This window comes from Ictidomys tridecemlineatus, unplaced genomic scaffold (assembly GCF_052094955.1).
Source record: "Ictidomys tridecemlineatus isolate mIctTri1 unplaced genomic scaffold, mIctTri1.hap1 Scaffold_35, whole genome shotgun sequence".
Lineage (NCBI taxonomy): Eukaryota > Metazoa > Chordata > Mammalia > Rodentia > Sciuridae > Ictidomys > Ictidomys tridecemlineatus.
In genome coordinates this window covers 97692-165346 of record NW_027522416.1, presented here as the reverse complement: position 1 = coordinate 165346, position 67655 = coordinate 97692, and the positions used below count along the sequence as shown (strand labels likewise).

At 36.6% G+C, this 67655-nt stretch overlaps 1 protein-coding gene and 1 long non-coding RNA gene across 19 annotated transcripts; one reads left to right on the top strand and one right to left on the bottom strand.

Moving 5' to 3' along the window:
* Nucleotides 1–7946: 7946 nt before the first annotated feature.
* Nucleotides 7947–47224, bottom strand: LOC144373300 (E3 ubiquitin-protein ligase TTC3-like). 9 transcript variants are annotated; one of them, XM_078036394.1, is made up of 14 exons: nucleotides 46885–47224; nucleotides 36150–36304; nucleotides 35658–35700; nucleotides 35201–35345; nucleotides 34445–34529; nucleotides 28756–33339; nucleotides 27274–27328; nucleotides 18878–18923; nucleotides 17985–18108; nucleotides 15999–16062; nucleotides 11041–11163; nucleotides 10214–10312; nucleotides 8631–8723; nucleotides 7947–8003 (listed from the first exon to the last, which is right to left on the bottom strand). In XM_078036394.1, exons 1-4 carry the CDS (start codon nucleotides 47186–47188, stop codon nucleotides 35224–35226), a joined length of 624 nt encoding a protein of 207 aa, XP_077892520.1. In that variant the 5' UTR covers nucleotides 47189–47224; the 3' UTR covers nucleotides 7947–8003; nucleotides 8631–8723; nucleotides 10214–10312; nucleotides 11041–11163; nucleotides 15999–16062; nucleotides 17985–18108; nucleotides 18878–18923; nucleotides 27274–27328; nucleotides 28756–33339; nucleotides 34445–34529; nucleotides 35201–35223. The 9 variants fall into 9 exon arrangements, with proteins under 9 accessions (XP_077892520.1, XP_077892521.1, XP_077892522.1 ...); XM_078036395.1 differs by having other exon boundaries at nucleotides 28860–33339; XM_078036396.1 differs by lacking the exon at nucleotides 10214–10312.
* Nucleotides 47133–67237, top strand: LOC144373301 (uncharacterized). Of its 10 annotated transcripts, XR_013433022.1 has the most exons (7): nucleotides 47133–47239; nucleotides 50130–50261; nucleotides 54990–55193; nucleotides 55661–55770; nucleotides 57291–58232; nucleotides 65899–65950; nucleotides 66213–67237. It is a non-coding gene; the product is annotated as an uncharacterized LOC144373301 (long non-coding RNA). The 10 variants fall into 10 exon arrangements; XR_013433017.1 differs by having other exon boundaries at nucleotides 55130–55193; nucleotides 55661–58232; XR_013433015.1 differs by having other exon boundaries at nucleotides 55661–58232.
* Nucleotides 67238–67655: the final 418 nt, after the last annotated feature.

Genomic DNA, 67655 nt, shown 5'->3' with positions numbered 1-67655 from the left:
AGCAAATCTAAATCCAAGGAAAGAATCAGATGAACACAAATGCCACAGCCATGACATGGTGTGTGCATGTCATGGATGGACTGCAGTGTGCAGACGCCATTCATTAGGTGCTGGTCACAGAACTGTACCTAGAATAATGGTTAAACCCCAGGATAAGGTCTGTGTTAATCAGGGAGAAGGATCAGGTCTAAGAGGGTCTTGTGCTAACTAAAAATGCAATGATGTTTCTCACTTTAGTTACTTCCTATGTTACTGTGAGTAGGACAGTTTCTCCTTTACATCAGCAAAATTTACTGAAAATAAGTACTAGCCTTTAAATTGTAGAAGGGTAACAGTAACACCCACTGGATCCTCCCCTATCAGATCTTGTGTCTTGCCTACACTGTTTCAGTTCAACCTTTCTGGAATAAAATCATTGAATATGACAAGATTTTGCTTTATGATCTTTTATCCATCATCTAGAAAAATATCTTAACATAAACAATACAAGTTCAGCTACATCTACTCTGTACCTTTCCATTTCTTCTTTCCAGTTGTCCAAAACAGACAGAGGACTAAGAATCAGAAATGGTCCTTCATCATTTAACCTTCCCGTCAAGTAAATGAGGAGAGCAATCGTCTGAAACAAAGCAGGCAGTTTTGATCACCTTTCCAGGAGACACAACCATAAAGTTCCCACAACCATAGGCAGAGAACACAAACTGTTATACATGACTTGCTTTATAAAGAAATTCCATACAATCTTCCACATATTAGGAATCTAGTACGTTCTTAGAACGACATCAGGTAAGCTCAGTGTCTTTGCTAAGGAAATTGATGGTGTTCAATTACTTCAAGAGTTAACGAGCAATGAGGCTCAATATTTATGTAACTGAACCAAAGGGAAAAACATCAGGAAAGAATAAAAATCAATGAAACCAATACACCTGTTGGAAAACAGCAGGAGTACTTTGAAACTATTAAGCCAGAAGTGCTAAGACCTGACAGCAAACAGTACCCGCACATCACAGCCTTGGCCCTTGGCTCGGCTGCTCTGATGAGAGTGCTTTCCTTCTTCCCCAACTTTCTCCCTCCTTCTATAACCATTTAGAGGGTGCCTTCTACTGGCTCAAGTTCTAAGCTCAAGTTATATGTGAACAAAACAGATACAACCTTTGGTCTTTCATAATGGGTGCATTATAATCATACTGTATAGCGAGATCCATATGCCATAGTTATACATGCATATATCTACAACACATATTCAAATGCAGAAAACAGACAATAAATCATTATCACAAGAAGTAGGAGTATGAAATGAAACTTTGCAAAGCCAAATGTGCATACTTCAGGACATGTTTGAGTACACTTATGTCTCTAAAGTTGCTCTCAACAAACAAAAACACGTGTAGAGCTTGCATCCCCAAATACTGTGCTATTTCTGAGGAAAAAATATGCCCTAAGGATCAAATTCAAAATCCTGAGAAAACTATAGGCTCAAAGGTGTTCACATCAAAATTAATTTAAGTAACCCCAAAAAGGGAGAACTCATGATTCCTCATCAATAGGACGTTTAAGCAAATTATAAATTCTCGATGCCAGTTGAATGATTGTGAATATAATAAAATGCAAAACTACAGTGCCAATGTTACATTAATGAATAGAAACCATATAGGCTAGGCGTGCACTGTAACTTCAATGATGTAAAACATACCTTGTTGCTTATGGCTGTGGTTAGAGTGCTGTGATGACAGAGTGGCAGTTCATTTTTTTTGACACAATCATATTAATCTTATAAAGGAAATGATTTTCTCATTTAACTATCCCAGCCCAAATTGTGCCCAGAGCATCCCTCTAATAAGCGGCTTAACTGGATTAAAACCATTCTGTTGAGTGCTCCCTGAAGAAGCAATTTAGAGAAAGTTTGTCTTTTATTACCACAAATCAGAAGTGTCTACCAAATAAATTTAGAGTCACTAGTGAATTTTATTAAACATCTAAAATGGAAATGAGAACAATTTTACATAAACTCTTGCTGAAAATTGAAGAGGAATACTTTTCAATATATTCTATGAGGCCAGCTTTACCCAAATACTAAAACCAGACAAAATTAGTATAAAAAAGGAATATCATAAAACAATATCATTCATAATATAGATGCAAAATTTCTAAACATTCTTTTACCAAAACAGACTTGGAGTTGGTATATTTTTAGAGAATTTAAAGTAGAGGTGGAAAGGCAAAGGACAAGTGGAATTTGCTGGCTCTCTGTGAAGTCAGTAGTACAATTTCAATGACTGAGACAAAGGAGATTATAGGGAGGATACCTCCAGGAAACTGATTTTAGTTTCATATTTCTCGTTCAGGAATATACCAGGAACAGATTTGTTTGCCCAAGAGAGAGAAGTGATGAATCTCAGGGGACCTTATATAAGTGGTTGCATTGTTTCTGAATAATGCCAAGATTGATGAGGTACATCTGGCCTAAGTAAAGGAGGCTTCAACATATGATCAGACTAGCCTATGTGCACCGCTGCTCCAGCTTAAAGTTTATATATATAGTGAGCATTGGAGGGGACAGTTGAACTTCTAAAAGCATGATGAGACCCTTGCTCATTCTCTCCAGTGACCACTGGTGAAACTTTCCTGGGATTGAAAAGTTTTTATCTTCCTGATTTCTGATCAAGCTGCCTCTGACATATATCATGATTATACCAGGATATCTTTTGTATCCTTCAGATAAGTAATCCTTATGTGATTAACCCAAGAGGTGTTGTGACTGAATTTTCCATTAATCCAAGGCCATGTGTCAACCCAGGGCAGTATTGCTTATTATTCTCGCAGAAGCATCAATTTCAACACTCCACCATTAATCACTAGATCAGTGCCCGAGGGGGCCACATCTCATTCTCCCCTTTTAAGGTCAGAGAGTCTAAGTTTTATTTTGGAAAACATAGGGTACTTCCTCCATAGTTCTCTATCACTGTAGAAAAATGGATAGCAGCCCGACCCCAACCCACCCCCACTGAGAAAGAGAGAGTAATATTAGAAGCAATACAGTTAACTTCATATAGTGTTACTAAGGAGCACAGTTAATTTGGTCCTTGGGCAGGTATACATGCTTCACACAGAGAAAAGCCCTAAACCTGGGCCCATTAACTGCACTTGTAACTCAAGTAACTTTTCTCACAGACACATGTCAATGCTCATATAAAGGTAATGACATAATTAATAACTACCCCTACAACTAGAAAAATCAATCCAAAGGTTGTGATCTCTTAAAAGTTAAGCATTTCACATTCTAGTATATATATATATATATATACATACACACACACATACACCCTCACACACACACATATATAACAGCACTTAAAGATGGTATTAAGCCAGGTGTGGTGGCACATACCTATAATCCCATTGGCTCCGGAGGCTAAGGCAGGAGGATCATGAGTTCAAAGCCAATCTTAGCAATTTAGCGAGGCACTAAGCAACTAAGTGAGACATTGTCTTCAAATAAAATACAAAAAAGGGCTGGATGTATGATTAAGTTTTTAAGTGCACCTGAGTTCAATCTGGGGTACCAAATATATATATGGTAATGAGTTATGAGGAGGTGTTTCGGTGTAGGTAAACAGTGCTTCTTCAAAGTAACATACCTGGCAGGTCTTACCAAGGCCCATCTCATCTCCCAGGATGCAGCCATTTTGACAGTGGAATCCCTGGGCTAGCTAGTTGACTCCCTTCAGTTGATAAGGGCATAAATGAACTCCTAGAAATAAAAAAGAGAGCAAAACCAGAGAGCAGACATTTCAGCACATATGTGGGCTAAGCTCTAAGGCTTTGAATGAAAAACATGGCTTACATTCCCTTAATGTCAAACTTTATTGGCTCTATCTTTTATTGGGACGTTCTATGTATACAAACATTAGTTGATTTCCAAATTTCTTTTTGGGCAGACTTGGGTTACCATTCAAAGCCCTGAAATAGCCAGTCACTGTTATATAATCTTGATCGATGAGAAACTCAGCCTGGGATTTGTTCTATAATACCCAGTCTCAAGCCACTGTCCTTTTCTGGAAATAAGTATTCCTGGAAGTGATGTGACAAACAACACATGGACTGTTCATATGCTTGCTTAATGGCACTCATCTAAATCTGCCATTCCTGCTATATTGTCCCTTAAAGAAAAGGGGGACAGTAAAACATCATGATCCTGAATGCTCCCTTTCTGTTTACAAAAACCTAGCAAAATTAAGGGACCAATGAGATCAAGCCTAGGCTGGAAAGTCCAGATACATATCATCTTGAAGGACACTGGCTTTCTCTATGCACACTGGGCACTAGGGCAAGTTAGTGTTATCTGTAAAAAACTACTTTCTTGCATGTATGCTGGTCATACACACAAACTAATGCTGATGTCACTGCTTCCTCAGTCTAACATGTAAGCCTCCTCCCTGAATGGGGCTGGGCAGAGAACTGAGGGCTCTGTGGAAAGGATACATATCACTTGTTTGGCCACAGCCACCAGGCAAAACACCAGGAGCAAGAGAGGTACTGCCTGGAGAAGCACCTTCAGGGACCCAGATGCTATCTGTTCAGTCTGTTGCCACAGAACTCTTCCTGGAACCGTCACTGATCTGTTAGAAACTTTCCCAGATAAACCATGTCTCCCATGCTGTCTCCAGCACCTTATTTGGCCTCCCCACAACCTAGTACAACTGGGATGTGGACTGCTCCTGCTAAAGGACAAAATGAAAACAAGACTACACTGTGCGCCAACAGAGATACAGGGTTAAGAATGGAGATGCTGCTATATAAAGGGTGTTTAAAACTGAACAAGGATGGCAAGACACTATAAATATTTGTTATATATATTTATAATTATATCTATAAAATAGTCAAAAGTAAAAGGTTGATGGGATGTGGATGTACCTCAGTGGAAAGGGCACTTGCGTCACACATATGAGGTCCTGGGTTCGATCCTCATAAAATAATAAGTAAAAATAAAGATATATATTTAAAAAAGTAAAAGGTTAAAGTGGTTGGATAAAGAGTGACCCTCAAATAGTTCATGCACAGACCTCAGAATGAGTGAATGTTACCTTATTTGGCAAAAAGGACTCCACAGCCCTGACTAAGGTTGAGGGCCTGGAGGTGGGGAGACAATACTGAGTTACCCTAGATTACCCAATCTAATCACTCACCCTTTACCAGATGTGATTAGGAGGAGGTGACTATAATGAGGCAGTCCAGGTACCCCCACCCAAAAGACCTTGCCATGATTAACCTTCCCCTCTTGTGAGATCAGGATGCCTTGCAGTTTGAAGCTTCCTCTTGTTCTAAATGATCTGTTGGCTCTCCAGAGTCAGGCCTCTGTTCTAAAACTCCAGTCAATGTCTGGACTATGATATTCTACAGAAGTTTTGCAAGATATTATCACTGGGGAAACTGAGGAAGGTTCCATGGGATCTCTTTTTTTAAAACTGCATGTGAATCTATAATTAGTATATAATAACATGTTTAGTTAAAATGATATGAAACTTTACAAAGATTACAATATTTAATACTTAGAAGATGACTGCAAAAGTAAAAAAAAAATTATCCAAAAAGAAGTTAGACAGAAAAGGATTTAATATAGGGAATTAGGTCACCATAACATTTTTTGTAGGAAGGGCTGGAAAAGCAGCCCCCGGTTTAGCTTCCTGGTACAACTGCTGGATAACCATCACAGAACTGGCTCATGACAATGGTATCTACCTCCAGGACCAGGAATCCAGGAACCCACCAAAGGCATAGGCTATTTCCCCAAATGTTTTACAAAGAACACACACGACTGCTGGAATCAGGAAAAGAAAAATCTTAGCTCACAAACAGTTTCCCAAAATATCCATTTACTTTAACAAACAGGATGACCAGTCGCTACCCTTGGGTCCAGTGTTCCCCCTCTTCCCTGCACTGCCTGGTAGTTTACACCCCGACTGCTCTTCCCAAGGCTTCCCCGGCGACCTGCCACCTCTGTAGTCCCCTGCAGTCTCTCGGGGTCACTGTTGCGGACCAGCCTCGCACACAGGCCCCTCTCCACCCGCCCACCACCCTCTGAGGGAAGCCTGCAGCGCCTCCTTTCCCGAGAGCCACTGAACCGCAGGGGCGGGCCAGCGCTCTCCACCAAGACGCGCTGCTCTCCTGGCGGGAACCTCGGGCGCGCAGCCCCCCCCTCCAGGCCTGGGAGGGTCACTGCGGTGGCTCCCCAGGGCAGGACGGGACCCCGACTGACCGCGCAAGAAGGCGCGAACGTGCGTGTTCCGAACGTGCAGGGAGGACAACCACCCAGCTGCCAGCCACCTGCGGGGCGCGCAGGCTCCTTCAGGAGAGTCAAAGAGGCGGTGCGTCTTCTGAGTCTGACAGCAGCGCCACCCGCACAGACGGAGCGCCTGGACCGGGGCTTAGTGCCCCACCAGGCACGTTTCCTCGCCCACGGCCGGCTACCCGGAAGTGCCCCAGGAAGAGCTCCACCCACCCCCTACCGGTGCCCACGGGGAAAACCTCCTTGGAGACCCAGCTCCCCAAAAGCTGGTGTGCACCAGGTGGCGCGTCTGGGCAGCCCTTCTCCTGCAGCCCACTTACCTGTCAGGCCCCACTGCTGTAAGTCCTGCTCCTGCACAAGCGTCCTCATCGCCTCCGGTTGGCCCTTCGCCTTGAAGGCTACTAAGAAGCCCGGCACTTGGCCCCCCATCTGGCTGCAAGAGGCTCCGCCCCGCGCGCTGGGTGTGTGCAGCCTTTCCTGTGAGCCCCGGAGGACCCTGGGAGCGCCGCACTAACTGAATTCTATATTTTAGTGATAGTATGAAAATACTAACTGAAATCTATACTTCAATTAAATAATAATATGAGCCTTATAATTCTGTATTTGTACGTTTAAGCAAATGCATACTATTCTTATCATGTTTGGACTTCTGCATACCTTTCTGTTCTTCGTTTTTGGGTGGATTACTTTCTCTTAAGTCCTCTTCCATTCTTTCTTGTGCTAATTTTTTTGCTTCTTTTTGGATCTTTCTTTTCAATTTTCTGTCTTCTTTCAGTCTTAGCTTCTCTAGGCTGATAAACATTTACAATTAGTGACAATTTACCTTTGTTAATTGCTCAATGAACTACTTTCTGTTGCCTACTATAGAAACCATTCTCCAAGCAATAGGCTGTGACTTTTAATTAAGAAAGCTATGTATAATTTGTATAGATGTTATTTCCATGTACATAATATATATAAATTACTGTGTAGGGTAAATAACAATAGTACATGTACTCTGCAAGCAAGATCCCATAATAAAATATTATTTTCACCCAATAACAACATGGGAATTTGGTTGATTTGGTTACACTGATTCCTTTTCAACAAATAATTCTATACATCTTTTCTTTTGGTTTTTCTTGGTCACAAATTATAAGAAAAAAAATCACTTTTTAGGATGAAAAACAAGAAGCAGGACCGAAAAGAAAAGAAAAAAGGATTGGAATTATTTGATCTGAACAGAAAGATACAGAGGTGAATAATTTTGACAATACACTAAGTATTTCAAGGTAAGAAAGTCATTGGTTCAAAATGTTTAAAGTGGAGAAACATAAAAAAGCAAAAATGCTTTTGAAATTAAAAGCCAAAAGCTAACTATATAATTTTTGTTGAATGCCAAATCTGTTGATAAGTAATTTCATAACATGAAATGTTATAATTTTACTTACAAGTTCAACCACTAAATAGTGACTTTTTCAAATTTTCAGTATTTAATCATTCTAAAGCTAGTTCTGTTTTAAATATCCATAAAAATAATTTTTAAAATACTTATTTATATATGTGTACACAGCCAATTTTAAAAAAATAGCACAATTTAGAAATCTGCATTTAACAGAGTTATATACTAAGAGACAATATAAAAACTACTGATTGATTGTTAAAAATCTTACCTAGAATATTTCTGTTTCAGAATAGGTCTTGGAGGAACCTTTTCTTTTATGACCTTGTGTTCAAACTTTAAATAAAACAAAGACATTCAAAATTTGTCTCATACTCCCATGACATAAAGCACAAAACCACAAGTAACAAATATTTCAGAAGCACACACAATGTTCAATCTGATACAGAACAGTGATGATGTTTTGACCCAGACAAAAGCCCAGAAAGCTTTAGCAAAATAATTTACTGAAAAGAGGAACAAGAGAGTAGACACACTTTATGAAGAAACTTTAAATAATTAAGGGTAAGCAGAAGATCCAATAAATTATATATATTATAATTACCCACTCCTGCCACATTCAGATGGTGATGTTAAAGGTAATCCCTCAAGGCACTCTTCCCCTTCTCCAAAACCCACACCTCCACCACTACCCCTTTTGGGGTATTAATAAAATGGAAGTTATCAAAAAGAGTAAAACCAAAATATAAAAATTATGCTTTTCCTAGGAGGAAATAAAAGAATGTGAAAATGCTTCACTGCAATGCATGTCCTAATATTTATTTTCTAAAATGATATAACTTTTTTTTTTCTTACAAAAGACAAGATTCAAATCACACAACTTCCTCAAACTTAAAACATTTTAACAGGTGTAAACATTTTGGTTACAAATTTAATAAAGTTTCTCCTTTATTAGATACTTACTTCACATTTAACTTGACCACCACTGCTAAAGATGATAATCTTAGAAATGATACCTTCACAGTCAGGGGTAAGACAAATTCCTTGTAGAAAATCCTATTTGATTTAAAAGAAGAATGGTATGTGTAGGAGGGATAAATCTATGCATGTATACCAATTTTTTAAACTTCTTTTTTAGCTGTAGATGGACACAATACTTTTATTTTATTTATTTATTTATTTTTGTGTGGTGCTGAGGATCGAACCCAGTGTCTTACATTTGCTAGGTGAGTGCTCTACCACTGAGGCACAATCCCAGCCCCAACACATATACTATTTTAACCAGAAAGTACATTCAAAATATACTATGAAATTTCCTTTAGGGAGGCAACCAAAGTGCCTGATTGCTGCTATTTCAGAGCCTTCTTATAGGAAGACTGTATCCACATGTATGGGGCAGACCTGTCCCTGTGACTTGCTTTGTGGTAAAGGAAGTCAAACTGCCATAGCATACACCAGGTCTAAATGAGCACTCTAGGAAACACAGTGTGAACTGGCTATTGTTCTTTTCCCTCTGTTAAAGAAACATGTTCCAAAAAAAGTACAACTTGGATTTGGAAATAAAGAACATGGCCACAGAGAATAGACCCGGCTGCAGCTCAATCCTGGCCAACAACGACAAAACTTCAGGACAAGTAATATAACCAAGAAAAGACCCTCTCATTGTTAGTCATAATATTTAGGTTGTATATTATTTCAGCATATCATAGTGAAAGCTGACTAATTAATAGAAGGTATTTAGAATTCTGGAAATGGTTAAGACAACTAATGGAGAGTACATAGCTTACAAAACTCAATGTAAGTAAAAAGACAGTAGAAGTGGCTCCAGGGTTACAGTTATATCTCTAGCTATCTATGTGAAAATTAGTTTCTACCAAACAAATAATTCCAACTGCTAAAAGACACCTAATATAATCACATTTTTCCCACTAGAGATAATGGTTTGCATAGGGCTATACAGTATTAAAAAAGGCTTTTTTTAAGTCCACAGATTATATATATCAGAAATAAACATTGTAACAAAGAAATAAGACTGTAAAATTGTGCCCTCTTCCAAAGTATTCTAACTAATGGATTAACTAATCATTATATTGATAATAAGAATAAACCCCTGAGAAATGGCAGTATAAAATTTAAGTTAATTTCTTAGGACAAATTACCTTAACCAATTTTGGTAAAAAACTAAAATGTTGGAACCTTAATTCTACATCAACGCTTTCAATCTATGATGAGCTAAATTGTCAGTGCATAATTTAAGATCTGTATTTTAAAACAAGAAAAAATTAAATTTTTATTTCTGATTATAACATCACAATACAAAAGTTAGTTAAATAATTTTTAAAGGCCTCTACAGTTACTCCCTTCATACTTGTATAAAATTTAAAAACACATTTTCCACTTTATTGTTAAAATCATAACTTAAAACTTTCTAATGAAGTTTAGAATCCTCAAGAAGGAATTTATATTCACTTGAAGACATTTTAAATTTTTTTTAAACATTCAATATACATATTTTAAAAATCCAGACAATCTTTATTGTGGCTTACCTTGTCAATTATCATTAAAGGTGGTTGTTTTAAACTTCTTCCAGCAGTTCATGTGAAATTCTATTTTACAATACTGGCAACAGCTGATTCGTATAAAACCTTGGATTTCAAAACATTTTAATTCACATTTTAAAGATGTCTATGCACATACACTTACTCATTCCCTCATAGCACACATATTAAGATAAAAAGAACTGTTGCATTCACTTGGCAGATATAACTACATAATCTATCTCCTTGAAGAGGGATAAAATACTCTGTATTACAAAATGCTGAGTTCTATAGATACAGAACTTGGCAAAAATCTTCATTTCCACAGCTGACATCTGCATTATCCTTTACAGAATATCAAATATCTTAACAAACATTTCATCTGATCTACTAATCTAAGAGTAGGACAGTTATCTTCTTGAATAAACCAAAAAGTTAATCACTTAATTAAGCACAAGTTAGGTTTTTGGGTTTAATTCAGTGATTGCACTGGCCTTTATATTCTTGGACTCAATTTTTTACAAGGCATTAGAAATCCAACAAATTAGAGGTAACAATCTCACTTTGTTTCTATGTTCCTAAGGAAGAAGCAGTTACATAAAACATGGCTAGAGGAAGAAATAAAATTAGCTAGCCTGTCATCTATGGTCACCACACCAGCCCCAAACATTTATTTCAGTGTCCCTGGCTTCCCATGTGAGATGACCTAAAAAAGTCCAGGGTAAGGGGCAAGCAAGGTGACAACTTGGGTGCCTCCAATTACAGAATTTATTCTGGATTCATTTTTAAGGCATGAATTTGCAAGTTAATGTTCCATTGTATATTTCATTTTTTACCTTAAAGTCTGGATCAGTTATGTATATCTGGATTTTGGAATATCCACGACACTTCTGATAGCAACAAATAACATCTGGCACTGGAGGGAACCTGCATTCTTCAACAAATTTCTCTAACAGCATCTAAAGCAAAATAAGCAAATCTGATAGTATCACAAAACTGATTTGTCAATAAAAAATGCTTGTGATTCCTCTTGCCATCAAAACATTTTTAGCATAGAAATGAATGTTTTTACCCAGGACAAATTATATGTATACAAATTTTAAAAATTTTCCTTTTAAAAGGAAGCTGATACAAAGATATGTAAACAAAGAAATGAACAAAATTCTTGTTTTTAGAATTTCAGTCAGAATCAAAATCTTGTCCTCTGTTATCATCAAAACTGGTTTTGTAATTTATAGTTTTTAGAAATCTCCTTTAAGAATCAAGAGGGAAGCTGGGTGTAATGGCGCATGCCTGTAATCCCAGTGATTTAGGAGGCTGGGGCAGGAGGATCACAAGTTCAAGGCTAGTCTTATCATCTTAGGCCCTAAGCAACTTAGCAAGAACCTGTCTCAAGATAATCTACAAAAAGGGCTGGGAATGGCTCAGTGGTAAAATATTTCTGGGTTCACAGCCCAGAAACCAGGAAAAAAAAGGAAAGAATTAAGAGAAATCGAAAAATTAAGATAAAAATAAGCCTTAGGGCAAGCCTGAAAATCCTATGATTCATCTCTTTCTCAATGTAACTTGATCTAAAATCCTAACACTCAAATTCATCTATCTCTGCCACATGTATTTGTTAATACTCTAGAGAATTAGAAGCCCCCAAGATACTAACACCATGCTTTCAGTACTGGTTTTTTGTTGTCAATAACTTGTATATCTCCATCCCAATATGGTATAATGAGAGGAAAATCTAATAATCTCTGTGCTTTATTTTTCTGTAACAGCTTTGTTGATATAAATATAATAAAACTTACATAAGAATACAGTTCAGTGGCTTTTAATATATCCAAAATGTTGTACAACCATCACCAATCTAAATTTAGATCATTTTCATCGTCCAACAAGGAACTCAATACCATTAGCAGTTCCTCATCTTTTTCCCCTAATGCCCAGACCTAGACAATCTATTTTCTGTCTCTGTATACAGATTTGCCTATTCTGGATATTTCATATATACAGAATCATACAGCATGTGACCTTTGTGTCTGGCTTCTTTTATTTCGTACAGTGTTCGCAAGATTCATGCATGTTGTATCATATATCAGTACTTATTGTTTATCTGTTCATCAGTGGATACTTGGGTTGTTCCCCATTTGGGGCTATTATGAATTGTGCTGCTATAAACATTCATGTACAAGCTTTGGGGAGAACATGTTTTCCTTTTTTTGTACAAATCTAGGAGTGGAACTGCTGTGTCACATGGTAACCCTATGTTTAACTATTTGAGGAACTGCCAGTCTTATTTTCCCAAAGCAGCTGCACCATTTTACATTACAACCAGCAAAGTATGAATGTTATAATATTTCCATACCCTTGCCAACACTTAATATCTATGCATATCCTCAGAGTGTGAACCAGTATCTCACTGTGTTTTTATTTGCATTTCCTTAATGGTTAACAATATTGTACTAATGGGTTATCACTATATTTCCTTTGCCGATATGTCTATTATATACTTGTATATTCGATTATTTGTCTTTTTACTATTAAGTTGTAAAAGTTGGCCCCTGTACTTTTAAAAGCTTCATACAAAAGCAAGTTCTGGTATATGAGACAAAATTTATTAGTTTTTCTAGAATTGGTAAAGCATCCATATGGCTCCAGAAATGACACTAAATTCATAATTCAATTCATAAACTCAGGTACCATCTCAATAATGATATTAATATAATAAAACAGTAATACTGTACCTTCCTCTAAGTACAACCAGTACAGCATCCTGCTTAATAACACATGCTCTAATGTCAGAATGCCTGAACTCAAGTTCCAGCTCTACTACTTCCTTGATGCTTAACCATGAGCTCATCACTTCACCTATCTAAACTGTAAAATGGAAATGATTTTACAATCAGATGGAAAGAAAGGACACATCATTTTAGTAATGAAGATAAGAAAAGACTATGCCATTATTGACGCATTAATTCCACAGCCAGTAACATCTCTCCTAACTACAGAAGGATGAAATCACCCACCTAAGGCAGAGTGGTTGGGGAAAGGGTTGGTGAGGATGCAGCCTTTCTTTGGTCTTAAGATGAATGATTTGGACAGACTGGTTGGAACCCGAGAGTAGAGTTCATTTATAAATACTAAGTAAACCTGTACAATCTTAAGAGCTCTAGCAAAATAGAAGGCTAGAAAATGACTGCAAAGGCAGGCTGGGGTGAGTGTTTGCAAACCCTTTGCTTCAGATACCTATGAGTCATCAGGCTAGCCTTTATCACACTCTCAGGAATCAAGTCTCTGTGTAGCAGGGGAGTGACACATTCAAAGCTACATGAAAGAGTGAGCATGGCGGAAGGACAGAGAATATGTGCTAGGTTTGTGGGGACAGCACAGAGCCGATCAAGATCAATGAAATAAGAAGGGTGGAGCCCAAGCTGGCTTCAGTAGCTTCAGAAACGAAAGGTACAGGAGTCTTAGTGTGATTTCTGCTTGTGAGGTTGGGCAAAACTATTTAACCCTAATCCTGGGATTTCAAGTTCTTTTACTGAACATGGATACTGATGAGTAGATAGTATTTAAATAAGTTAGTTAAATGTATTGTCTGCTAATAATGGCCTAAGAAATATTAACGAATTAAAAACTACCTTTCTAAAAAAAAAAAAAAAGCTTAATCCTCAAAGATGTTTCACATGGTGTTGGAATCACAATAGGTTAGACAAACACCTAAGTTCCCACTCACTGTAAGCACACTAATTGCTAACCAACTGCAAATGTTCAGGGGTTCAACATGTGGAATTAGACACCAGAGAAGACAGAATGTAGGTAGTAAAAGATAAAAATGGATAGAAACAAAGCCATTCAAAAGAAAACAAATGAGAGAAAGTAAAGAGAGCAACAGGGTATCACTAACTGGAGGCCAACAATTCACTTCAATAACCCTGAAAGGTACTCTATATGAAAGCTTGAGATAAATAACTATTGGGTATAACAACCTTTAGAATCATTAAAAAAAAGTCTATTTCCTTAAACTCTTGTTTTAAAAAACAGAGAAGCATGTAATCCACATGAGAAAGATTTCCTCAAAATTAAAACTAAACAGGAATTAGCCTAAAGCATTCTTATGGGCTGAATGTGTTGCCGCAAGATTTGTTATGTTGGAAATCTAATCCCCAATGGTTTTAGGAGGTAGAACTTTGAGGAGGTGATTAGGTCATAAAGTAAAGACCTCGTACAGGAATTAGTGCCCTTATAAGAAGAGGCCCCAAGAGATGCCCCCATGCTTCTATCATGTGAGGACACAGCAAAAAGTTAGCCATCTACTGTTGGGCACAGTAGTACACCCTGTAATCCTAGCAACTCTGGAGACTAAAGCAGGAGGATCCCAAGTTCAATGTCAGCCTCAGCAACTTAGCAAGACCCTTTCTCAAAATAAAAAATAAGAAAGGCAAGGGATCGTGCTCAATAGTAAGTCCCTGGGTTCAATTCCCATTATCCAAAAAAAGGTCATCCATTAACCAGGAAAAGAGGCCTCACCAGATATCAAAACTGCTGGCACCACAATATTGGATTTCCCAGCCTACAGAAATGTGAGAATTGAATGTTTGTTGTTTAAAGCTACCCAGTTTATAGTATTTTTGCTACAGTAGTTCCAAAGGACTAAAGTACCCATTCTTTTTTTTTTTTTTTGGTGCCAGGGACTGAACTCAGGGGTACTTAACCAGTGAGCCACATCCCCAACCCTTTTAAAGTTTTTTAAATTTAGAGACAGCATCTCACCAAGTTGATTGCCTTGCTAAATTGCTTAGGCTGGCTTTGAACTTGCAATCCTCCTTCCTCAGCCTTCCAAGATGCTGAGATTACAGGTGTGCACCACCACACCTGACAACAGACATCCATTCTCAACAGAAGTTGAGTATTACCCCAAATACAGTGAAAAAATTAAGTTGTTGGGAGACGAAAAAGCCTAGTTCTTTTTATATATAAAGCACAGATGAACATATTGTACGTAAACAGACAAGCAGTACGTATGGTATTAAAAATTTCAGAGGGAGATTGATTAGGGGGAAAAATGTAAAAAACAAACAAACAAAAAAAAGAAATAAAGGCTCCTGAGATTAAGGAAAGGGAGATAATAATGAAAACTTTCAAAAACAAGAAACAAAGGTGGCCTAATAGTGATTAAGGACAGATCAAGAAATGCTATGTGCTTAAGTGTTCCTTTCCATTCTTCTTATTGAAGTTCCAAAATTAAATGTATTAAGTAATGAAAAGACCGAGCATTGATTTCAAATACTCAATGTTTTCTTAACAATAAAAACTGCTATGTTTATGCTGAGTGTTTCCCAAAAGTCCACGTGCAAAGGCTTAGTCGCTAGGGTGGCAATATTAAGAAGTGCTGTAGAATCTTGAAGGAAGTTCGTTAAATCGCTGGAGAAATGCCTTTGAAGAGGAATGTGGGAGCCTGGTCTTGTCTTCTCTCTCTGCTTCCTGGCTCAGGATATGAGCAGTTTGCTCCACCACATTTTCCCTGCCATTGCAATCCACTGCCTTACCAGCACTGAGCCAATACAGGCACCATATCTTCACATCTCCAGAACTATGAGCCATAATATAATTCTCTTTACGTCATAGCTAGCGTTTGCCAAATATTTCATTATAGTGATGGAAAGCTGACTTATACAGAAGCATTATAAATTAAAATGAGAACAAGAGCAAATATAAATGAGGCTTGTACAAATTTTAGGGCATAAAGTTTAGGTAATACTATGACAACTCAGCAACAATTTATATAAGAAAAAATACTCACTTGGTGGTGGTAAAAATTCAGGATGACAGTCACAATCATCTACCTTCAAAGCCTCATCTACCACCTGCCCATGAAAATAAAACTAGTGAGACTGTAAAAATAATATAGCCATTTCAGTTATACCAATCCTCAGCATTTATCCAAAAGAACTAAAGTCAACATACTATAGTGATCATGCATATCCATGTTTGTAGCAGCATAGTTCACAATAGTCAAAACTATGGAACCAGTCTAGGTGGTCATCAATGGATGAACTGAACAAGAAAATGTGATACATACACACAATGTAGTTATACTCAACTATAAAGAAGAACAAAATTATGCCATTTGCAGGAAAATGTCTGGAATCTGAGCACATCATGTTTAGTGAAAGAAGCCAGACTGAGAAAGTCATGGGTCATATGTTCTCTCACACTTGGGAGCTAAAGAAAAAATAAAGGAAAAAAAGAGGACCGGTCTCATGAAATTAGAAGAGAGACCAGCAGAGTAGTGGAGAGGGACCAGGGTGAAGGGAGAGGAAGTACTGGGGAATAAAATGGACCAAATTGTTATACGCATGTATGAGAATGTAACAATGGATTCCACTATGATGTATAATTATAATGTACTGTTAAAAAAATAAGAATTCAATGGCCGTGTAATAGAATTTGTAGTAGAATATGATAGAATTCACTCAAGCACTTAAAATATGCATCTAGTTACTAAGTCTAAAAGTATAAGTAAGCATACAAAATGATAACTAGTGACCAGAGATCAAGACAAATGACAAATTCTTGAATGACAATTCTATCTCTGATGCCTAGAACGATGTCTCATGTGGAAGCTATTCAACAATGACTAAACTGAATATTACCACATTATTCCTGTGCTCTTCTCCCTAAATTAATACATCCTCTTGGAGATTTTCAATATTACCAACAAAAGGACTTAACGGTATATTAAGAAAGTTCCTTTCAACGCCCATCACCCACCCAATGCCAAAACATCATGATCTTTTCTTTCCTCAAATCTTGAAGAGAAATATAATGTGACTTAGTGATAGCTGCTGAGTGTTGGATGTATATCACAGGTAGAGGAAAACTCAGACACATTTATCTGGGTCACCTGACCTCAGAGGCAGGCTAGAAGCCTTAGTGTGGTGCTCTGAAAAAAAACCATCAGACCAAGATTGCTACTGAGCACAGCCATGAAAGGGCAACAGAAGCTGTAGATACACCCTGGCAGAGGTGGGGAAGGAGTGCCTCCTAGGCACCCCAGCTAAGCACAAGTTGGCTGGTGAGCTGCTACAGTGCCAGGTCACAAAGAGATTACAAATCAGAAAAGGGAGAAAAAGACAAATCCAAAACACAGGGAGGGGCAGAAGTGACTTGGCCAACAGACCCCATTGTCACTCATTCCTGAGACTGGCTGGGTGACCTAAAATGAGGGTATAAAAATGGACTAAATGGCAAAATTATATCTAGCAAAAATACTTTTAATACCTGTAAATATAGTCAGGCTTGACAGTACATTCCTATAATCCCAGCAACTCAGGAGGCCAAGGCAGGAGGATTCCAAGTTCAAAGCCACCCTCAGCAACTTAGAAAGGCCCAAAATAAAAAAAATAAATAAAAAGGCTGGGGATGTGGTTAACTCAGTGGGTAAACATCTCTAGGTTCAATCCCTGGTTAAAAAAAAAAAAGATATGTAAGTGTGATTTCAGAAGAAATTCTGTGACTTTAAATACATTATTTTTATGTAGTTGTATGAGGTATAATTGGTTGTAGTTATATGAGGAATAATTGCACTGTGGATGTGGTTCAGTGGTTAAGCACCCTTGGGTTCATTCCCTGGTACCAAAAACAAAACAAAACAAAATCCAAAAAAAGAATAATTTTCTTGATCTCAACAAGTAAGAGTTTATACCACCAAAATAGTTGGTTTCCACTATCACCAACATGTTACTATTAATAGCTGAAATAATTTTAAGTTTTTAACTGAGCTTACCTTTAGATTCTGATTACCACCGTTTGCCATCTTGTAGTTAGTATTTTTGACATCTCTTTCCGTCTCCACAAAGTTAAATGAAGTACTAAAAGCAGGTGCTGATAAATTCCTAGGTATATAGGCCCTAAAATGGGATAAAAGAAATGACCCCTTTATTCCTACTAATTAATGAGCATTTTTAAAAGTTATCCTTCAAACAAACAGGTTGCAGCAAGTATAGCCTTTCTTCCTTGAAAGCAAGGTACCATTGTTTTGAAAAGATCCTCTACCTCTCAGATAAGCCTTTATACATAAGTACTATTTAAAACCAGTTCAAGGCTAGTATTCTGGGTTCTAATATTAAAGTAAATAAATCTTCATGTTTCACATATTAACAGCTTCACTATCCTGTGTGCTTATCAAGGGAGAAAGGCTTAATCTATTTAAATTGCCAAATAAGCAAATGTAGAAACCTGGCTATTTATTTTCTTATAAGCATTCCTAAATCGATTTGTACTCTTTGAAAAGTATCAAGAGGCTGGGGCAACGTTTCCAGGACAGAGAGGAAGGGCATGAGGCAAAGGCTGTGTATCAGCTCTCTACTGCCAGGACCCCGTGACCAACTGCTCGCCGTCAAGCACAATAACTTCAAATTAACATTCCACTCCTGTTTTCTCACTAAATTAGGCTACTAATCGTCCAAGTGGTTCAATAAAATAAATCTGACAACTCACAGATCACCTGATATTTTGTGTGCAAACACACACACACACAAAAAAAGAACCCTCTTATTCTTCCATCCCTAAATTTACTATAGTTGCGCTTAAGTTTTTAAAATGACAAACACAAGTGATTCTTAAGTTCACAGGGCAAAGTCATTCCAAGTAGTAGCTACTGATCTGATATTAACTCACCTGCTTTCATAAAAAGCTTTAATTGGATTCTTATTTGGTGTTCGACCTATAAAAGTCAATCAATCACACACACACACACAGAGTAATCAATGGATTGGCAAAACAGACTTCAACACATTTTCAAATTTCCTTTAAGCTGAGTTAAGAACATCAAACAACTTTAGAAAGTTGAAAAATGAATCAAAACAATTTTACAATCCTAGATGTCAGTAATTTCAGAATGGTGTCAACAAACTGCTGTACACCATGTCTGACATCCCACTGCATGTGATTACTGACAAGATGACAGCAATACATTGATTTGAATCAGAGACGGTACCTGTCTTCAAGGAGCTCACAATCTAAGAATCTTGTTAACAGCTGGATGACAACATCCGCTAGTTACAAAACTGCTCAGCTCAGCTCCATAGACACTGAATATCCAAAGAAGAAAAAAAAAGGAAAGACCTAGATATTCAAAGCGTAAAGAAATTTTTTCAAGCACTGAGAAAGAAAAATGACTAAGTACAGAAAACAAGGTTGAAGAATGGAAATTTACAAGTCCTAGCCTGCACAGCCAATTTCTGATTATAGATGTTCAACATGCTATAGAATTATTTGCAAACTTGGTGCAAACAAATTAAGCAACTCTATTGAAGGGCCCTTTCTTTTAGAAATAACTTAAATGATGAAATGTTTTACACAATTTCCTTTCAAAAGCATTTATTTTATTCAAAATTTCTGAAAAGAATATTTTTCTATAGAAGAATAAATAATAATTTGGTTACTGGCTGTTTCAAATAAAAAATACAAATCATGTATAATAACCCAATGGAACATATTACTAACTCTACACAGAAAGATATAGAAAACGTAAGTAACTTGAAGATAACATAACAAAGTAAGCAAAAATCATCTGAGAACTGATTTATGATCCTCTGTTAATCCAAGAAACCCACCTTTGAAACTTTAAAGGGAATTCAACTGTAACCAAAAGAATCTTAGGTGAAATACCTTGTCGGTCTTCTATTTGTTTTTGTAACTTTACATGCTGCTGAATTAGATCCTTGATTCCCTCAGGGTCATTTTTACAGAGTTTTTGAGCTTTTATGTTTGCTTCCAGGGCCAAGTCATTTTCCCCCAGCATAGAAAGAGCAGCACAATAATGATAATGACCCTGTTCCAAAAAGATAAATTTAATTTTTTTTTCTCAAAAATATGCTTAAATTAAATAATAGGTAAGGAAAAATATTGTTTGAAAATGAATTAATTAAAATGTTAGATCAGGCCCCTATCATGAAAAATAAATAAAAATGTTAACACCTCAAAAAATAAAACTAATGAATTAGTAGAATGTTATGAATAGGCAAGTGATTTTTAAAAAATAACTAGAGATAAATATTTTTGCTTAAGAGATTTTGGTACCCCAGCGAAGTATTTAACTTCTGTTATATTTTACTAATAAAGTACTAAACACAGTATTTTGTGAATAAAAGTAATTCATTATAAGAAATAAATTTTTAAAAAATATTTTAAGGCAATAATATTCACTAAGTCATGACGTGCCCTACACTTTGGAAATCAAGATTTTGGAGCTGGAAGGAGCAACCAGCTTGGGCAGCATTCCCAGTGCCTCCAAGAACACAGGCTCAAATAACAGGTGTAGTCAGGCTAACTCTTCTCTCCATCTCTCCCCTTCAATCAGCTTTTATTTTATCTGTAAGTGTAGTTCCTAGCTTTAAGAAAAGGTCCAAAAATCACTGACTTTATTCTCAATTCAAATGGTAAGGTTTTGGCTTCTTGTCTTTGTTTTTTGCTATAGAACCCAAATCCTTACTGACTCCAATATTTGGAAAATCCATTATATCTAATATCTTAGTCTAGAAAGCGAATTTAACTAACCCGGCTCCCAGTTATTCACAAATCAAACTTCCATTTTAGGTACCATGTCTCCTCTAGAGAGACGATCTACCAGAAAAAAAACAGGCCAGAACCTGGCCTCAAGTCACAGTTAGAAACAAACTAAAGAACAATGATTTTATGATACCTAGTCCAGATCTCCTTCCTACTTACTACACATTTTTTTAAAGAGAGAGTGAGAGAGTGAGAGAGAGAGAGAGAGAGAGAGAGAGAGAGAGAGAGAGAGAGAGAGAATTTTTTTTAATATTTATTTTTTAGTTCTCGGCGGACACAACATCTTTGTTGTTATGTGGTGCTGAGGATCGAACCCGGGCTGCACACATGCCAGGCGAGCGCGCTACCGCTTGAGCCACATCCCCAGCCCCCTTACTACACATTTTACAAAGAACATTCTGATTAGATGAGAACCAGGGAGAAAAATCAAAATAAGTGAACCCTTTAAGTGGAAAAATCAAAAATAAGTGAACCTTTTAAAAAGGAGTAGTTTTTTGCTAAAAGAATCACTGGCATGTTTATTCATAGTCAGTTCTGTGTTCTTGTGGACCTACAAATTTTGAGGATTTTATTCTAAAGACTATGCATTTCATTAAACTCTGCTTCCCCTTAGAGGGTAGAAGTCCTGTTTCCTGACACCTGCAGTATAAGAGGACAAAGAGATCTCTCATATATACTAAAAGGTGGAAAATCCTACCACTAGATATTTGTCATCTTTCAAGTTCAGATTACTACATTTAAAAAAATAAAACACAGAATAGAAATAATGTTAGATCATAAAACATACCTGCTAAACTTATAGTGAATACTTTCTTCTTTTCCCCTACTATTCTCACCACCTATTGGATCTTTTTCCCTGGACCCCATGTAACTTCTGCTGGTTGAGAAAGCGGTTTATCCAGCCCCCTGTGCTGAAGCTTAATGAAGCTCAGATTAAAGTATCTCAGTTTCTTGAACCCAATTACCATAAAAATTTTTGTTCTTCTTTGACACTCTCATTCTCTATCATATATGGACATTCCCTATTATCTTTTGGTCTAGCATCCCCTCACCTAGGGGTAAACATTTCCCACTCCTCATAGATATGGCATGGCAGTACTATCAGTTTTAGTGCACCATCCCAACAAGGGATAGCGGCTCTGATTGGTCAGTGGAAACATACCACTTGCCAGGTCACTGTAACTGATCCACGCTGGGACACATGACCCAACTGAAATCAGCCTGAGCCTTAGGCTTATTATATAGATACTGACAGGGGCTTCTTTTCATTAGAATTAATAGCTATGACAGATATTGGTATGGGGCTCCTACTACAAAGTCAAAGTTTTTTTTTTAATGTGAATATGCTCTACTTTCTATATATATAACTGTAAAGTTTAGAGATGATCAGGGCACATCTAGAGTGGAATGTCCATACACAGCCAAGCAAAGGTCTATACTTGTTCTATTCTTTCTTGTTTTTTTCATGTATGACATGCTTCTGCTTGTGCATTGGTGTATATATGGTATGCAGTCACTTTCTGATAAAAATTACTTAATTTAGAAGATAATTGGAGAGGGAAATTGTCAGTTCATCCCTCATATTGAAGGACCGTAACTTATTCCCAATGATTAAAACTTTATCCTGTGTATATTATCTCAATAGCGACAGGGTATATTTCTTTTTTTTATTGAGTGATTTAAAAAAATAATAAATGACAGTGGAATGCATTACAATTCTTATTACACATATATAGCACAATTATTCATATATCTGGTTGTATATAAAGTATGTTGACACCAATTTGTGTCTTCATACATGTACTTTAGATAATGATATCTATCACATTCCACCATCCTTGCTAATCCCCTGCCCCCTCCCTTGCCCTCCCACTCCTCAGCCATATCTAGAATTCATCTATTTCCCCCACGTTCCCCTTTCCTACCCCACTATGAGTCAGCCTTCTTATATCACAGAAAACATTCAGGATTAGTTTTTTGGGGATTGGCTAACTTCACTTAGCATTATAGCAGCACAATTCACAATAGCTAAACTGTGGAGCCAACCTAGATGCCCTTCAGTGGATGAATGGATAACAAAAATGTGGCAATATATATACAAAACAGAATTTTACTCAGCCATAAAAGAGAATAAAATCATGTGGGTAAAAGTCTTTTTTAAAATGAAGTCACAAGAAGCCCATAAATGACACAGATGATGGAATTCAGGATATTACAACAGTTGCTATAATCACATTCCATTCATTGTAGAAGCAAGTAGAGACATGAAATATAAGACCCAAATTTAATTTCTAGAGATAAAAATTAAAGTATTTAAGATGAAAAACACCTGAATGTTAAGAAAAGCAAATGAAGCATTATAGATGAAAATATCCACAAACTTGAAGATACAGGAAAAAAAAAACTTTGTAAAATCAAACAGAAAAGAGAAAAAAGAACGAAATATGAAACTGACAAAACAGGGAAACACAGCTGAGAAACAGAAGGACACATACAGCTCTTGCCCAGCCACCACTGAAGTCAACCCCTAGACTTCTCAGGTACAACAGCCTACAGATTCTCTCTACTACCTACACCAAGGACCTGAGTCAGGTTTCTATCGTTCACAAACAAGAATCTAACATACCCTTCAGAACTCCGTCTCTTGAGGACTTTAGTGAGTCTATTATTTTTTATCTTGTAAACTACAGCAAAACACAATACGCACAGAAACATTAACATATCTCTATTGACTATCCGATAAAATTTCTCATTTTTTAAAGCACAATGACTTATCCTCTCTCAAGCCTGAAAGTAAGTCTAGAGACAGGTGACCCTCTAGTAGTCTCCCCTATCTGAACCAAAGGAACCAAAAATGGCCCATCCTCATGCAGAAATGGAAAGTACCTGCCTCTACAGGCTTATCTTAGAGCTGTGACCCCACAGACTTGGGCTCATAATTTTCAAACAAAACATTCTTAGAAAAGTAAAGAACGCACCTTGCACGCTCTCCTTTTTTTATTTTTTTGGCACTAGGGGCCTCAGAGGGGTTTAACTACTGAACCACATTCCCAGCCCTTTTTATTTTTAATTTTGAGATTCAGTCTTGCCAATTTGCTCAGGGGCTCACACTAAGTTGCTGAGGCTGGCCTCAAACTTGTGATCCTCCTGCTTCAGCCTCCTGAGTCTCTGAGATCATAAGTGTGTGCCACCATGCCTAGATGCATGCTCTATTTTAGCTTCTGAAGTAAAAATATTCTTCAATGAATATTTCTATCTGGTAAAATAAAAAGGAAAAATAGCTTACATATATAGTTACCGAATTTTGTGAATACTTAACTAGTGGTTGTATGTTTTTAATCTATGCAAATTTTTTGCAATCATATGACATATCATAAAACATCCCAACTTAAAAATTAGTAAATATTTTGTCTGAGAAACCAAACCAGGAACACTCTATGAAAGTCTTCAAAATAATTCAGAAAGCCTTAATATTCTTCCCTAAATTTGATAATAGATTAAAATTTGCAAGAGGTATCTCTGGAAAACCAGTATCATAGACTGGGTTTCAGTATGCATAACATTATCAATTCATTTGTTCTACAAATATTTATAGAGTACCCACAAAATGCAAGGTGTAGTCATCAGCAAAGATACTGTTTCAAGCAAAAGAATGACTCATAATGGAAATACCAACAAATTTATCACCCTCTAATGCAAGTGCCATCCAGTTTCATCCTTCACTTGCAATGACACCTTGAAAAGTCACTTCACATCTGTTGAACTCAATTTCTTGATGCATAAAATTAGACATTTAAAAAATTACTCAAAAACTTAGATGTAGAAGTCCACCTGGAAAACTTCACCATCTCCAGACCACTAGATACACTCCTAGGCTGCCTAAATTGTAAATTTAGGGGAGGGTAAGAACATCTTTAAAAGGTTCCCAGGCTGAGTCTTCCCTTTTACTTCACAACCTTCTGTACTTTCTCTTTTTTATCATAGCAAATTAGAATATAAAGAAAAAATATAATTTTAACAACACTAAACAAAATAAAATTAAGTCCTGCAAAGAATTTAATGAAGTCTATCTGCAAAGCAGTAATGGAAGTATAAATGAGAGTAATTCTCTAAGGCCCTACTCACTGTAATTTTTTTTTAATTATGTAAAATCAGGAATACAGTATGAAAGACATGTGCCTTTGTGTGTCTTATTTGAATCTTTACTTTGAAAAACTTTTTGAATATTTTTACAAATTGAAAAAATACAGAGAATAATGTAATAAACACCCAGAATTTTGTTTTTATAACATTTATAACATTATAACATTTTGTTATATTTGCTCAGATTCTCTTTTTGTTGTTGTTGTTGGTACTGGGGAGTGAACTCAGGGACACTCAATCACTGAGCCACATCCCAGCCCTATTTTGTATTTTATTTAGAAACAGGATCTCACTGAGTTGCCTAGCACCTCACTTTTGCTGAGATTGGCTTAGAACTCACAATCCTCCTATCTCAGCCTCCTGAGCTGCTGGGATTACAGGCGTGCACCACTGTGCCTGGCCAAATTCTCTTTTAACAAGAGAAAGGCAATGATATCAATATGGCTGCTTTGGAATCTCTTCAATCTCCTTTCCCTCCCTGACTTTCCAAATGCAAACACTATCATGGGTATTGGGCTTTTATTTATTTTTTCATTTCATGTTGTTTTTCAAATCCATAAATATTGATATGCCAGTCAACTACAATCTAATATTCAACTACTCATTTACTAAGTCAACAAATACTACTCCTGAGTGCCTGCTATGAACCAGGCAACTTGTCAGACAGTCCAGATTTAAGAGCAAACCAGACGAAAAAGCCTTTCCCTGTAAAGCCCACATTACACTGGAAGTCACAATAAACAATATAAATAAATAATGTAACAATATTGAATATTGTAACAATATTTTCAATAACATATGCTAATTATATAATATATAATATATAAATTATATAATATATAAATTATATAATAGCATTTGTTATTTTCAATAACAAATGCTAAGAGGAAAAAAGGGAAAGAAGATAGGAAATGTCTCAAAGGAGCAGGGTGTACATTTTAATAAGATGGCCAGGGAAGGTTTCATTGAGAAAAGGATGTTCTATAAAGAATGAAAGGAAATAAGGGAGCTAGCTATGTTCTAGGGGGAAAGTGTCTGAGGCAGAGGAAAGAGCAAAAACAGAATGAAGTGGGCCTGGCCTGATGGGAGCAACAGTGAGGAGCCCAGGTGCCAATTCAGAGAGAGTAGCAGGAATGAGGTTTGAAGAATGAAGGGTGTTCAAGATGGGAACAGATTAAACAGATCAGAGTAATAACTTTGATCAAATAAAAATACCAACTCATCCACTGCTTTATCAATGGACATTTAAGTATTTGAGACTTGATGCAATTAAAACAAGGCCACAATGACTGACACTATATATTATGTAAGAAATTTTCTAGTTTGACACATATGAAATGGAGTAATTGTTAGTGTAAAATCAAGTAATTATGAGGTATGCACATGAGGGTGCTCTCCAAGTTGGTTGTAAGCAATTCACACCTCCATCAGTTTATAAAGGGTTCCTGTTACTACACACTCAGTACCAATACTCTGGACCCTCAGTCTCTTTAATTTTTGCCAATGTGAATGGTCCCAACACTATTGCATTGCTTTATTTACTCATCTATAGGTGGATCTTTCTCTTAGAGGCCCTCTATTTTTCTTTGTTGGTTTCATTTTTTCTATCTTTGTACCAATTCCCCACAAGTCTAATTACTAGAAAACAGATTTTCAAGTTTCTTATTTCTACTAGCCAATCAGGGTTTCTTGTATGAAATTATTTGTTTCACTGGCCCTTTTTCTACTGGGTTTTTATTTATTCTAGGAGTTCTCTGCATATTCACAATACAATCATATCAATTATATATAAATCCTATTAGTTATATAAATTATTGATGAACAAATGATCTCCTGCTTATTTCATTCATATCTTTTATGTATATAAGTTTTTTAAGTATGATGTAGAAAATTATATCAATGTGGTTTATTTCACACTGATTTATACATTGTGTGTTACTTAAGAAATCCAAAGGCTGGGGTGCAGCTCAGTGGTAGAGCATATACTAGCATGAGGAAGGCCCTGGGTTCCATTCCTGGCACCAAAAGAAGAAAGGATAAATGCTTTCCTATAGTTCCTTAAAAGTTTTAGTAAAGTTTCATTTCTCACATTTAGGCACACCTATCACTTGCAGATATTACCTCTCAATTGCTGCAGTCCCTCTATGCTCTCCAGGACACCTCATGCTGGCACACACACATTCTCAGCCTCTCACAGCTACTGCCAAATCCCCATAGTGGTAGTGGAACTGAAGCATCCCCTTTCCTATTCTTGATAATTTCATCCAGCACTTTTACATATAAATACGCATCCCATATATTAATTTTCACAAAAATATATAGTATTACTGGCTCAATGTAAAAATACAAAAGAAACCTACCTTTGGCCAAGTGCTCTTCAGAATAATGGCTCTCTTTCCATCACCAAGTGCATTTCTAAACAGAAAAAGAAAAAAAAATAAAATATTTAAACATCTCCATTCTTTTATTTTTGTAAAAGTACTGTATATTGCTATCTATTTTTATGTTCTGAATTTTCTATGTATATCATTTAGTCAAATAATAATTTTTTAAAATCCACAAAATATACGTCCATTATAGAAAATTTGGAAAATACAGAACAGTAAAACAAAGGGGAAAAGTCACCCAGAGTCACAACCACAACAACCCAGGAATAAGTATTTTCAGCATTTCTGGAGTATTTCCTGCATATATCGTATCAACATCTTACCTATGCATAACTAAAAATTTGTATATTTGCGTGCAATAATTTTGCCTTTCAATAATAAGACTTCTGTAGCCAAAATTTTAACTCCCAGGTCTTGTTAGCTAAGCTATACGAACAGAGCATGCATTCCTGGACAGAAGGCCTAATTTAAATCCAATTCAACTGCTAATTCTCCTGGGGCCTTAAAGAAGTCATTAATATCCCTGAACCCACCTTCTCAACTATAAAATGAAGATAATAATTCTTTCTTTTCTAGCTGTTTTGAGGTAGATGCTAAGTTAGAAAATGTAAACATCAGTATATGAATACTCAGTCTCTCAGTTGCCTGGCTTACCTTCAACAACCTCCCATACCTCAACTCAGTCATCTACCATCACACCCCTTTGGCAAAACTTAGCATCACTCAGAACTGTCAAACTCCTAAATCCACTTGTGAGGGCATCCAACTCTTACTGGTTAAACTATTTCCTACTATCTTCTCAGGGGGTCTAACTCATTGATTTGCCTGCTTTCTCTTTTTACTACTCCCCTATTTATCTGGTTTAAAATTGACTGGTTTATCATTTTGTATTCACACATATTAATTCATTATTCTTAAAAAGAGATTATAAAGAAGACCAAAACTAGGTATCATACCACCAGATATCAATTCCTAGTAAAAGGCTATATACAAAAAAGAAAAAAAATTAAAAAGAATGTAAGACAACTTAACCAACAGAAAACAAGAGAGAAACCAGGAATGTACCAACTGTGTACCAACTTAGCAAGAAATTAACATTTTGCCATATTTACTTCAGCTTCTTTTGCAGAAGTTTGTTACACTTGACATCCACTGTGTTATTTTCCCTCCTTTTTCCCCAGAGATAGCCACTCCCCTGGTGTTCAACATGCCCCTGCATTTTAAAACATTTTTAATACATTCTCTGTATTAAGAATATGCATATTGTTTTGCATGTTTTAAACATTATATAAATGGCATCATACTGTACAAATCATTCTGCAACTTGCTTTTTTTCACCAACATTGCATTCATTTTAAATACCATTGAGAATTCCATTGTATGAATATACCATAATTTATTTATCCATTCCCCTACTGATGGACATTTAGGTTGTTTCCATTTCTTTACACTTACAAACAATGCTATATATGAAGGCTTGTACATATCTTCTTGAGTACACATTGAGAGTTTGGAAGAGATGACCCTAGAAGTGGGCTGCAGAATATGCACATCTTCACCTTGTCAGATTTCTCTCCAAAGTGACTGTACCAATTTACACTTTCTCCAGCCAAGTATGAAAGTTTCCTTTGTTCTACATCCTCTCAAGCACTTGGTATTACGAAGTTTTTAAGTTTTTGCCAATCTGATGGATATGAAAAAGAAACTTGTAGTTTTTAATCTGCATGTCATGTAAGGATAATCATGTCCTCATAAATGTTTATTGACTATTTGGATCATTTGTTTTTTAAAATTATCAACTTTCACATTTCCTTTTTACTCTATCGTCACCTTTCCATAGTGAATAATAATAAAGACTCTGCATCCAGGCTGTCTGGACTCAAACACTGGCTCCATCACATATACCTTGTATCCTTTATTTGGGCTCTCTATGTGTAAAGAGGCAGCAGCACCTACCTCACATGGTTGTGAAGGTTTTTATAAGTGAATTTACATAAAGTATTCACAACAGCACACCCATTTTGTTGGATACAGTACTATTATTTTTACCCTTTTAGAAAATAAACTTGCCAAAGTTATTCCTTAAAATTTGATTTTTAATGTCCCAATTTATATTTACTAATCTTTTAGAATTAAATTATTTTAGAAGTTTCAGCATTTCTTACTTTAATCCTTTTATTCTTCTTTCCTAATTTTAATTTTAAATGTTCCATTTCTGTTCTCTTGCAGCTCCACTTTTGCTTTTACAATAGCAGAGATGAAGCCTGGCCTTCTGGAATAACTAAGGACTGCATTATTGCCCAAACTAGTGGAAGGAGGATGCTTTATCCCCACAGATGCTCAGCAGGATTCCCATGGCAGAACTAGCATCCCTCTGATTCGAGAGCTTCAAAACATCTCAACCTTGGTAACTCAGCTAAAAGCTCTTCTCAGGACATAGGTCCTCCTATGTGAGTGGCACATTTCAATTACTAAGAACATGTTCTTTTCTTAAGGTTCATCACTCTAATCATTTTGATCAGGAGTGATACTATGGACTCTGAAAACATTAACCCTACATTACAAGCAAATGACATAAACAATGTGTAAAAAGGTAGGAAACACCAATAAAACTGGTGTAGCATAGCTTCATACATTAAACAGGCATCCAATACATATTGGTGATTGCCTAATAAAGAACAGAGGGTTTTCAATGCTGCTGACCTGGCTCTAGTGAAAATATAGATGGCATTCAACAATAAGCTGTAACATCAGGAAGGAGGTACAAGAATGCCCTGCTCTTGGCCTTTACATCACCAAGCTACCTGATTCTGTGTTTCTATTTTCATGCACCTCCTGTTATAGCAGGGGTTGAGGAGGATCCTCCTTGTGAGTCACCCTGATTTTCCTCTCAGCTTTCAGAGCTCAAGTGTAGGTGACTTTCTGCGCAGCAAGTTTCAGACAGGCACCTCAATTTTCACAAGAGGCTAGCCAAGTTGCAAACCTATTCATCTGATCTTGAAAGTATACAGATTCACCTTCAAACACCACAGAATATCTGCAATTCTGGACCTAGCCAGAGGCAATAACCTAAAGACATTTGCAGCTCATTTCTTGTCAGAACCAGTTGAGGACAGTGGTATTGATGGAAGACTGTGTCAAGCCCATCCATTCCTCTGGTCTAGTTAGCCTCGGATTATCCACGGCTTAAGCCATCTAAAAGCTGCATAACATTAATACAGGTGGTTGGATTACTGGTGATTTTTATTTTCTTCTTTTTAAACTCTGGTATTTTCCAAATTTTCTAACATGAGAATGTGTTCTGTTTATAATAAAAGAAAAACACAATAAATGTTATTTTTAAAGCTACATACTTGGAATATATTGTCTTCCCCACCCCCACCTTCCCACATCCCAAGTAAGTGCTTTTACTGAAAAACAATTGAAAACATGTTCTCAGTTTTCTTGACATCGCAAAAACACTTGTGAAACCCAAAACTTTATTTTCAGAGGTTTTTCCCCCCCTATAAAGAGCAATGTTGCTAGAATTGTTTTTAGCTCTTATCATTCAATTAACATTATTAGTAAGCCATTTAAGAAATTTCCTTCAGAAGGAACCAGCAGGAGGAAAACTCATTGCAGCAATTGGTGTACTGGGGCTTTGTAAATAATGAAAATTATGTAACTTGCCAAGTTTTCCTTTTTCATTCTAAGCAACAGGAGATCAGGGTCAAATATGAATTATTAGTATTCCTACAGGCCCATATACCTATGTAGCCTTGTTTTGAAAAAACAAGCTCTGAATTGGTTTTCTGATTTATTCTGTTTTGAAAATTCTACTGTGTGAATATATTCTTCAGCATACCCCAAACCTTTCTTACAGTAAAGTATTACATAATTCAATAAACAATCTACATTTCAATATTAATACTTATAATTAATTTCTTAAATTTTTAAAACTGACAAGGCAATAAAATCATGGTAGAGTATCTACATCAATCTTTCTCAACAAGTAAATATATTCAACATAAGAAATTAAGAATTAGTTATGATTCCACTCTCATAGTAACATTATTAAGTTTATGTGCTTTCTTTCACTTATGAAGGATATTTACTTAATTTTTCATACCAAGACAAGAAGAAAAGAAGGCAGTAAAAATATTTCTTCCAAAACAGATTAATTAATAGCGCAAAAGGACATAGTATATTATAGGTGTTATAAACACAGACGTTGACATCAACTAAGATCTGTGTTCAAATTAGCATCACTAGTGGTATGAGCTGAGCTGGTCACAGGTAAAGTGTGAAGAATAATATAACCTACCTATTAAAGTTGCTGTGAGACTTAACGTGAAGCAATTAAAACAATGCAGGACATATGACAAAAGCTTGCACTCAGCTGCCGCAGGTACAGTTAGTATATATACAGCCTACTACACTCTCTTTTTAACAATTTTTAACTATTTTTGGAAAAAAAGGGGGGGTTTCTTGCATACCTATGAAACAGAAATGTCTCCCCAAAAATGGCCATTTAGCATAACAATTCAATGATTGTGGTACTTTAATCAACTTACCTAAACTGTCCAGTACAAAGAAAGCAAAGAGCTCCGTTACCATAAAGAAGGTGGTTTTCAGGTCGTAAAAAGAAGTAACGTTTGGTCAGTAAATCACATTACATATGAAATAAACATATATTACACTGAAAACAGGCATGAAAACAGTTTTTTTAAAGAGAGAGTGAGAGAGGAGAGAGAGAGACAGAGAGAATTTTTTAATATTTATTTTTTAGTTCTCGGTGGACACAACATCTTTGTTGGTATGTGGTGCAGAGGATCGAACCCGGGCCGCACGCATGCCAGGCAAGCGCGCTACCACTTGAGCCACATCCCCAGCCCTGAAAACAGTTTTTAAAACTTTACATTTTCATGGCAGAGCAGGAAGAATACAAGATTTGGAACTTAACTGGGTAAATCTCACTTCATTACTTCCCCAGTAGCCTTCTTTAAAACCAACCTAAACTATCCTGTGTTCAAACTGAAGAGAATCCTTGCTCTGTCCAGATCGCAGGACTATTGTCAAGATCAAATAAGACATCTTATTAAAAAGTTAGTCAACTACAATGTATGCTGTAACTACAGAGGACAGGATCATTATGTCAGGGATATGCCACCTTGACAAAGAACTCCAGGAAAAAGGAGCTTGGAAATTGCAACAGTAATGTTAAGTAGCTTCATTTCAAATTTTGATCTTTTTAGTTTTGTCTGACAGTATAAAGCCAGAAATGATTTTCTTCCACCTTTTTCTCAATAGAATAGAGTAGCAGTCTTGGGGCAGCGTGTTGACTAGATTGATTCATTCCCCCTGGGGACAAGCAAGGTAGGAAAGGGAGAAGTTACGTACACCCCAACCTTCAAAGGCTGCTCTAATATTAGGTTGTTCACCTGAAGTGGCCATTAGGTACAGAATAGCACACCTAGGGGGAAGACTACAAAATTCCAGCAGCTGAGTAACAAAACCAGGTAGAAAAGAACACATGCATCCTCAACCATTGCAACTATTTTTCCTTTAAAAGTTTCCTCTAAGAAAGCAAAACCTCCTAAGTAGGTAGCATTTTAAGTATTAGGAACTAATCCTTTTTGATCAGTTAATAATTTATAAGGAAGTAGTTGACAGCAAAATGAGAAAAAGACAATAACAGGTGACTCTGCTGGAATGCCTTAAGAAAATGGAGCAAGGCAGAACCAAATTCACCACTGCACCTGACTTGCTTGAATTGCAGGATTTAATCAGTTCCAAATACTCAGGTTACCTCCAATGCTACTAATAACTAAAGATAAAAAATAAAAATCTATTATGCATATCAATTTGGAAGATTCTACAATTCTTGATCTTATTTTTATTTATCCTAACATTCTAACTTGAGCTGCCACACAAAAAGGATCTCATTGCTCTGTTTTGCTCTTACCTATATTCAATGGCTCTGGTGTAATAGATAATAGCTATATCAAATCTTTCTTTGGAAAACTCTTCATTTCCTTTCATTTTCATTAGTTCTCCTTTCTGAGAAACCAAGGTGAAAGAAGACCCATCAATTAGCTCCAAAGACAATCAAGAAACCAATACCTAGGAAAAATGGATCTGGGTTTCCATCTTTAATATCAAAAATAAGCTAGGGGATTATTTATATAGAAAAGGAGAATGTAATATCCAATATTTGGGGATGTACAGTTGACCCTCAATATCTATGGGTTCTGCAACTGCAGATGCAACCATATGCAGATCAAAAACTTTTGGAAAGACCAAAAAGGGTCTATAGGAACATGTACAGACTTTTCTTCTTGTCATTTCCCCTAAGCAATACAGTACAACAACTATTTACATAGTATTTACAGAGTACTAGGTATTATATAGTGACCTAGAGATTATTTAAAATATATGTGAGCAAGTGTACAAGGTACAGCAAATACTATACCATTTTTTATGAAGGATTTGAGCTCCAGCAGATTTGGTACCAGATAGGATCCAAATGAAATAAGAAAAATTATCAAATGGCTTTTTAAAAGAGAGGAGGTCAAGGCAGAAGGATCATGAGTTCAAAGCCAGCCTCAGCAAAAGCGAGGTACTAAGCAACTCAGTGAAACCCTGTCTCTAAATAAAATACAAAACAGGCTGGGGATGTAGCTCAGTGGTTGAGTGCCCCTGAGTTCAGTCTCCCACCCCCAAAAGAGAGAGAGAGAGAATCACCATAGTACAAAGACACCTTCTCAAATCTATCCTGATAAATTTTATCCCAAAGGCAAAGTATTTGTCAATAGTGGTATGTTTTTATGTCAAAAGACAGAGTTCGTTTACTTTTAGAACCTGTGATTAAGGTTTCTATGAACCAGGGCCCCCTTTCATTAGTGACAAATTCTAATTTCTCTCCTTTAATATCAAGAAGCTGTCCTGGTCCATTATGGCATGGCAGAACCAGGACATTGGTTATCAACGTTATCACTTCCATACCATGCACACTCTGACAGCAGAATAATCTCAGGTAAAGAAAACTGAAAAGCTTATCTGTTAACTGCTATAAACTGGTAACACAGTTTATAGCAGTTAACAGTTAACAACTGACACTCTATATTTACATTCTTTGGAGGCGGGGCTACATTCTACCACTTACCGCAACTTTCTTTGCCAAATCCAAAATATCTTACATCAACTCAAGATATTGTAATTTCTTCAAACTCATCTCAGAGGCATGAGAACTGTTTAAAGACAAATTTATTTTTGGAAAGATTACTTTCTCATGTATACAAATTCACTGAATTTTATGCTTATATTACAAGCTATCTGACAAAAACATTCAGTTCTTTTCTCCACTCTAGGTAACATAAATAAGGAGTTTATTAAATGGACCAAACCATATATCCCCTCTCTCTCAGTTCTATACCACTCACATTTATAAAAGTATTTTAATTTTTCCTGACTTAACTTCAAGTCTACCATCTAATACTATTCAGAATTATTTCATTATAATGTTATAAATTTTCTTACATATTCAAATTCCAAGAATTTACTTTTCTTCCTGTTAAACAAAAGCAAAACTGAACAGCATATAGGAATGAAGAGTAAGCCAAGTGTAGTGGCATATGCCTAAAATCCTAGCTATTCCAGATGGTGAGGCAGGAGGATTTCAAGTTTAAGGCCAGCTTAAAGTTTGTTTAGCTAGACTGCATCTCAAAATAAAATTTTTAAAAAAGGGTTTAAGGTGTAGCTTGTCAAGCACGGGGAAGACCCTGAGTTCAACCCACAGTAACACCACAAAAAAAAAAAAAGAAGAATGAGGTATAACCCTTCCATTGTATTTGACATTCCTTAGCACTGTGCAACATGCTTATCACCACTCATCCAAAATGAATAACATATAGTGACTTACATGGTCTCCACACAGGGATGTAATCATGATATTACAGAACTGTGCTGATGTTGAAAAAGAAGTGGCCAGAAGATATATATTTTAATGGCATCACAGTAATCTTGCAGGACAGAAAGTGGTTTACTACACCATATATTGCAGATGTCTTAATTAAAATAAAAAAGTTTAAAATTAATATTTGTGCCCTGATTTTTAATGAATCAACACTGCTATACAGAAAAGGTAAAAATGGATATGAGAAGACAAGAAATGAATTAAGGTTTTAAACTGCTAGATGTTAAGAATATTTTAAGTGTTGGCTAAAACTCAATTTACAAAGAAAGATTTTGGGTTCCAGGAAAAAACATAGTAAGAATCTATTTTTAAGAAGACAAATCTGATTTGTTGATATGACTAGATAAATCACCTCCATTTGTGGTCCATCAATAAATTAACGTTAATATGTCAACATGCTCACCTAAATATTTCTCGCTTTGGGCATAATCTTTATACTTCATATCCTAAAAAAAAAAGAAAATTATTTCGATTTGCAACTGGTAAAATACACAAGTATACTTTTTGACTTTCAATCAATGGATTAGCAGAACTAAACTGAAAAACATCTAATGTACATTTACTTATATGCTTTGAATATATCTGTAGCCAGTGAGTCTTAATTTAAGGCCTTTTTCATGTTTCCTGAGTTTCTTTCTACAACTCTATTCAAGAGTTTTTCTAATTCTCAGAAAGCCGCCTAATGTCTTCACTTATTCTCTGAAATCTATTCTTATTGTTGAGGCACAGCTTATTTCTTTTGAATAATAACCTCTTCAAAAGCATGTGTTCCTTCTTATAAAAACCCATAGCCACACACACACATACACACACAAAATCTTTACTCAAATGCCCTAAATCAGAAAGCCTTTAGGATATACCATGTTAAAAACAAAAATTTAACAAACCTACTTACCACTCCATCACAGTAAAGCTGAGTCACACGAACATAGTTATCCGTCGTATATTCAGGAGCAAAGACACAATCATCTTCGTAAGGGCTATCTTCCAACAATGCACAATCCACCACAGTGAAGTCTCCATCAGTAAAATTGTCCATGGCACACAATCCTAAGGAAATAACATAATCCAATTCAGTAATTAAATCATTTGAGATGACATGAGCAGCATTCTTCCTGGCTTCTATAGTATAACTGAAAAATACTAAAAACCTATGCTTAAGGAACTCCAATCAGAACACTGATTTTTGTCCCCATTCTGTGATTCTCCCCCCATTCTCTCCCAATAGTTTTATCTGCTTCTTCCTTTCCTCAGGCTCAGATATTCACCATCACTACTCTGAACTTATCTGTTTACATGTATCCCTTAGATGGAAGATAAGGGCACTGTTATTTACTTTGTATGTGCCTAGCATTCAGTAAGCCTCAAATGACTGCTCAAAATAGAAAGGCATCTTCCCACTGCTGCACTCTTACTCCACCTGCTTTTACTGCATCCCATGTTTTACCATACATGAAATGCTACATTCTCAATTTCCTGGCCTGAACTAAATCCTTAGCACTGAGAAACAGTTTCCTATCAGTGTTCATACTCCGCTATGTGTCTCTCATCATCTCTCCATCTTGGGGAAAGGGACAGGACCAGAGTGGTCCAGGGTGAGTCTTTCAAATCTCTTCCAGACATTCAGACATGAATGGATGTCCAAATCCAGACATGCCATCTTGTAACTACACCTTCTTCTAATAGTCTCCCAACCACCACAACACAGAGCACTGCTAGACTACAAAGGAGGAAAAAAAAACCTCACATTACCAAGACACATGTTTTAAAAATATTTATTTCAATGGGGGAAAAGGGAAACTAGGGCCAGAGTTTTAGATTAAGATTTTGTGTTTTTTCCCCCTGAAAAAAAAAAGTTCAATAATGAGGATTTTTAGAGCTCTGAGAGAACAGCTACACTAAATATCACTGAAAAATTCATTTTACTACTTCTAACTCTTGCCCAAATAAAGGCTTTCTTTTTCTACCATCACCAGCACCAAGATTAACACCATTTCTTACACCTTTTCACTTTCACTATTATCCCATTATGATTAGAACTAGTAAAGCTTCTTTTTTCCTAAGCAAGACCACCATCAATCTTTGAAATATTTCTTTAATAAATCCTTCTTATTATATCCAATTTAGTGTATTAAAACCTTGCAATATCTAAAGTGAAGAACAATAACAGGCTTCCTAGCAAACTCTATAAAATGTGTCAAAATACTGCACTAAGTGCTTTACAAGCCATCATCTCATTCTCATAACAATTCTTAGTAGCCCCACATGCCAACATCTCCACTATAAAAATGGGAAAAAGTCTCAGTAAAATTAAGGTCCTTGGTGACCTTATCCACCATACACAGGGCTTAAAACAACACTTTCTGAACTTTATTTGCATAGCTTCACCATGATTGTTGCCATTTCCATATATCACATGTATTTTTACTAATATTTTCCTTTCATTGTACTCACTTGGCCTAAGTGATAATGTCCATGATGTCATAGGTTTGATCCACAAGTTATGTTTTTTCATACACATAAAATCCTAACTATTAAAAAAATTCAAGTGCTTATCCAGGTACTATTTAAAATTATCTCATATGGTACTGTAGGAAAACAATGGCTTCCAAACTGCCAAATGCTAAAATCCCAAATCCTTCTCTTAACTTCTAGACCCTCTGTCCCAATTGCTATTGGATCTTAACCAATATGTCCCATAAGCCCCTCAGTAATTTTCAGTAAGTTGAAAAACAAATAACTTTTTCCTCAAAAAAAAGCAAATGAAACCAAGTTCTTTTCTCTTTCTATATGCTATTTATCAGTTAATTGCTCTACATGCCACATGTTTACTCAAACCAAAAATCTGGGGGTCAATCTAGACTTCCTGTTTTCCTCAACATTTCTATCCAACTGACCACTAAATCCTCAATTTCTTCTTCCCCAAGATCTAAACTTAGCACACATATACCTCTTCATGTCCAGTGCCACTGCTTTAATTGTATCTTTACCTTTATTCCTCTCAAAAATGCATAAATGATCTCCTAACTGTGGTTTACTGTCAAACCTGGTATCCTCTAAAACACTGATCATATAATATTACAGCAGAAAATCATTCAACAGCTTTCCTTCATTATCAGAATAAAGTCCAACCACCTTACTATAAGCATAGATTTCATGTGATCCTATTCCTGTTTCTATCTCCAGTCACTTTGTGATATATAACATGGAAGCTAGTCATACCCAACTGCTCATCATTCCTAAACTCTGTGACCACCTAGTGCCTACCAATCCTTGACACTCAATTCTATGAAGCATTTTCCACAGTACCAAGTTTATTTTTGCACTTCTACTCTACAAGCCTAGAGCACCCTGCCCACTCCTGACACAGTTCTTACACTGTTTGATCACCACAGGTTCATCTCTGTAAGGTCACTACGGGGCCAGAGGATACACTGTGCAGTCTGCTTGCCACCTATACTATTATTTATTTAATTAATATCTCCCTTCAGAAAAACCCAGCCTTTTAAACAAATTTATTTTAATAGAAAATTGATAACATACAACAAAAGTTTTCTAATACAAGCTAAATATATTACTAAAATTAATCTTAAAATACACTTCTGATCACATCAGTTATGATGAACTAGATTCTGAAGGACACTACCAATGCAAGAAAAGCAGATCTTGGATTTTTAAAAAATACTTTTAAGTAATTTCAGCTCACGGAAATACATTTCAGGAGACCCTCTCCCCCCAAAAAGCAGCAAACGTTTAGACAGGAACTTGGCAACCAAAAGCAGTAAGAAGTAGAAAAGCAGATCTTGGATTTTAAAAAAATACTTTTAAGTACTTTCTGCTCACAGAAATATATTTCAGGAGACTCTCAGGACAGTGAACCCTAGACCAGAAGCAAAATGTCAGAACTGAAAAGTGGATCAAATTAAACTCCTGTCTCCCAACCAGAGCTAATACAAATGCTTTCAGAAAGAAAAGTAACTTCCAGTTAGGCTCTCAAGACTCTCACAAATTTCTACCAAATAGATCTTTAGAGTTTATAATAGGGGATCACCAAGCACTGGAAATAACAAGCCACCATGAGGGGCAGACAACAGATGGGGAAAAAAGCAATAAATTTGGATCCCCTAAGGATAGAAACATTGAGATTTCCAGACACAGTCTGTGAACAACTACAAAAATGAGCAAGTAACATGAGACTACAATAAATGACTGTATATATGAAAAATAACCAAGCTAAACTTTGAGAAATTAAAAATATAATTGTTAAAAGTGAAAAAATGGGGGATTAGAGAGAAAATTAGGCACACCTAAGAGAAAAATGGCAAACTAGACGATAAGAAGGATGAAATTACCCAGCACTAAAAATTTTATTAAGGAGAAATAAGATGAAAAGTAGGATGGGGGAAGAGTAAGTGATCTAGAAACAGTTACACATACATATAGCCAGTTAAAACTCCAAAAGGGGAGAACAGTCCAAATAAAAAAGAGGCAATATTTAAAGAATACAAGGCTCCAGAATCTTCTAGATCTCATGAAAGACAATATTCAGAATGAACATCCAGTACCCAAAATACAATAAAAAATTAATTTCCATCTAAACTTAGAAATGAAATGATATAAATCAAAGACAAAATCCAATGCAGCTATAAGAAAAAGATATTTTCTTCAAAAAAAGCATAAATAAAACTAGCAGCAGACTTTGTATAATATTTTCACCACATTCTCTTAAGAAAAGTGTTAAAAATAGTTTTAAATAAAAACTGAGTTGACCACCAATCAAGAGTTTTGAACTAAAGGAACTTCTAATCCTACCAATTAAAAGACACTGATTGTCTGATGGGCCTGAAAGATAAGACCAGCAATATGAAAAAAAAAAGTAAAAATCAAATGAAAAGCACATTCTAGATAAATTACCACCAAAGACTCTAAGTCAAAAAAAGCAAAATTAGGAATAGAGAGGATCATAACAGAGTAGATATGTTAAGAGAAAATATTAAGCTTGTATGCAGCTAATATAAGTACCTCAAAATACATAAAAACAAAAACTATTAGAAGTATAAAAAGTCTATTAGAAGGTAACAGAAGATTCCAACATACTCTTCTCAATTAATGATAAAAACTAATAAAGACTGAACAACACAATTTCTTATCTTTAATGATTACAGAAAAATTATAGAATTCACTATGGACAAGGTCATAAAAATAAGAATGAAATAACAACAAGAACACATTCTCTAACAACACAGGTGAAAAAAAAATTAATGTAGATACACCTGAAAATTAAAACAATGAAAAAGTTAATGCAGATACATTTGAAAAGATAAAACATGCCAGGTGCGGTGGCACATGCCTGTAATCCCAGTGGCTGGGAAAGATAAGGCAGCAGGATAGTGAGTTCAAGGCCAGCCTCAGCAATTTATCGAAGCCCTAAGCAACTCAGAAACAGACTGTTTCTAAATAAAATATAAAAAATGGCTGGGGATGTGGCTCAGTAGTTAAGCCCTTTGGGTTCAATCCCCAGTACCAAGACAAAACAAACAAACAAACAGAAAGCATTTCTAAATAGTAAGCCAAAAAAATTAAAATTGAACTTTTTATAAGAACTTAATTTCTGAAAATTAATAAAAGCATTAGAAACTTAGATGAAGAAAATAATGAATTTCAAGAAAATTTATAGCATTACATGCTTATACTAGGAAAAAATAGCTAAAATTGATGTTAAAACTTGCAATTTAAGTTAGAAAAAGAAAAGAAAGGGAAGGAAATCATAAATAAAAGAGGGAAATCAGCATGCACAAGGTCCTGGGTTGAATCCCTAGCACCCGCCTTGCCCCGTAAAAAGTTAGTCTTTTGTGAAGATTAATAAAACAGACAAACTTTGGCAATAATGAAAGAGAGAAATAGAGACAGAGAGAGAAGTCAGACATAAATAATATTCAAAATGAGAAAAGGGAACATCCAAATAAAGAAAAGATGGAAAGGGATATTAAAATATTATTAACTTGATGCCAATAAACTTTAAACATGCTAATGAAAGGACAAATTTCTAAAACTAAAATAAATAGAGAACCTGAACACTCCTACTACCATTCAACTTCTAATGACTACTCAGCTTCCACAAAGAAAATACTAAATTTAAGTCATTTTCAAATAGGTTTCACCAATTTTTTTAAGAAACAAATCAGACCAATCCAAACTCTCTCGGACAACTGAAAAAAGAGGAACTACTTGCTAATTCAATATATAAGTTCAGTATAAAGTAATACCAGAATCAGGTAGTCAATAAGGAAAAAGAGAATTCTATTTATAAAATGATTCAAAAACTCTGAAGAAAATATTAGCAAATTCAATCCAGGAGTTCATAAACAGATAATCCATCAATACCAGTTTGGATTTATCTCAAGAATAAAGAATTTTCAAACCCATAAATTGTAATTCATTATATTTATAACAATTACAGGGGGGAAAAAGGAAAAAAAAAGGAGATATTTCTCAACAGATGCAGAAAAACATGACAAAATGCAGATTTCCTGGACACATTCAAAGATGTCTACAAAAGCTCATACAAAATGTTATTCTTTATGGGAGAACACTCTCTTTAAAATTGGGAATAAGATCTGTAAGCCCATTATAATGACTCACTTCTAATGAATAATCATAATCACCTCCATTGAACATAGATCTAAAAGTGTGCTAGAACATTAAAAAATAAAAGAGCAAATAACTGTCACCATTTGCAAATGATATAATTATTCACATAAAACAAGGAATTCCAGGAAATATATTAGAAATATTAGAAGTTTATCAAGTGGATAACTAAAAAGCAATATTAAAAACATTAAATTGCTACTTACTAATAATTGTCAGAAAATAGATTGTTGGGGCTGTAGTTGTGGCTCATTGGTAGAGCGCTTGCCTAGCATGTGCGAGGAGGCACCGGGTTCGATCCTTGGCACCACATAAAAATGAATAAATAAAAATAAAGGTATAAAAATGTTTTAACTGTTAAAATTTTAAAAAATAGATTCTTAAACACTGGCACTTATAATACCAACAACAATTTAAAACATTGGATCAGCATTTAAAAAGTGAATAATCTCTATAAAGAAAATTATAAAACTGTATTAAAAGACACTGAAAACCTAAATAAATAAAAATACTATATTCTCAAAATCCTCAGGGTTTTAATTCTCCCCAGAACTTACTCAATGAATTTCAATTAAGTCCCAAAAGGTTTTTCATGTCTCATGTAACAAATTGATCCTTTAAAGAATCCAAATGTCCAAAAACAGCTGAGACTCAAGTCCTCCCCAGATATCAAAATTCTGGTAAAATGATAGCATTATTGATTAAGACCGTGTGAGTATCAACACAGAAAAAGATTGCAAATGATTCACAACAGGTGACAAGTGATGCAGAAAGGCAAACCAGAAACAGACCCATCATGCACACAGAAGACAAACATAAAAGAAATAGTACAGCAGATCACTAGTGACTGAGGGGCTGGAACCACATGAAGGGATAAAATGAATGTGAATCACTAACACCATTCCAAAAAAGGAAAAATAAATTTCAGATGGATTATGAATTTAAATGTGAAAAGTGTCATTTTAAAACTTCTAGAAAGAAACACTTGAGAATGTCTTTATAAACCCAGAACAAGAAAGGTTTTCAGTTACAGAACATTAAAATTAAGAAAGAGTGAATGAAATATACCATGAAGAGTAAAAAGACTGGCCAAAAACTGGAAGAAGACATTTACAATGTATATAATCAATAAAAGACCTGTTACCAGTTTTATAAGACAACTAAATAGGAAAAAAATGGATAAAAAGACATGACCAGGTATTTCATAAAAGGAAAATATAAATGGTTCATAAATATATGAAGAGATGTTCAATCTCAATAATCAAACAAATGCAAATTAAAACCACAACGATGTATTGTACATACCCATTCCAGTGGCAAATATTAGGACATCTAACATAAGTATTGGAGAGGATACACATCAACTTACACACTGCTGATGAAAATATCTAAGTTGGAAAATCTTTTGGCCAAAATATAAACTGGTACAACCACTTAAAACCCTGAAATCATTCGTAAAGTTGAATATTTACACACCCTTTGACCCAGCAATTCCACTTCTAGCAAACAGCTTACATTTACTATTTTTCTTTTCCCTCTCATAAACCACCAAAAATGCTTTTGAAAAAAATCACTCACATTTTACAACAACATCTAAAAAATTCTGGCATCAAGCTTAAATAATTGCAAATGATGAATTTATAGAGTAGTATAGTAGCATTTAAAACTAAAATGAATGTTTCTTTTAAATGCATAATTATTAATAACAATACAGTTAATCAAAATAGCTACATATACTGATAATTAAATAGAAAAGTGAAATTTTATTGGACATGCATCTCTTGAAATAATGGAGAGATGTTGCCTGAATTAAAGATGGCTTTCCCCAATGCTATACACTGTATACCAAACAGTGCTATACACTGTAAACCAAATTACCTCTTTGGTTTCCAGAGTTTTCCTAGTTGGGGCTATTCCCTAGTTCTTCTTTGTAGGTATGTGGTTTGTGTTATGTAAAACACTACTGTGATGAAAGGGAAGGTGTGAAAGTTGAACCAGCATGACTCTATTATTGGTCTCAGGCATACAGTTTCAAGAAAGATCACATACGGAATTTAATGATCTAGAAATTCATTAACATCTCCTGTTCCCATATACTACTTGGAAAATCATATACCCCAGGATGAAAATTAAAAGAAATTCTTTCAACTCTGTATATACAAGACTCTTCAAAGTAACAAAACCTCAACAACCAGAACACCCACCAATAGGAGAATGCATAAGCTGTGTTATATTCACCTGTGGAATATTACACAGCAGTAAAAATTAAAGACTTACATCCATTCTCAATATCAGTGACCCTTAGAAATGTAACATTGGATGAAATAAACATGTTCCCAAAGACTACAGTACCCAGTAATTCCTTTCTTTCTTTTTCTCCAAACACAGAAAACATACAATACATTGTTGAGGGATATTTACAAATCTGATAAAAATTATTTTTTAAATGCAAAGAATAACACACAATTCAAGATAATCACCTTTTGGGTGAACACATTCAATATTGGTTATTTTGATTCTTGGATTAACTCTGGTCGATTCACAGATGTTCATTTTATTGTTTTGCTTCACAGCTTGCATATGTTACACATTTTCAATATATCAAAATAAAGAGAAAGGATTTTTAAAACATTAAAATAAAGAGAAAAAATTTTTAAAACATTCATCTTATAAAAAATGCTTTAATTAATTCCCCTCACCTGCCACTTGAGAGATACATATAACATATCATGGAAATCCTATCTTTACATCAACCATCGCAATATTAGGTACATAATAAATGTTCATTGAAATTAATTTTGAGGATCAAATGCATTAAAGATTGAGCTAATTAGCTTGAGCCAGGAACTCATATGTTGACACAGGGCTAAGGCAAAAGCCTAGATGACTGCAAGCAAATGCAACAGCAAGCTAGTCATAAGGAAGCTGGTCAGTAAAGAAAAGACAAAAAAATGTAGTATAATGACATACTGTTAGCAAGGATATGAGGAAATGGGTGTTTTCACTCAATACCAACAATGAAACTTGGTAAAACCGCTTTGAGAGCTTCTGTAATATCTGTTTAAATTGAAGATGCACATACTTCTACCCAGCAAATCTACTACACAGACATACTTCCTAGAGAAACTTCCAAATGTGTGCACAGCACACAGGTACAAAGATATTTATTGCAGGACTGTTTTTAAAGAGTCAAAAACTGGAAACAACTTCATAGTCCATCAATAGGGGAATGTATAAATTATGGTATATTCATACAATGTAATTCTATACCACGAATTAAAATGAATTCACCAAAGATTATTCATAACTGATCATTCAATTTATTCATATAGAAATCTCTAAATGTGATACTGGGTGAAAAAAGCAAGTTGCAAAAAAACACACGTAGTTTAATATCATTAGTTTAAAATCCAACAACACAATGTATGTTTGTAGATTCATCGTGAGCAAAGTATAAAATATGCAAAGAAATGATTTACACAAACCTAAACACAGTGGCTATCTCTAGGTAAGGAGGGGGAGGAACTGAAAGTACCTCCACAATCTTTTAATTTTATTTTTTTACAAAAAAGATTTGAAGTAAATCTGGCAAAATAATTACATCTGTAAAATCTAAATCATCTATTAGATCTCCATTTATATTCAAAATGCTCCACAAATTAAAAGAATGGAAAAGTAGTCAAGAATAGGAAATTGCCGCAGAACAGAGACACACCAAGCGCAGCCCTTGAGTGCAAAGCAGGAACGAATAATAATAGTAGTAGGTGGGTCCCTAATGGGTTTGAAGTTTCTTTTCCCATATATCCTTATAATAAATTCCACTATCCTGATGATAAAATACAAATTTCTTTCAACAAAAGGTGTCCTAACTAGGACTGTAATCATAAGCAAACTGTGATTTTACTCCTCCCAAGGAGAGGAATTAAGATTTCTACCTCCTTTCCCTCACCGTTGGGCAGAACAGAAAGACATTTATGTGAACGTCATAAAACACTGTAAACCAGTAAGTATTATGGAGAACGTCCAGGGATAGCTACTATGCATTTGCCGGCTGGCAGGGGCACATATTTTGGAAGGAGCTGGCATCTTAAGGGCGTTCGGAATCTAGGGCGCCTCTAGAAAAGGAACAACTCACTGGTACCATCCCATTCACCCATGTCTCTGATCAATTTTTCCCCCTAATAGGTCTCCCTATTCTGTCCCCAGAACAGTATGGCTCCACTGGCCAAAATGACGTCGCAGACACTGCAGAGCAGGTGGCCGCCAGACCCTTGGATGCCCTCCCCCTTCGCGTTGGCGTTCTGGGGAAGGAGGAGGCTCAGCGAAGGAACCGCGGAGCGGGAGCGCTGGGGCGGCGTCCCCCTCCCTGGTCAATCCCCTGCGCACGGGGCGGCTCTGGACTGGCAGCCCTTCTCCGCACACAGGTGTCTAGAACGCGGAGAACGCAGACATGCAAGGGCCCGAGCGCGCGCTCACGAACACTCGCAAACGCATCCCCGCACACGAGATCACGCGACAGGCCCTATGCCGAACCCACGCGAAGACGCACACTTTCGCGGGGTATGCGCCAGGCGAGGGTGGAGACCGCAGCAGGAGCGGCCACAGCGCGCTGGGGACGCGCGCCCCAGAGGGAACAGTGACAAAAGGGGAGCCACCCACCGAGGCGGTGAGCGCCCACGCCGCCTCCGAGAAAACTGGCCACCTACACAAAGGGGACCAGGAGGAGACCCACGGGCTCGTGCATGCGCACCTAGCAGGTGTCACCCACGCACGAACCGAGACCGGGGCGCAGGGCTGCAGGGGGGTACGCACACAGTGGCCGCCCCCACGTCGCACAGGCACCCTAGGCCCAAGCTCGCGAAGGGGGCGGACAAAGGGGACACACCCACCGGGACAGACAGAAACGGCCACACCGGCCCACGCACACACAGCAGGCACCTCTGCAAGGGATGGCGGGGCGACGCGCACACACCCACACTCACCACACACCCACGGAGGGGGTGTGGAGGGCCCAGCTCCCGGGGCATCTCGACTGTGACGGGACAAGGTGACACATCCGGGAGCCCTGCCACGCGCTGGCTGTGCACTCACGAGGGCCCGCAGCCCGCGATCCTCGGGCCGCCGCCGCCGCCGCCGCCGCCGCCTAAGGCCCACCACATCAGCCGGTTGGCGGGCGGTAGCAGGCAGCAGCACAGGCTGCAGGCGCGTCACGTGGGCTGGCAGTGCACATGCGCAGTCTCGCTGCACCGCCCACCCTTCTGCGGCCGCCAGCCGGGCGGCCCCCATGCTCCTGAGCTCCTGCACACCTCCCACGTGGGGGCTTCTCCCTGCACTCAGGTACCCGCCCCAGAGGCCTCCGCGGCCTCGCTCGCCCCGCACGGTGTCCCTTCCTGGTGCCTGCGCTCCCCCGCCCGCGCAGCCTGTCTGAGGTGGGCCTCTTCCCGCAGGCCGGCGGGGCGGAGCGCGGCAGGCGAGCCTCCCGGCCATGCTCATCACGCTGTGCTACCTGTACCTGTGGGCGCGCTGGGGGCGCCAGCTTGCCGCGCTCCTGCGCACCACAGTGCGGCGGCTGCACTGCCTCACGCTGCTCCTTCACCTTCTGCGGCGCAGCGGTGCGGCTCTGCGGTTCGTGCGTGTGCCTGAGCCGTGGCGGCCCTGTCTTCTGCGTCGGCGAGAGCCAGGTGGGCGGGCGCGGAGCGGGGCCAGAAGCGCCATCGGCTTCACGCGAGACCCCGCTGAGCCTGGCGGGGGAACCCGGCCTCCCTGCAGCGCTCCGCATGGTGGGCGGCCTCTGGGGGACCTGAGCACGGCAGGAGGCTGTCCCTGCCAGGGCCAGGACATGTCCCATGCGCTCTGCATCTTCTCACTCTGAATCTTCAGCGCTTTGGCTGACGCTCGGTCTTTGTTTCTGGGCCTGGTTCTTGGGATGGTGGCCACTGTCCAGCTGGCCCAGTCACCTACAGTGGCGTGGGCCTGCCTTGTAATCGCTGTAAAAAACGCGCCCTTGCTGTGACAAGGGACAGTGATTCTTTCCAGGCAGCTGTTTGGGAAATGGACTTCACAGTGCATTTCTAAGCAAATTGCCATGGGCATCGCAATAACTAACGCTGAGAAGAGTTTTTGCTTTTAGAAAAACTTCTTCCATCTGGAAAGTTGGGTCACTTTCAGCAATAAAATGAGATTTTAAAAAGTTATTTAAACGTAGGTGAAATCACAACACCCATGAGAGAATCAAAATCTTGTCTCAGTGTTGAACGTTCTGTTGTGCCTGTGCTTAGGTGTGGAATGAAATTGTACCGGTAGCAAATAAAGGACACCCTAAGTTAAAAAATATAGTATACACACTGAACGGGTTCTCTCAGTTCTTCCTAGGAATGTACAAAACGAGTACCACCCAAGTACCACCTGGACCCAAGGGGGGAAGTTCATTACATCCAGTGGCCACCTTAGGAAACCTGTTGAGAAAAATAAAATGAAGAATAATTACAGAGTGGATTTTACTACTGCAGGAGCTTCTAGACTTGATTTATTTAAAATATATTCTTTAGAGTTTAGAGTAAAATTTTAACATACACGAAATTTGAGACGTAAATGTTTTAATTTTTTCTGCTCTTGCCTACCCCTTGAGCCCTGGGCGATTTGATGATTTCAGGGATTCTGTAACATGCTGTGTTTCTGTTTTACACTGTTAGTTTTGCTGAGATATGGCTCCTCTGTTGGGCATTGGAGCCTTTTTGTGGCTGGTGGTGGTGGTGGTGATAAGGCTTCCCCCAGAAGCCTTGGATTTTCGTCCCCACCCCAATATGTTTCTTGTTTTTGGTAGGCTAAAAAACCCTTTTTAAACAGTTTTTTTAAAATGCTTCCTAAAGAACAGCAAATTAATTTAAAAAGGCATTAGCCCACCAAAAACAAGGCACCAAAATCCAGAGATGCTCAAATCCCTTATATAAAGGGATGTGGTATTTGCCTACTATGCAAAAAATCTTCCTTATATTCAAATCTTTTAATTGATTTATTTATTTTTTGGTGGTATTGGGGATTGAACCCAGGACCTTATGCATGCTAGGCAAGTACTCTACCCCTGAGTACATCCTCAGCCCCCAGATCAATATATATAATACCTAATATAGTGTAAGTGGTTGTTACTATATTATTGTTATTACCTAAACTGCATTGTGTAGCTAATAATGACCAAAAAAAGTCTGTTCTTGTTTAGTACAGATTTAATTATTTTTCTTTTTCTTTTTTTTTCTTTTTTCTTTTTTTTTTTGGTTTGAATCCAGGATGTAGAACCACTGATAAGGAGGGCCCAGTGGGACCATATCTGATCTGCTGACCAATCTTGACTATAATCTCCTTTTAAAAAAGCTAAATTAGGGCAGGGAATGTAGCTCAGTGGTAGAGCACTTGCCTTACATGCATGAGGCACTGGGTTTGGACCTTAGCATCACATAAAAATAAATAAATAAAGATTGTGTCCATCTACAACTAAAAAGATAATTTAAAAAAAAAGCTAAATTAAAATCACTCTTGAATTTACATTTTCTCTAAAATATGTTTGATGGCTTTTTTGCATATGGTAAGGGTCTTTACCAGAAATATCCTATCTTATCTCTGTATTTGTTTTATTTTTTTTTTTTTTTGCAATATTGGGCTTCAAACTCAGGGCCTCATGCCTGTTGGGCAAGTGCTATACCACTGAGCTATACCCTCAGCCCTGGGTTTGACTGTTTTGTGAGTTTCAAAAAGATTATGCACTTCCCAGGTCTCAGGGGAAAGAACAGTTTACTTCAGTATGAGTAATGCAAGCACAAAGGACAGCTGCCTTGTGCTGCCGGGCCTGGTGCCCATGGGAATGAAGGATCAGGTCTTAAGACTGCAGTAGCCAGGCAGGCTCTTCCAGACCTCCTCATTCTTAAATGTGCCTCAAATGTGATTTGGAAAACTATGTGCTAATCTGTAAGCAATGGTGGTCAGAATTAATTGTGTGAAAACAAATATCCAGAGACTTTAAAGCTGTCAAGAGTCTCAGAGGGCTTTGGGGCTGTTTGAACAGTCACAGTTAAACAAGAAGCACAGGGTTAATGTCTGCAGAAGAGCATCAGATAATCTTAGGTAGATCTTACCTGGAATTGCAGAGGGGCGGGTATGTCTGGCATGCTGAGATAAGTGGCAGTTGTGGTTTGAAGTGACACTGAATCCTCTATGTTTCTCTCCCTCTGTGCAGTCCATTGATGACTTGAACAAATGGGCCCTGTTTCTTGTCTCTCCCTTTATACTTGAAGCAGAACACATAGCATTTGTGACAGAGAGCATTTGGGTACAAGCTGACAGTTTACAGAGACCATCTTCTGAAACAGTGAGTACTATGTTGTTTTTTCTTGTGTGTCATTTAGTTCTATACGTGTCTTAATCCTAACCAAGTTTTTTTTTTTTTTTATGAGTGATCTTCCCTAGCTTTTGTAGGTGTCTTGCTATCTTTTTGGATATTTTGGATTGTATCAAATGAATTGCTGTAATTTCTTTCACCTCTTTATTCTTATTTTTTTAATGTGACTATTAGAAAATTTCAAACCATGTGTATGACTTTTTTTGTGGCTTACATTCTGTTCGTTTGGGACAGCATTGCTCCGTGCTCTCTTCCTGGCCAGTTGGTTTCTCCCTACATCTTCTCACTCCTTCAGACAGCCTGAATGGCTGGGTTACATCTGTAGACATCCCACCCTGAGGATTCTGAAAATATGTCAAACTCAGTCACATGTACAAACTTGTTTATGTTCTGTTTAAAAAAAAATGTCCCCAATTAACACCCGAATGTACTCTTCCTCTTACCTGCTCCTAACTTTCACTGAGTTCCAAGTTCCACTGATGTCACTCCTCAGAGGTCACAGCTTTGCACCTTCATTGCAGCTGCTCCTGGGTTCACTGTCATCTTCAGTGTCTTCTCTTTACGCTGTGAAGATGTCTTCCTCTCCTTGGGTTTCCTCTCGATGGCCAGAGTCACCAGAGTCACCGTCCCAGACACACTTCCAGCTGGGACCCTCTTACGGAAGCTCTGGGTTCTGGTCTGTTTCCCCTGTGTCTCATCTGATGAGTCACTCTTGTCTTTCTGCCTTCGCCCACATGCAAGGCAGGCGCTCTACCACTGAGCTACAGCCCCAGCCCTTGTCATCACTTTTAAAGGGATTTTTGAATAATATTTATTCTCTTTACAGACTCAAGTGTTTTGAAGTATTTTTAAACTCTACTGCAGAGAATTTGCTTGATTATAATCCTGTGAAGAATGTGACCTCCTACTTGGTTTATGCTTGGTCCTCATCCGCTCATGAATTTGAAGTAATATAAATTCCCTTGAACCCATCCCTTAATATAGAAGCTGGAATATGTACCTGTGTGGGTCCTGCATGGAGTCCACCTACCTGCTCCCTCCCCTGGCTTCACCTTCCCTTCCCTCAGCTTCTTTTTAGATATGTAAGTTTACTGGATGAGTAAACACCACCTTTCTGAACACTTATCTAACTCTTATGTGTTATTAAGTGTATAAATATGGTAAGTTTTTCTTATATATTTTAATATATTAGAAAAATAATATATTTTAATATTACTTATCAATCTTACTAGACTTTAATTTAAAACCAAAGCTAGGATTTCCAAAATATTATAATTACATATAATATCAAATATGGACAGATTCTTTTTGACACAAAAATATATATAACTGCTGTTATTTTTTTTGTTTTGTTTTGTTTTTGATTTTGGTGCTGGGGATTGAACCTAGGGCCTTGAGCATGCTGAGCAGCACATGCTGTACCATTGAGCTACGCCTCCCAGCCCCTAACTGCTATATTTTAATTTTTTAATTACTTATGGGGTAAAGTGACATGCAATATCTTAAGAAACAAAGTTACCATATTATGTGGGGTTCAGGCTAAGGTACTATAACAAAGAAATCCAAAACTACAGTGGCTCAAGCAAACTAGAAGTTAATTTCTCTCTTAGAGTGGTTCTGCTCTGAATGTTGATCCAAGGGCTGGGTTTCCTTTGCCTTGTTGCTCTGCTGTCCTGGTGATTGATAGACAGCTTCTTGAGGTGGAGGCTGGCTCCTGCCCTCTCCTGCTACTCCACAAGTAACACCTTCATCCACATGGTAGCCTGCAGAATAGGGGAAGAGAGAAAGTGGAAGACAACCAACTTCCTCTTTGAAATTGTTATCCAGAAATTTCTCATGCCACTTCTGTTCCCACCAGATTGCCTAGAACTTAGTCATAGGGTGCCCTTGGGCACTTAGCTGCAGGGGAGGATAGCAAATGCATTCCCTCAGGGACACGCACAGGTCTGTTACCACCAGGCAGGGAGAAGGGAAGACTAGGTATTGGGACGTAGTTAGCATCTCTGCCCAGTTATCATCTCCCTTCACCTACTTTCTGAGTTGGTTACCTGACTCTTAACTTTCTGGGGTGAAAGACGTCTGTGCACTGAGGCAGACTGCCGCTTTTCAGTTCACTTGTTTTACTTATGGCTGGAGAGTTTGGTGGGTCTTGCACAAAGGTGCTAGAGATACCTACAGCCTTTCTTTTGACAACCCTGGCTGTGGTGTGGAGCTTCCTTTTATAAGCTGGGCTTAATACCTTGAATAAGGGTTGATCTCGTAGCTTACTGTCTTCTCATCAAGCCTGCAGCTCCTATTCAGGTTGATTGCTCGATGGGATTTTGCCTTTCGAGGGGCTCTTATGAACCTATGCATGTATATTTCACACAATTCTGAACTCATTTGACTTTCACAGGGTCCTAAGATATTAAATATAAAATAAGAAGAATATACCTAAAAAATATAACTAAGAAAAACTTTTGAATCTGATGGGATCCTACTTCTCTCACATTTGTGATGATATCTTTTTAAATTCTGCATATCTCAAATGGTTTTGATTTGCAGTCCTTCTATAGACCTCCAGCAAAAGAATTCAGCTTTAAAAATGTAGCATTCACGTATTCATATTTTCACTTATTTGTTCATTAACAAATCTAGTTATTTTGCCAGGTGCAGTAATAAATACCAAAGGTGAAGGCAGATTCAGCTCCATTCTCAATTATGTTAGCAGTCCCCTTTTGTAAGAATTGATGACACAGAGTACTTATACAAACCTTTTTATTTTTAATATATTTTTTTAAATTTTAGGTTGACACAATATCTTCATTTTATTTTTATGTGGTGCTTAGTATTAAACCCAGTGCCTCATGCATGCTAGGCGAACACTCTACCACTGAGCCATGACCCCAGCCCACTTACACACAACTTTTGTTTCAACATATTCCCTTGGGTCATGTGTCCAGCCGAGGCCTCATCCATTAGTTCAAGATTTATTGAATACCTCCTATATATCAGATGGTGTGCCTGGGCTGGAGGTAGTTTTGGGTATACTCACAAGGTTGTGCAACCATCACCAATATCTAATTTCAGAACATTTTCATTACCACCCCCCCCAAAAAAAAATCATGTGCCCATCAGCAGTCAGTCCCTGCTCCTGCAACCACTCACCTGCTTTCTAACTATAGATTTGCCTGTTTAAATGTTCTGTGTAAGCAGACTCCTATGTGACCTCTAGTTACGGGCTTCTTGGCATGGTATACTCCAGGTGCCTTCGTACTGTAGAGGTGTGAGGGCTTCATTCTTTCCATGGCTGCCTGATAGTCCATAGCATGCTTTGTGCATTTGGTTTATCTCCTCACCTGTGGAAGGACCTTTGGATTGCTTCTGCTTTTGCTATTAGAGATAATGCAGCTGAGAACATCTATGCACAAGTGTTTTTGTGTGGGCATGTTTTTTAATCTCTTAGATATACACTTGGAGGGAGGAAATTGCTGGATCTTGTAGTCACTCTGCATCTAACCTTTTCAGGAACTCCCACCCTTCCCAACTGCTGCACCACTTGACCTTTCCACTATCAGTGGGTCAGAGTTCTCGCTTCTCATCCTCGGCACTTCTTATGGTTTATGTGATTTTTTTCTTATATTCACACTGGTGGTTTGAAGGTGATATCTCATTGTGGTTTTGGTTTGCATTTCGTTAATGACACTGGAGCATCTTTTCATGTGCTTATTGGCATTTGTGTACTTGCTTTGGAGAAATGTCAGTTCAAGTCCTTTGCCATTTTAAAATTAGATTGTCTTTTTATTGTTGGGTTGTAGGAATTCTTAGGCGACTCACAAATATTTTTTCCTATTTTTGTATGTTTTTCACTTTTTTTGATAATGTCCTTAGTTTTAGCTCCTAAATTGAGGTCTTTCATCTGGTTTATTAGTTTTCCATCCATGGTGTGAGATAGGCCCATCTTCGTTCCTCTACAGTTGGATATCCTGTTGTACCAGCAGCTTTGTTACTTCTTTTCCCACTGAATCATCTTGGTGCCCTTGTCTAAAATCAGCTGTCACACGTAGGTGATTTTATTTCTGTGCTCTCAGTTCTGTCCCGCGGCTCTCTGCGCCTTTCCTCAAGCCAGCTGGGCCTCGACTTTTGGAGCCCAAGTTTCCTGGGTAGTAGGTCCTCTCAGGGCAGATGGGGCTTGAGTTGTGGGAGTCCCTCTCATTTCTGGAGGTTGGAATTTATCCTAGCGCTTGGTCTGGCATTATCTGGACAGTCCTTCAGTACTTTTAAGGTGATATTTTATTCATTTAATCCAACATTTTTTTCTAGTTTTCATTAGGAGTTCTAAAATCATAGCCCACTCACCTTGAAAAATGGAACTCACAATGATCCATCTCTGGTTATGAATTTGGGGCAGTATATCCCTGACAAGATGATTTTGGAGAGTAGGGGATCGTTCTTGGCATCTTAGAAGGAGACTAGGATGCTCACTAGGGCCTTTGGAGCCAGGTGATCACTAACAGAAGCAGCGTTCATTGACTGAGCACTTCCCTCAGCCCCAAGCTTGGCGGCCTTGTGTATGCTGCTTAATCTCAGGAACACTAGAAGCCTATGAGATGGTAGGTATTGATGTTGTTTTACAAAGGAGGGGGGTGGGAAGTGCTGAGGCTTGTCTCCGGGCAGGTGGGTGGGGTTTGACTCAGGGCCGGCCCCTCCCTCCAACAGGCACTCTCTTCACTGGAAACCCTCAGAGAGATTGTAGGTATTTCATCGCCCAGTGCCAGATTCTTTTGGAAACACTTGTGTTGGGAATGTGAACTGTCTGTGGAGGGCCTGATGGTCATTCCCATGTGTATATGCTGCAGGAATCATGGGGTGGCCTGTTGAACAATCCCGATTGTTGAGCATCAACTCCGGAGTCTAAAGCAGGTAGGGAGCCTTGGTCAGGAACTGCAGGTTCTGGCATGTTCCCAGGTAGTTCTATTGCACTTGGCCTTGGGCCACACTTGGAGAAGAGCCGGTCGACAGGTTGCATGTTAAACCTCTGGGTGCTGTGGACTGGCTGTTATCACCTATGCCCAGTCACTAAAGGACAGTTTTTTCATACTCTGGGAATGGTCCTTCCCTTTCAGTTCCTGAAAGCAGCTGAGACCTCAGTTACTTTTTAAAGGAGAAAGCTATATTCATGTTTTGTAAGCAAGCACTGTTGTCTGGTAGAAATGAGAATATTTGCAAAACGCTAATGTTAATAAAATACAATGTCTAGTAATTTGCTAAACCTGACTGTAATTTAGTGGTGAGGAGCCTAAAGGGAAGAATGTGGTGTCTGGTCATTTTAGAAATGAAAAAGCTCAACTTTTCTTTTCCATCCTCCCGCCTCACCTGCTTCCTCCCAGATCGTGAAGTGGTCTGACTGCTGCTTGCCGTTAGCCTGCAGACCTGGGGATCACTACCAGCTAATTGCCGAAGCAAGCGTGGACAACTTCAGCAAGCTGGGATTCCTAAAGTATTGTTAGATGTTTGACAATAAATAGAAATAACACAAAATTAGAGAATGAGTACTAATGCTAAAATTTAAGCTACAACTTTATTACCACCTATGTGAATAGTGAAACACATTATTTTTAAGTGTTCCTCATTCTTTGGTCATTTGAAAATGTAAGGCTGTATATGAATATACTTTGAACATGAAATAATATTTATAAAATTACTTTTTTTTTCCAGAATAAAGTCTTAGAACCCTAAATTTTCTTATGCTTCATAAAAGCACTATTGTTGTTCTTACCAGGCCAATAATAATAACATTAATAATAAAAATTTTTTCAAGGCTGAGATTTCCCTTTCATGCTCAGAAGATAAACAGACAATTGGCACCAAATTATAGATTTGGGACAAACAAAACCTTGATCTGTCAGCACAAGTAGAGAAAGTGAAGCTCAAGTGCTACAAAAGGATTTGATAGTACAACAGTTTGTTTGTTTTCGTACCAGTGATTGAACTCAGAGGCCCTGGACTACTGAGCCACATCCCAACTCTATTTTGCATTTTTTTAGATATTTTTTAGTTGTTGATGGACCTTTATTTATTATTTATTTATATGTGGTGCTGAGAATAAAACACAGTGCCTCACACATGCTAGGCAAACACTATATTATAAGCCACAACCCCAGCCCTCATATTTTGTATTCTTATTTAGAGATGGTCTCACTGAGTTGCTTAGCACCCTGCTGTTGCTGAGGCTGGCTTTGAACTCATGAGCCTCTAAGCCACTGGGATTACAGTTGTGCACCACCGTGCCTGGCTGATAGCACAACAATTTATTAAAGCAGAAGCATCTTCTGTGAATTTATTGGACAGCTTCTGCTAACACCCTTTCAAGTGCAATCATGGGCTTTCTTTCATTCTAACTGATGACTGATTCCTTTCTCTTCTTCTGTCCAGATAGCTTTAAGCTCCTTATCTTTATTGAATCTAACTTAGAAAACTAATGTGTTGTATTCTAACATCAAATATGAAACACATTTTTGTAATAGAACATTGTTGTCTTTTTTATTCTATTTAAGAGGTAATTTATTAAAGAATAGTCAGAAATCATGTATCTAATGGAAGGTTAGATTTTATTAGCATAATCCCAAAGTAGCATTTATTACTGGGGAAAGTAAGTGGTGTGGGGCTTTCATTTGGGCTTTAAAGTTTGTGTCCACTTGCACTGTAGAATTATTGTAAGAAGTTCCTTGTCACAAAATATAGAACTAATATTATAGCTCTGAATATTGGATATAATACACAGTAACTAGAAACTTTAGATATATTTTATATTAAGATTATTCTTTCACTTTTCCTTTTATATACTAGATGTTGATGATATAAAAAATGATACAATATGATACCAATCTTAAAAGAATTTGCATCATAATGGAGAAGATATCTATTTGTAAAAACTGAGACAAAGCACACTTAATGTTATAATTAAAGCTTTTGAAAAAGTATATGGATATTAGATTAATAAGCTCTCACTTCTATTAGGATGGGAAAGCAATGATGGTGCAGCAGAAATTCTTTGGGGCATGAAAAAAGAAAATTCAAGGTGAAGCTTAAAGAGCTAGAGGCAATGGAGGCTATGTTATCAAATGTTAACCATAAATAGAGACAGAGAAGCAATAAAAATCAGAAGAGGTAGGAATTGTGTGAAGCAAAGGAATTATGTGAACAAGTATTAGTGGGGCTGAGTTTGTTCCTACGGGGAATTTGGAAGACTATTTGTGATCATGCTTGGAAGAGCTGGGGGACATATGAATAAATATTGAGTTTATTGTATAAATAATAGAATACTTTCTCACTTTTGTGGGTATGACATGGTTAAATGTTTATTTTAGAAACTAATGCTTGTGAGAGGGGAGAATGGCACACTTGAGAGAGGCTCATGACAGGAAGAGCAACTAGGGGCAGGTCACTGTTCTCTAGGCTAGAGATAAGAGAAAGGAGGGTTGTAAGCACTGGCAATAATGACAAAATGAGAACTTATTTAGAAAGCAGAATAAACAAAACATAAGAGTAAGGATTTGATTTTTATAAGGTTTGTAAAAACTAAAATCACAAAATTTAGAGATTTAAAATTGCCTATAGTTATGTCTCAATTATGGTAAAAACTGCATTAAAATAATTGAATACTTGGTGTGTCGCAGCAACTCATGTGGTGGGAACAGCAGCAGTGGCCAGACAACACAGTTTCAGAAGGTTCCCGAGAGCCACTGCCTGCAGCACCTGTGTGAGCCTTGTGCTCTCAGCCAGGAAGCTCCAGAGGAAGGTCAGCTCTGAAGAATGTGAGGCTAAGTAAAAGCCCAAGAGGAGGTCTTCCAGGCTGTCTTCTCCGACTGCTGCTGCCAAGGCGGATGCCAAAACCAGAAAGGTTTTCTTTCATAGTCAGCAAATGGAAATAGTGATGTGAATGAATAACTGTGATATGAGGTAATAAATGCAGTTTTGCAAATATTTCCAAAATAGAACTGACGGGAAGCATCAAGTCATCAAGTTGACTGTATAAAGTGTATGTCCACAAAAGGGAGATTTTATAAGGATCCCAAAGAGGAGTTGGATATTTACAGATGGAGCAGAGTGAGACTGAGAGGTCTGTGAAAAGAAAATAGGATTTCAGGAGGTGCATCATCATTTGTCTAACTAGAAATATATTAGACAGTTAAGGGAACTGAAAGATTTTAATTTGATTGAAATGCATAATATATTTCTATATCAAAGGGAAAATAGGCAAAAGAGAAATTAGAGAGTACATTGCTTGCTCCTTTAATAAGCAAAGACAGGAATAACATGGGGACGTTTACATTTTAGAATAATCTCATTGGCTTTATTGCTGACGATGGGATAACAGATGTAAGACCTATGAATGAGGGGTTCAGAGTAGAGCTTACTATATTTTAGCAGAAAGATGATACAAATTTTAATGTCACTATCAGTTACCAGACGATGTTATTTAGAGTCAACAAAATATGATTACATTGAGAGGTAAATTGAGAAGTAAATTGAGAAGCAAAGTTGATATATGTTTGATTTGATATATTTTGACCTGGAATTTATATATTTAAAAAAAACCTTTTATAATTTACACTAAGTGTGCACTGTGCCTCTATAGATGAAATATTTGAAGGATTTACTAAGTCTGACAATTTTAGTGTTTTAGCCTCCTGATTCATTAATATAAAATGTTACATTTTAAGTAAGGGAAGTATTTTGTTTGAATTACTGCTGTCTAAAAAAGATATTTAAATGATTATATCAAACAAGAATTTATTATGTCTGTTTTTATTATTTAATTTTCCCTTTAATGTGTTATGGAAAACAAAAGTTTAGTAATGGAAAATTAAATTTATTTTACATAATTTTGGAATAATTTTTAGTTAAGTTATCTAAGGCAAAAAATAAAAATTAAAGTTTTAGAAAGCCTGATATGTGGTAGGAGGTGGAAAACTAGAGGTGTGCAGAATTTGTGGTTAGAGAGTGAGCCTTCCCATCTCTTCTAGATGCTTCCCTTACTCTTACCATTTCTCCAAATTTGATATTGATACTCTCTTCCCATCTTTTACCGAAGAGGCAATTACATTACTTTCTATGATTGCAGAAAGTGATGATTACATTATATTAGATTTTGACATTAAATTACACACTGGAGAGAAAGCCATGTTCTTCATTTGGTTTTTATTTTCATCACTAAGAAAATACAAAGGTGACGTGCATTCTGTAGTCACAAGTTACTTCAATATTCCTAGTAAAACATAACAGAAACATATACATGTTTTATTTCAGTAAGATCTCCTGAAGGGAGACAATTCTTTGTTGTATACTAGAGCCTTTTCCCCCAAGTTTTGAAAAGCAAAATGTCTCCAGGTATTGTCAACTATCTCCTAGATTATGAATATGGGGTAGAGGCAAAAACTTCTGTGATCAAGATGCAAAAAAACATTAAATGTTTAAAGATATTTCATCTTTTAAATTCTAATAAAATGCCCAAACACAATTCTTTTTTTAATTTAATGTTTAGTTGTAGTTGGACTCATAGCTTAATTTTATTTATTTATTTTTATGTGGTGTTTAGGATTGAACACAGGGCATCGCACATGCTAGGCAAACACTGTATCACTGAGCCACAAGCCCAGCCCCGCCAAATACAATTATTGTCTAAAGAAATACGGAAAGAAAAAATCATCACTTTATATGCCTGTAGATCTAATAGATCTACAAGTGGTTTTGTTGTATCATATTTATAGAAAAGAGAAGAATGGAAGATAAAGTTTTCCCATTCAGTTTTCTCAATCTGAATGCTCTTGTACTCTAAGCAAGACTTGTTGATTTTCCTCATAATTAAACATAATCTACATTTTGTTACAGCAACACATTCAAGGAGAGAATAAGGTACCAATCATTTACTTGCAGAAAGAAAATTAACAATTTGCTTCATGTTGCTTTGAAATAACCATTTAGGTTTTTAAAAAGTACCCAAGGTTTTCACCCACTTTCTCCTTACATTATCGTCATTGAACATAATAGACAGCTAATAAAAATGTGACCTTATGTGGGGGAGATATTATTTTCAATCAATCACTCCTTTGGATAAATGTTTTGAGTTATTCAATGGTAACTGAGTCCTTCTGCTCCACTGGCATATATGGGAGACACAATTAGGATTACCATAATTATCAACTACTTTCTATAAGCAAATAGAAATGATAGCTAAATAATTTTTAAGTGATTAATATTAAATATCACAATTATGAAAAAAGTAAAGAATATGAGTTATTTAATATTTTTTTCGAATTCCAACTCACTGTTTTGCCTGGAATTACATTACATTATGTTGAAGTAATTGGCAAACTATACTATTATGAGTGTAAATTTTACAAATATTGAAATTACTGTGTTCTGAATAAAATCACAAACTCTTAAAATGGGATATTTAAAGAGGGGAAAACATTAACTAATACAACTATCTAAAAAAATTTTTTTATACTTTACTGGGCAGTCATAGTCATAGTATTCTTATAAATACTTTTTAAAACATTTTTTTTTGTAGTTGTAGATGTACAGAATGCATATATGTTATTTTTTTTATGTGATGCTCAGGATCAAACCCAGTGCCTCACACATGCTAGGCAAGCATTCTGCCACTAAGCTACAGCCCCAGCCCCAAGGCATTCTTTTTAAGTATCATTAAGTTTATAGATATTTTTTTGGAAGGGATTGAGTATTTGTTCATCTATGATCAACACTTTTAGGCTAATTTTCTGTTTTAACTCAAGTTTTTAAAATCCTGCTTTTATTCACATTAAAAACAAACTGCTTGATATATACTGAATAATTAGATGATGAATTAAGATGCAATTATTCCTATAAGTAGGATGTGGATGCACTGGAGCAAACACCAGCAAGAGTGTGGGCATGCTGCTAAACTGTCTCACCTACTTTTATCATGCTGTATCCACTTTAGGGATCCAATTTATGTGGTTAACAAAACTTTCAACAAATTCATTTCATCCTCATAAAAATTATACAATTGGGAGATCAACTTAATCTTCATTTTACAACTTGGGAAACTGAATAACAAAAATATCCCATAACTTATATAAAGTGGCATGCCAATAGTGGCACAGCATGGATCTGAACAGTCTTGCTTCAGTAGCAGGATTATAAAGTGGCATGCCAATAGTGGCACAGCATGGATCTGTACAGTCTTCCTTCAGTAGCAGGATTTTTCCAACCTCAATAGACATACAATTCAGTTAGCAATCTTACTCAATTCAGATTCGGACTCAGTACTTCTGGTTAGGGGAAAACAACATACTGAGTTTTAACAATCACACCTGTGATACAGATGTTGCTAGTCTGAAGATCACCCTTTAATTAGCAAAGTTCTAATCTACACTGGACAATAGTGAGAGATATGGCAACCATCAGAAACACAGTTTATCCTCAGAAAATTACTCTTATGTGCAAATTGCCAACATCTGACTTAGAACTTATGCTACTTCTTTTTCTTTCTTTTAAAAAGTGAAGTTAACAAAATTTGCAAGTATTATAATATTTACAAGTATCATTGTAGCTGATTTCAGGTTTTGATAGTCAACATATGATTAATATAAACTTGAAGCTGTAATATCTACCCCCCCATAAGGCCTTCTCCTCAACCAAAAACGATTTACAATTACTCTTGAATATCTTCTTTAACATAGATTCAGTCCAAACCCATTAATATTTAGGAGTACATGTTTGTACCCTCTATACAGGAAAAGAAATTCAAGATTAACTTAGAAATCCAGCACCTTTCTAAACTTTTGCTGTTTACACAAGTGCTGACTGTAAGTGGAAAAGGAAGCACATCCTTTGAAAAATAGAACATAAATGTCAACACATTACTAAACAACTATCGTCCATAAGTTTCTGTAAAACAAAGGGATGTTCATAATAATTTCCCTTCCCCCTTACTGGTGAATTGATTTTTATACCCTAATCTAAAATATAGAATATAAAAAGTATAAACGTAAACCAAAAAAACATATATTATTTCCCTGTGTTTAAAATGCATTGGCCCACAGGCCTTCAATACTTAAAACCTAAAATACCATTTAAATCTTTATCAACCTTTTTTTACTAAAAGAAAAAGAAGTATTCCTATTGACATATAATCAAACACTTTTAAAGTCCTGCATTTAATTTGACAATGATATCTACCCAAAGGCCATCCTGGATGTGTATATTAGACCTAATTATGTAACTAAAGAATAACTTATTAATTAAAACAAAAGATGGGGTTTAAGACAAACCTCCCTAGTACAAGTAATTCTAGTTTTCCTATATCTCATTCAACATTTTCCTGAATGTACCCAGATACAATTAACATTTCTTCCCTGAGGGATAATTAACACTGTCACATACTTTGACAAGTTTACACACACACACACACACACACACCACACACACACCACACCTTACCAAAAGCCATAATTAAATAATTGTACCTGGAAGTAGCAAGCATAAGGTTTCAAAGGTCTCATGCAATATTAACCCACAAATTATAGATGTACTTATGACTGTGGAATCCCATTTTTAATTACAACATAAATTAACAAATCTAAATAATACAACCACCATAAAGCTAAAATTCTCATTTATGCAGCTATGAGTTAAAAGAAATATAATACCAAAATCTATTGCATTTTCTGGCATGAAAGCAAAAACACAATACAAATTTAGGCTTTTCTATCAAAATTACAAGAAGTAGCCTTCTACCCAGAAGAAACCAAAGACACACAAAAGCATCTGCATTATTTTACATATGAGGTATATGGAAAAAAGTCTCTCCCCAAAGTAGTAAGAAACAACTTCTAATTTCCTAAGAAACTTGTATTTTACATTTGTTTTTTTTTTCCTGAATCACTTACACAGCCACAAAGAAACTCAGATATTAAAGAACAAGAGAAGTTAAAAGATGTCCTTTTCAATAGCCAACAGTCACCAAAGACTGTGACAAAAGAAAATAGATATAAGTATTCCATGATACTGTGCACAAGCAAGCCCAAAGTTTTACTGCTTCACTAGTTAAATCACTAAATGTTAAGCATTATTTCATGAACTTAAATGAAATCTGGTATATAAAGAGAGAAAATATGCGATAAGTGAAACTTACTTTCTATTTCCCAGAAAGACTTTACTCCATCTAAAATAATCCTGTGACCTTGTGGAAACAGTCCTGGGTTAAACACTTACTTAAAGTACATTCCTTTACCAAATGTACCAGTACATTACTGCTCTGAAAGCATTCAATATGTCTACTATGTTCTCTAGATGTATATTCATACACTGGTTTAAGCCATTTGCAGAAAATCAACAGAAACCCTTAAAAAAGTTTGACCTGACATGCAACTTTAAGACATGTGAGTTTTAAATTGACAGATCTTTACATCTTTCATAATGGAAATTATCAGAATATACTCTGAAAGTTAAGTGATTCTTCCACAGAACAAATTTAACTTGACCTCCTAAATGGTACAGATTTGACACACCATTTAGAAGGCTAAAAGAAATACTGATTTACTTCTTCTCTAAAGCAATACTGTTCAACAAAATTATAATGCAAGTTACACACGTAATTTTGAATTTGCTAATAACTATGCTAAAATGATAAAAATACAATTTTTAAAACACTTACTAAACATACCAAATATTATTTCAACATGTAATAAATATCTTTAAAATATTTATTCTTTTACAAATTGTACTAAGTTTTCAAAATCCAGTATTCATTTCACACTTACTGCATATCACATTTTCAACTAACCACAACATCCTGGTCCATAGTCAGAATGTGGCTAGTGGCTACACTATTGAGCAGTATACTTTTTAAGTAATACTTTGAGATCTGAAATATCACTCTGTTTATAATTAGTTCACATTCATGTCTCCTTTTTAAGCTGAAATGGCTGCGACTACAAATATAAGCAAAACTGTTAATTCACTAGATAAATCAGGATCAGATCCCCTTTATCTGGGGATCTGGTTAACAATAAATAGCAAATGGATTATTCCTTATTATGTCTCAAGTAGACTTCAGAGATGGTGCTGATCAACATGAGCAAACACAATTTGTAGCAAAAACGCAGGTTAAACACCAAAATATTTTTATATCAAATCATAACACTTCCTTAATTATAGCATCCCTTCCCCTCTCATTCTTGAGCACATACTTCTATGCAATTTATTTATAATATTGCTCTCTAAATTTGATAAATTTTGTCAACCACACAGTCACCATTCAAAAATAAACAAAACACTATATAAGACACAAATAAAAAAATCAATCAGCTACTTTTAATACAATTTGTCAACCAATCTTAAATTCTGAGTTCCACTGAATTTGATTCTTCTCACAATTCCAATTAATTTACTGCTAAGAATTTTTCCAAGTCATTAGGATATTTGCTTAAAATGTAAATAATTCCAACAATGTGTTTTCTAGAAAATAACAACTACAACCATAGCTTAGCACATAAAATTTTTCCTTTAGGCAAGTTACTGAATAAATCAAACAGATACAACTATACTCCTTTTTAATGCTTTTACATTTTGTAACACCATATTTAACAATTTCTAAATTTGGAAAATCAATTCAGATTGCACACAAGCACTAACTTTAAAACTTAAAACTTTACAGGTTTCTACAAAATACTTGTGAATAAATATATTCCACAGAAAAACAACAGAAAAATCAACACTACTCAAACAAATCTCAGCAAGAAGCACGAGATCACTATATTCATAAGTACAGAATATATGATACATGCTAATAGTATTTTTCTCCTAATTTAATTCACCTAGGCAACTTTTGTTTAAAGCACTTGCAAAGCTTTAAGGAAGCAAACATAGCTAGCTAGCCTCTTCTGCTGCACATACATACAAGGATAATACATTCATCTCCTGATATTGTTCCACAATTTAGAAATCAAAACAACAAAATTTGTTTCTTACCTGCAGTTAGGAGAGAATTAAGGGTTACTTCAGCTAAATCCTTCTGAATTCCATTAGTGAAATGAGAACAGACAAAAAAGATTTGAGACAGTCTACAGAATAACCAGAAAATCAGAATGCCCTCTACCATCATGCAGGTAAATGCAAGGCTGGTTTTGCCTTCAGTAATGCTAACATGGCTGCTTCCTCTTTGTTCTCAGAGGCATAACCCAAACTCCTTAACAGAAAATTGCAGATTTTTTCTCACTTGCTACTGTAAATAGATAAGTCATTTACACCTGATTTGAGAAAGTCCTCCACTACTACTCAACAAAAGGATATAAAATCTATTTTAAAACTCTTCTTACCAAAGAAATTCTCTTTTCAAGCTTATATGCAAATGAGACAAAATGGAAGGAGAAAAAGCACTAGAATATTTTTGACAATGACTTCAATCCACTTTTACTGTGGTAAAATTTAGAAAGCTATTGCAAGAGTACATTAATAGTTTTGTCAACATTTTATCTGTTTAAAAAAAAGTTTAAAATTTACAAATACCTTTACCAATGAAAAACTTCCAAGGACTATTTTAGCAATCTTAACCATTTCTTTTCTCTGATCTTAGGTACAGCACGTAAATTTAAATTTCATACTCTTGGAGGAAAGAGGGCCTTGAGGTAAGGGGAAAAAGCATTTCTCTGATTTTCTTGAAATTTAAAATGTTTTCAAAAGTTGTTTAATGTTCTCTCCATAAGATTACAACACACTGAGAAGAATTTTAAATTATTTCAAAGACTGCTGCTATTCAATGTAATATTCTCAAGTTCATTAGTGTTTGGTTAATGGTGCAATGACGGTAAAAATGTATACAAAAATAAGAACATGAATCGCTATAAAATACAATAATTGATAAGTTTTTATATTTTCTTTTTCTTTTAGTTGTGATCAATGAAAAACAACAAAACATCAACATTAGGTAATGCTATACGTACATTTTATGTTTGATACAAGAGTTCTACTCAATACAACCACTATCACTGATGGTGTCCAATTGATGGATTTTTTTTTTTTGCCATCATAGAAAATAAAAGTCAGCAGGAAACAAATAATCTTTCACTTACAACCAACAAAATGTTTTTTCCTGCTGTTCATTTTCACTGCTATGTCAAGAACATCCACGAGTTTTAAAGATGTGCAAAGTTTTAACAGCAAAGTGACACCTGAGATTGTTAATGGCTACTTTTCAATTTTATTTGTTCTCACAAGAACAAGGAGGGATAACTATAACTACAAAAAAATATACCTATTATGCAGGATTTAAAGACTTGTTTGTAAAACTAAGCAAATTTAAAATCTGCTTTCAAAAAAAACCAAGGCCTGACATTCAACATTTTTTAGCAAATATAAACTTTTTTGATCATTTCCTTTCATGAAAAGTGACACATTTACTTTTATGAAGCTGCCACCACAGATGCCTGGACTGACACCCACGTGGACACATGCTAATTTCACTCAAGAGTATAACTCACAAAAGGAAACAAAAGGAAGCATCTAATTGCTTGGAAGACAACCTGACAATGTTACCTTTTAGCACTAGTGGATGACTTACCAGCGGTTTTGAGAGAGTTTGGTGCTCTTCTTCCATTGGGTGGCAGAAGATTCTTTCTTCATGATCTTCAGGCTCTGGAGCAGCAGGGACTTGCTGGTCTGAATCTGAACTGCCAGTGCTGGTGCTGGGGCTGTCGTCATCATCAGACATTTGCTTATCACTGGCCATCTTCATGAAGTTTTCTAAGTGATAAGTTTTCAAAGTTTTCCAGCAGGAACGAGGCCGCGGCAGGAACGAGGCCACTGAACAGAAAAGAGAAAAGGGAAGACATGTTAATCTAAGAAATCAATTAACAGCTTTTCCTTATCTTAATATCATTCCCAAATTGTATCTTTATAAAAAGGCTTCAAAAGTGTTCACATTTATTGTATGAAAATGTTACTGGGGATAGGATGAGTCTTACAATGCCAGCTCTCAGGGACTGTGGAAATAACCCATTCACGTTTTTTTCCATTCCTTGGATAATCTATCAATTGTCTACTTTCTCAGAAGGCATGAAAAAGATTTGCTGGGGAACTTAAGGCAAGGAGTATTAACAACATATGACACACTGTAAATAACAGATTTTTATGAAAAATGTTAAAAAGTCACTACAGGTCTAAATATTCACAGATTGACATGGGTCAGAGCTACCAAATTCCCTTTCCCAGAGGAAAACATTCCTTGTTATCCGCTCATATGCTTACTTAAGGTGAACATTCCTCTTCTATGCACTTAAAACCTTTAAACACAAACTAGGAAATTTAAAACTCAATTAACAAGCTGCCCTAGCC

Bases quoted from the DNA above. Each gene is read 5' to 3' on its own strand.
- LOC144373300 (XM_078036394.1), bottom strand. From the start codon at position 47,188: ATGGGGGCCGCCCGGCTGGCGGCCGCAGAAGGGTGGGCGGTGCAGCGA. The intron at 36,305-46,884 runs GTGAGTGTGGGT...TTATTTCCTTAG, and splicing joins ACCCCCTCCGTGGGTGTGTG to GATTGTGTGCCATGGACAAT. The intron at 35,701-36,149 runs GTAAGTAGGTTT...TTTTTTTTTTAG, and splicing joins AGCTTTACTGTGATGGAGTG to GATATGAAGTATAAAGATTA.